The 60,948-nt window shown below is 40.3% G+C and overlaps 1 protein-coding gene across 2 annotated transcripts; it reads right to left on the minus strand.

The window, feature by feature from the left end:
* Positions 1-17,655: 17,655 nt before the first annotated feature.
* On the minus strand, positions 17,656-55,947 carry ELOVL4 (ELOVL fatty acid elongase 4). 2 transcript variants are annotated; one of them, XM_063389526.1, is made up of 6 exons: positions 55,495-55,947; positions 35,539-35,726; positions 32,184-32,264; positions 25,313-25,484; positions 22,968-23,095; positions 17,656-22,463 (listed from the first exon to the last, which is right to left on the minus strand). In XM_063389526.1, exons 1-6 carry the CDS (start codon positions 55,592-55,594, stop codon positions 22,188-22,190), a joined length of 945 nt encoding a protein of 314 aa, XP_063245596.1. In that variant the 5' UTR covers positions 55,595-55,947; the 3' UTR covers positions 17,656-22,187. The 2 variants fall into 2 exon arrangements, with proteins under 2 accessions (XP_063245596.1, XP_063245597.1); XM_063389527.1 differs by lacking the exon at positions 55,495-55,947 and adding an exon at positions 55,226-55,398.
* Positions 55,948-60,948: the final 5,001 nt, after the last annotated feature.

Here is a 60,948-nt window from a genome sequence, read left to right on the forward strand (position 1 = left end):
GAGAGCATTACCCACAAGGAATGAGTAAATCAAGACAGATGCGTTTCTGGGTGTCCATACATCAACATGATGACATAATCTAGTAGAGCAAGAAACCCATCTCTGCTGTAATATCACTCATTTTGCTTCAAAAATTCAGCTCAATGGGTGTGTATTATCAGATGAGTGCCAGTTTAACAGCCCCAGGTTTTAAAATCGGGACAAAATATGTCCAAGGGAAAGCTGTCCTGCTGCAGGGTTCCAAAACCAAGAGGAGTCCCCATGAGATTCAGCCTGCCCAACTCCCTTCCCCATTGTGCTGCTTCTCCTTTTTGTTTCCAGATCCAGGAGCCCTGGCCCTGAATTGACAAATTGGTGGCTAAGTTGTAGCAATCCCAGATGTGGGTGACATCTGACAGAGGTGTGAAAAGGGGTAAGCATAAATTATGGGGTTTGCTCCAGCTCAACACACTTGTTCTCTCCCAAAAAACAAGGACATTGCCTGGAAATATCTTGGCTAATATTTGCTGCTCCCAATGGCATTGCTCCTGTGGCCAGCTTGGATGCAGTGGTTCTCTTTTTGTATATATACAACGTGTATGTGTAAATATATATGTGTATATTTATGCCAAAGACTGGTGCCAGACATTTTTTAAGCATAGATCTGGACTTTCTTAAATATTTATGTGATTGTCATCTCATACATAACATTTCCTGAGAAACATATTAAATACTGAAAATCAAGAAATGCTATTAAATTTTGCTAAATAAAGAGTAAAATGGGAAGTGGTTCACGTGATGTAAGTTACAGAGACTGTCAAGAGTTTGTATATCCACCTATACATAACATACCAGTTATGATTTTGGCTAAGGATCAGGGGCTAATAGAAGAGATTACTTCAGGTTCTTACAGGGGGAAAGCAAACAAAAAAAGGTGACACACATATTAGTAAAAGCAGAAATGGAAATAAGAGACAAGAAAAATGCAAACCTGTAGACCATTTTAAAACACACTTAGAGACCTCAAAAGTACAGAGCACAGAGTTAAAAATTTGAAGGGGGCAGCAATATTTTTAGGTAAATCTGTCTTTCCTGAACTAGAGAAACTCCAGGAAAAAACTAGCAGAAGAAAGGCACCTATGAAACATGATGAAAGAGAAAATCAGCTGTTGTCAGTATGAGATAATAAGCCTTCAGAGAAATATATTGAGCTGTCCTGTCCCCTTTTTAATCTCTTTGTGAATCTGCCTTTTTTGGACAAAATGTGGGCAATCTTTTGGACTATAATCCAACAGCAGGCTCTGATCTAGGCATCTTCAGCAAAACATGGAAAGGACTGGGACAGAGAAATGAGAAAATGCCACTTCATGAGTCAGTAGTACTCCTGTATTCAAATGCTTTGGACAGTTTTGGTCACCTAATCTTTAAGCACAAGGTTGAAACTGATGGTCTTCAGAGAAGGTTCAGCAAACGAACACAGGGAAAATCTCTTCTTACTTCTACCTTGAGGTGGAAGGAGCTGAAGGCTTTCCATTCATTTTGAAAGAACAGTCCAGCTTTCAACACTTGTTCTATGTCATGGAGACCCTGCAGAGCACAAACTGACCTTTCTTCCACCTTTGCAGAAGTTTGTCCTCCCCTGAGCAGCCTCCCAAGAGAGACACCAACACCAATCAGCCAGCTGCCACAGCCAGGGGCAAAAAGGGGTTTAAATCCTTGTGCAGCCTTTGGTAAGATTGTGCACTGGTAGAAACCATCTTAGAGAAGAAACTGCAATGCACTGGATGAAAGGAAATATCCAAAAGCTACCAAGAATACCCACATATTCACAGAATCATGGAATGTGCTGGGTCGGAAGGGACCCACAAGGATCACTGAGTCCAACTCCTGGCCCTGCACAATGTGCCCAAGAGTATTGTCCCAATACTTCTTGGACTCTGTCAGGCTTGGTGCTGTGACCACTTTTCTGAGGATCCTTTCCCAGTGCCCAGCCACATTCTGTGGGAAGAACCTTATGCAACCTCAACCTCCCCTGACACAACTTCAGGACATTCCCTCGGTTCCTGTCACTGGTCACCACAGAGAAGAGATCAGTGTCCGCCCTTATGTTATACCCATTGTTTGAGAGGTATGGATTTTATGGTGGGAAAATATCACCTATCTGTTTCTCTCCTTAAACCTGAAGCTAAAAAAATCATGGTTTTGTTTGTATTTTGTTTGTTTGTTGTCTTCATTTATTCCCCTCTTGGAAGTACCCAGACAGTAAGTTGCCAGTGTTGGCTGGTGGGACAATTGACTCTTCCTGTGGCCATTGCTTCTCCAGTTCTCTCACACCACATTACTGAGGAATCCAGCGCTGTCAGCCCATACAGCATAAATGTCCACAATGAAATGCCAGAGGGGCTGTGGGCAGGCATAAGCATCCCTCTGCCTGATCTACAGGTCTCAAAGAGTCAGGAGATAGAGACCTGTCCCGAGGAAGTTGTTGGCACATATCTGTAGGAGGGGAGTTCCATGTGCATTTTTGGGGGGCACTGGGGACAAGTAAAAAGAGAATCTTGTAGTCCACCTTTTCATTAAACATTGTTGGAAAACATTTCCCAATTGGAAAACACTTGTTTGTATATTTTTTTCCCCTCAGCATTTAATAGCTCTTTAAAATTGCGCCATTAAGGCTTTTTAGCAACTGTCAATAAGATATGTGCACCCCATGAGCCGTGATTTATGCCTGAGATCAGAAAAGGGTGGGTGTCTGTTAATCCACACCTGTGTATTCACTGGGGAAGAAGCAAAGATTAAGTACTTTGTCTTCCGGGAAGTCTTCTTGATTGTGCAGATTTCCTCCTGCCAGAATCTTAGCAGAAACCAAAATATTGTATTGTCACTCAGACTTGTGCAACAAAGCCCAAACAGGCCCCTTTCATTTTCTGAGGCATCAAAAAGCTGGAAGGGGGGAGATGCACATGAAAGGCAACTAATGCTAAAGCAAAGGGACCAAATTAGAGTGAAGGCAGGGAATCTTCATGAAACAAAAAGACACCGTGTAATTACTAAAATAACTAATATGTTGTTTTATAAACCATGACAAAACTCTCACTTAGGGCTATTCTGTATTCTGAACTTTGATTGACTCACATAGTTGTGTCTTTATTGCTGTTTTTATAGCAAGGCAAAGCAATCTGTGTCTCCAAATCTACGTACAATCACTGATGCCAAGGAGAGAATCCTCTTCTCTATCGATCAAAGACTGAAGGTGAACTTGAATTTCCAAGAACTTGAGACAAAGTCTGAATGAGAATTTCCAATGAAAACGGCATGAGCCTTTGGATCAAGTATCCAAGGTGACATACAGAAAATAAGGATGCATCCTTATTAGAAAGCTTCTTTTGTTATCTGTCCATATTGCTGTGGGCATCAGACCTGATGGTGTTCCACCTTAGAGCACCATCCCACTGACCACCTTTTGGATGGTCACTGGTTTTGCCTTGCCTGTTCAGGAGGTGAAAATCATCCAGAGGTGTAACTGGTAAAGAAATGGCAAGTACACACAGCCACTGTGCTAGAGAAATGGGGAAATTTCATTATCCTGAACTAAAAGCAGATAAAATCTGTTCACCCGCAGTTATCCTGGACCATACCTTTGCTTTATCCCAGAGTTTTGAATCTGATCTGAAGGTGTATTTCAATAGAGTATTTGCAATGGGACATAATGGGGAGCAAGACTAATACTGGGCGGGGAAGGATTTCCTGTTTGCTTACTCTAGAAGGGATTTCAGGGTGCAGGCAAGCCTCCTGCATCCCACCAGGACCTTTGGGCTTGGTCCCCTTGAGCCATGGCAGTGAATCAACACTTCTTCAGTGTTCTGCAGGCTGATGGTAAAGCAGCCAAGGCTTCGCCTGTGCCCAGGAGACTTGGACTTTTGGGAAAATAAGGAAAAAAAGGAAGCCAGGATGATTTAAGCAATGCCTGGAGGACTGACCCATTGCTAGGGCAGAGGATCCCTGTCCAGGAGCATGCACTATGTCGGTAAGACCTGAGGTTTCCCCGTGGGAAAGTTCAGGGCCTGAACAGGTTAACTCAGAAAAAACGTATTAGATCTTTCGAAACAGCATTGGTGAGCAGCTCTGCTCTGTGAAACAGAAAGAATACGCAGCACATGGCTCGATAATCTTGTGATATTTTGAAGAAATTGTGCCCCCTGCTGATTTAATTAGGTTTTTTTTTGCCTCAGCTCTAAACCTGGTGAGAGCATTCGAACATACTGATTAGCGTTCAAGGTCAATAACTCAGATGTCCTGCTGGATAGTAAAAATCTTCTCTTTCAACACTGAAATAAGATGCTTATTATTGATTTGTTGGAAGCAGAAGGCAAAAGATGAATGGCATATCCTTGCTGGGCCATCATTCTGAGGCCATGCCTGGCATTTTACATGTCCTTTGAAGCATTTATTGGGGAAATAAAAGCCTGGGATAAAACAAGCATAAATTTGTGACCAGGGGATTTGGTGGGATTAGAAAGGTTCTGTTTGTGTCTTACTTGCATGGTAAAATTATCTCATTTTCTAGGAAAAAAAGAGCAGTCATTGGCTACCCATTTAAACTGATCATGACTGATTAACAAAAAAACCCCAGAAAAAACCCCAACAACAACAACAAAAATCACTGTAGAATAATAATTACTGCTGTTTTATGAGATGGGTGGTTATACCACAGTATCCCACATCAACTCTCTCAATGGACAGCAGTATGAAAAAACACACTTTTTTTCCCCCAGGAAACCTCATCTATGCCAAACCAACAGTGATCACCCCAAATGCGGGTCAGACAGCAAAAGAAGGAAAGAAAGGAAAAAATCCCAGCAATGTACTGTCACAGGTATGTGAATTGGGCTGCAGCCAGCCCCATATCCAGCACAGTGGGGCTGGATATAGGCTCACACTTCACAGGAAAGGGCAACAAACCCCCATTTCCCATTGCCCCATTTCCACCTGGCAGTTTGGGGCCACTGGGGCTGTGGTACAGATATAGTCCTGACGGATTTAAGCTCGTCCAATATTTCTTTCCTCTAAAATCCTACTTAGTGTGCTTTCCGGTGCTGCAGTGTGCTCTGCTATTGTTATTGCAATGATCAGGGACATTTTCTTTTGGCTTCCCTCTCCCAGTCGCCAGACCGCAAACCTGTCTCCACTAGGAGGTCATTGAGTACCCTCTAGTGGATATTTTGGAAAACATAGCTCAGCTCTTTATTGGCCCCTGGAGCCCTGGCAGCAGCTCTGGAAAGCCTTGTGTTTATAGTTAAGGTGCACAGGGGATGGATTACAGTAAGCACAGCGCATGCAAACAGCTGCAAACCCTTACAAGAGCTCCTTCTCTTTAGTTAAATCAAACATGAAGGACAAACAAGATTAAAAATCAATACTTTGAGACAAACTGCTTGGGTTTTTGTTTTTTTTTAATCTGGTAGATTTGTACAAGGCCAAAAATACCTGTAAGGAAAATCAACCTTTCAATAGCACTCAATTTCAGTTTTTGGAATAGCCTGAGATGGCAATGGGCCCCCAACCTATGGCATCCAAGGACAGGCTCCTGGGAGAAGCAGGAACACATCCCTATGATTGGCCTCCTTACCCTTTATTTATTAGCTTTAATAATCATCTGGGGGTTTTTTTTTGGTTCTTTTTTTTTTTTTTTTTCTAAATTAGTTAATGCATTTGCCTTTTGCTTTCCATGATCTGCATGTGGTGGGTTCACTCATTCACACCCCCATCCTCAGAAATGTGTGAGAAAGGTCCTGTGGCACGGGAAGGACAGGGAGCTCGGTGACTTGCCAGTCAGCATCGCAGGCAGACTAGGCTCGATGGAGGTGGGAAGAAATATTTTAAGTTGTTGCCAGGTAAAATAGATTAAGGTAGAGAGAAACAAAGATAAACATTAAAATAATACCTTTCTTCTCACCCTTCTCGTAGGCTCAGCTTCATCCCCAGCTCTTCCACTTCCTTTTACCCCCAGGTTGCACAGGGAGATGTGGGAATGGAAGCTGAGGTTAGTCCATAACTGCTGCTCTTTCCTTCTGGTGCTTTTCCCCTGCTGCAGCATGGGGGCCTCCCTGGGCTGCAGTTCTTCAGGATAAACCCTCTCTGGTGTGGATCTTCCCAGTGCAGTAGATGTGTGCTTCAGCTCCTGAAGTACTTCCTCCCCTACCCCTTCCTTCTCTTCCTCTGTCCCTGGTGTCCCCTCTGCTGTTTCCCACTTTTTCCCCTGCCCACCCAGAGTTACCTGCTTTTTGATACAACTTACCAGCAACATCTTCACTGAAGTGTTGAGCAGCATTAGTTTCAGTTCCCATCATGGGTCAGTCTAATCTCGTCAGTCAGCAATCTTGTCGGTTTGTCTTGAGTTGATGTCAGACTAAATGCTCTGCCATTAACATGCTCATCTTTATGCCTTTTATCAGTGGCTCAATGCTAATGCTCTGTAAGACTTCAGGAATTTCCCTGGTACACCAGGGTGTTCTCAAAATGAAGATGAGTAGGTCAATTATATTGCTGGCAGATTTTCAAGGCCTTCTGAGTATGTAGCAAGACTTAAACCTATTTATGTCTAATACAGATTCTTAATGCCCTCACTTATAACTTAGCTGTAAAAAAAATCACTTCTTTCATTTTGCTTGAAAATACCATTCTGCTTCTTTCTAAATGTGCAAGAGAAGTCTATTTATATGTCTTCCTTTTCTTACCCTTCTCCTTAGTAGGATGTCATTGCTGCCTGCTCATTTCAGGTTTCTATCAGGCTTTATATTTTGTATGTCCTCTCCCTTCTGTAGCACAATTTCTGTACTGGTCTGTTGGGTATTTCAGAAAAAATACAGACCTCTGTATACACAGCTTAAAAGGCTTTGGGGCCTCTCTTGGTGGTATGTTTTAAATTCACCTCCTTTTTTTACCATTTTTTTCTTGTGGAGCTTTTGGCCATGGCTGCTGGAGCTGGGCCTCGTATGCCCTGTTCTAATGCCAAATTCTGAATTTTCAATTTCTGAACCATCCTGGTGGGTGAGGTTTTGCTTTTTTGTTTTGCTGGGAATCGCCATTATTTCCAGAAAGTAGCTAGTTCCCAGTTTATCATGTTTTCAAAGAAAACCAGACTGTCTCTATGTGCAAGTAGGTAACAAGTGGGCCAGTTGAGCCTCAAACCCTTTCCCTAAACTCTTACTTCAGATCCTCCATGGTTCACACTCTCTACTAACAGCTGAGACACCTCCGGCCCCCTTCTGCCCAGTCCCTGGGTTAGTCAAGGTGTCCAAAAAGTGAATGTTTGGAAAGGCACATTTTCAGTAATGGGAAGGGGTTATCTGAGGAGCTTCTTGGTCGTTAGATATTGGTCCTGACCTGACCAGGAGAATGGGTCAGATGGTCACCAGAGAGACCTCATAGGCTAAATTGTTCTATAATTCTATGCAAAAATATAGTATATCACTTATCAAGCTGGCTGAAAGTATTAATGAGGCAAAGATAGGGTACAGGATGAGATACATGACATAATTACATTGTTGAAAAAAACTTTATTATTTTAAATTTTATTTCCTGACGTAAAAAGTCTATGGGAAGTGTATAACCATTCTTTAAAAAATTTATGCTCCTAAATCCAATGATATTTCCAATTGCTTTGAAGGTTTTCAGCTGATGATAGTCTGCAGTGCCAGTGCCCAGGGGTGCACCCAACACATGATGATGTATATTTCTTGGTGGGATCCTCTGTTACACAGAACCTGTCCTCTCTGGTAAGAAAGACAGTGATAACACTGCTGTTTTGAAAGCAGTGAGTCCCTTGCATTTGCTAATAACACATTCAAAATCTGCACCATTTCTGGCTGTGTTTTAGCTGGGCTCTGGGACATCTACCAGACAGTGGGGGGCGACAGGAGGAGGTCATCCAGCACCAGCAAATGATAAAAATGTTTTTCTTAGGAACTGGCCCCAAGGTGCACATGGCCTTGGCTCGTCAGAGAGCTTTGCAAGTGCACATCTACCACACAGCAGGCTTGTGCTGCCTCTCCAGAGTTAGCGAGTCCATGGGGTTGGGTTTGAGAGTGTACTGGGAAATAAGGGAGGGGTTTTTCCCCTTTCACTCACTCTGCTTCCCCGTGGCATTGCAAAACAGGGTGCACTGTGTTTGCACAGCCAGGTTAGCAGGGGTCTACAGTGGTGACTTCTGTGAGAAGTTGCTAGAAACTTTGCCCATGCCCAACAGAGGCAGTGGCAGCCAGCTCCGAGATGGACCTGCTGCTGGCCAAACGGAGACCACTGGTGATGGTGGCAGCTCTGCTGAGACAACACATTTAAGGAGGCGGGAAGTTTACTGCCCAAGAGCAAATTTTGGCCTGAGAGGAATGAGAATACGGGAGAGGAACAATTCTGCAGACCCCAAGGTCAGTGAAGAAGAGGGGGAGGAGTTGCTCCAAGTACCAGAGCAGAGATTCCCCTGCAGCCTATAGTGCAGACTGGTGAGGTGGCTGTGCCCCTGCTGCTCATGGAGGTCTGTGGCTGGAGCAAAGATCCACCTGCAGCCCCTGGAAGAGCCCACACTGGAGCAGGGGAAGAGTGTAAAGAACCCCCTTTTAAGGAGGAAGGAGAAGCAAAAACCACGTGATAAATTGACTGCAGCCCTCATTCCCTGTGCCTCTGTGCCACTGGGAGGGAGGAGGCAGAGAAATCAGGACTGGTGTTTAGCCTGGGAGGAAGGGAAGGGTGGGAAAAGGTGTTTTCAAATTTGTTTTTATTCTGCATTACCCTACTCTGGTGTTAACTGTCAATAAACTAAACTAATTTCCCCAAGCTGAGTCTGTTTTGCCCACGACAGCAATTAATGAGTGATCTCTCCCTTCCCTTTTCTTGACCCATGAGCTGTTTGTTGTATTTTCTCTCTCCTGCCCAAGCAAAGGGGGGAGTGATAGAGTGGCTGTGGTGGGTACTGTGCATCCAGCCAGGGTGAACCCACCACCCAGAGATGTGCCAGCTCAAGCACTAAGCAGACAGGCTATTTGACAAAGCAAGCAGAAGTGGGGTTTTTCTGTGTGATCTCAAGCATGAGCAATAAACATGTATAGCAAAAAATAAATTGGCTTAGCCAGCGTTTCAAAGGGTGTGAGCTGCCACCCATGGTAATTTCAGTGTGATACCTGCCGACTTCCCCTTTGCAAAAGGTCTCTTGAATGATTCATACTCTCATCTACTAATGTTCCTGGCTTCTTAAACCACACCACTAACCTTTTGCCTTGGACCCAAGATTTCCAAATTGTTTTTAAAGGGTGCTTGTATGCGTGTATGTGTGTGTGAGCCTTCTTTTGAAAGACAGGCAATCCCAGCCTGTTCCCCAAGAGAGAGATCTGGCAGTGGAAAGTCACCATCCTCCCTGGCCTTACTCATCTTCCTCATGCTTGCTTTTCCCCTTGGAGGGATGGAGTGTGTCCTCCCTACCCACAGGCACCCGCTGAGACGCAGAGCTGCCAGGAACTCTCATCTCTTCCTGGGAAGAGGTGCCTTGCCCTTTCCTGATCAGACTGCATACTTATGGTGCTGACCCAAACAGAAAGCCAGGATGAATGGGCACTTCCTCCTCCTGCTTTTCTACTGGGCAGAGGAGGGAAGCACCATGTTTCCAAACTCTCCTTCTTCTGGATCCCTCCACACTACCTCAAGTGCCCTGCATTGAAAGCAAAATATTTTCTAAAGTGCATCACCATTTTTTGTTTTAATTAGCACCGATGGCAATGACTTTTGAAAAGGCACAAGGAGCTCCCCATCTCTCCAGGCCTGCAAGTGAAGCTGCGAGGCACTGGCATGGTGGGTGGCAGTGCTTCCCACGGCAGCAGCCCTGTGAGGCCATGCTTTCCCAATGCCTCCAGTGACTGATCCACTTAGGAAAGCAGCTCTTCTCATTACGTTTAGCTCTTTAATCCTTTTCTCTCCCTTTCCAGAAGTGACAACTTTTCTGTTTGCACCTCCATTGCATCATTGCTCCCCTCTACAGCTGCCCTGCATTTTTTTTTTGCCTAACAGCATGTAATTAATCAGCTCAGGTTTGTAATAAAATATGACGCCCATTTAATAGACTGAGTCACAGGTAGAGCCAAGCAGAATGAGCTGATGGGAAGGATGGCAGGGGAGATAATGCAGGGCTGTCAGCAGGCGAGGGGCAGGCCTGCCCTGCACAGCCAGTGCTCTTCAGAGGCAGCCTGGGCGACACCAAGACTAAACCTGCTCATGTTTCCCTGTTGCTTGGTGAGGTTTTGGCAAGTTCTCCTGCCTGAGCCAGTGCTGCTGCAGCAGGAGCCAGACTGGTTGATTCTTCCTGTAAGCAATGGGCATAAGCTGAGGGTTAGGTTGGGAATAAGGAAAGAGAGAATGAGTGGAGAGGTGACAGCCAGCCCTGTGGGGACACTCATCCCCTGGACAAGGGGAAGGGGCTGGACCCCATGGGCTGATGAGCCTTTTTGGGGAAGCCACCAGTCTCATTGCTGAGCTGTTGCTGGCTTTTCAAACACTTCCATATGTAGTACTTTTTGTTGCTGGCTGTGGTGCTGTCACATCATTAATCTTCATTAGAGGGTGATAAAAACACCTCATAAAACCAGCTGATCATTGGCACTGTACTACTCCAAGTGCTCTGGAGTTTCAGGACAGAGGAGTTCTGTGATGTTATAAAAATCTCCTCCCATGGCTCAGAGACAAGCCAAAGCTAAGTCAAAGAACTGTTGTACAGCTGACAAAGGCTTTAGGGCTTGCACACAGGCAGGTAAACTGGTGTATCTGGGAATGCTTATAACACCAGAAAGGTGCTGGGTGTTTTACCATTTACTTTGCAAGGACTGTAGAAAACGTAAAAAGTGCAGCATCGTGATTGGGAAGATGGGTGTCTGTGTGTGTGTATATCTAGACATACATAGCAAAAATAAACACTTTTTGATTTTCTGGCTAACACAACTGCTGTTATGCTAGAAGCTTTTTAAGCAAAATGTTTTTACTTCTATTTCCAGCAATTATGAATATTTCCATGTAACTGCTTTTCAGCTGTTTGTTAGAAAATGCTTATCTAGAGTTTTTTTATGATGTAAGCTAATTAAGTCCCAAATTAAAAAAGATCGTTAATGAATAAGATACTGGGATTTGGCATTTGATTTCAGCATTCAGCACAATTCCTATTTAATGCTGTGCAAACTAATTCAGTCTCTTATCCCAGAGCAGAAACTGCAAAAGCCATGACAGTACAAATCACGCGTTGCGGCACATTCATTGCATGAGAAGATTCGGGGTGCTCTGGGATGGGCAGGAGAGCAAAAGCTCTGCCAGTTCTCGCTGTTTCTTCACACCACCATGTCCCAGGAGGCAGCAGTGGCAGCAGGAACTCATTTACAGCCCCACAGAGTGACAGGTCCTGCACTGAGCTTGCAGAGGCAGCACCAGCCCTGTATTAGCCTGCCATGCTGCAGAAGGAACAGGATCAAAGGAGAGAGTCATCCTTATCCAAGTCCTTGCAAGTCTTATTTCTGGTTGTTTACCAGGTATTCCAACCACTTTGTAAATGTAAATTTTTTTTTCTTGGAAAAAAAAAGTATTAACAAAGACCTAGGACTAATACAAATTACCTACTCTGCTTTCTACTGTTAAATTAAAATTCCTTACTTTATAGTCCTGCCAGGAGGGATAACACTATTGTGAAGGCATGGCACCACACTGCAGAAAGGGTGTCTGCTCAAAGCTTGTTTAGTCTTCTCGTCCTTGCCTGTAAAGCACTGGGAAACACACAAACCTCTCACAGTTTGCACAGTAGCCATTCAAGGTAAACTGTACGTCTTCTTTTGGTCTCCTTCCCCTGTTAAGGTAAGGAATATCCCAAAGCTAAACAACTGAGAGTGGTCTTTTACCAATGTTGAGAAGATCTGGAAAGAGCAGCTTTTGCTTTTGTGGTAGGTGCATGCCAGAAAAGCCATTTTAAGATTGCCCATCAGTTAAAGCTCTGAAGCTGTGGAGGTGGAGCTGCAGAAACGCCCTTCCTATTGATGCCAGAACATTATTTAGCTGTTCCTTAAAAACATCAGCAGTTAGGAAGGGATCCAAGTTTTCCCAAGGAAGCACTGTAATGAAATGCATCATCCAGCTGTCTGTGCCTTCACCACCACTCACCTGTATCCATCCCTTCATCCTGCAATCTGGTGACAGCTCACAGGTTGTGCAAACCTGCTAAATTCAAGTGCCACCCAAAAAAGGTTTTGCAAGTGGATGCAGTTTCTGGCTGTGAGAAATTCCACTTTCCCCACTAAATCACTTGGAACAGATATTCTACATCTGTTATTTTTATTTATTTACATATTTAAATTGCTGCTCAGTCAATCTCATAAGTCCTCAAAGATAAACCAGTCCCAAGAAATGGGATTGACCAGTGATGAGAATGTTGTAATTTTAAAAGTGGGTCAGAGCCAAATATTACCATGGTTTCTTATTCTTTCAACTTTAATAGGACAGTAGGGCCATCCCACTGGGTGTGGATGAATTCCTCCTTGCTAACATAAAATGCTTCTTTTGCTCTGGAAATTCCAGTTTCAAGACCTGAAATTCTGGCATTAGCATTCAGATTGCATTATAACAGCTGAAAAAAGAAATTAAGAAATATAATTAATTGGCCCACCCCCACCTCTGATAGAGTGTATCATCAATCTCTAAAGCATTCTTCTCAACTGTAATGGCTATTTTATCTAAGCATCAAAGAGAAACAAGCTCCAGCTGGGGATTTAAAACCTGATTCTGATTTTCTTGAAATAAATAACATTAATAAGCAAAACCGAGAGCATTTCCTGATTTGGTTGCTTTAGCTACTGAAATAGAAGAGGGCACAAAAAGAACAGTAAGTAATAACCTCAATGAGCACAGCTCCGGGATGTTTTTTTACCTTATTCATCAATGCTGAAGAAAGACATGACAAAGTTGTGTTGACTGTAATGACTTTTAAAACTTATTTAAATAAAGGAAATAGAATACAAACAATCTGTAGAGTTTTTTCATTTCTTTTTCTGAATTCCTAGTTCCTAAACATAGCTTTTGCAGCTAATAATTTCTATATCCTGGCCTAGTCACAGTGCTGAAAAAAAAAAGCTGTTGACTATATTGATTTTGTGGCAGATTATGGAATTCTTTTAAATTTGTAATTCAGATCCAGAATGCTCTGCTCACCAGGTCACAATGATGTCAAGATCTAATCTTGGTGTCTGGTGTTATGCTTATAATGGGAAATTTGCTCAGTGAAGGAGGCACTGCACAGCATCCTGCTGCTGTTTTAACAAAGAATTACATTGCCTCAGGATGTCATGCTGCCAAAATTCCTGCACCAAAAATTAAATTGAGAACAGTCTCAAATCCTTTGTCTGGCTAAAACACCACATTATTTTCAGCATCCTTGCAATACAAAAGCAAGCAAACCACTAACGCTTTGTGCATCTCTTTGTTCCTACAGCACACGTTCCTACTCCCCATGAAAACATGCATCAACGGATAATGTGAAGAAAATATCTAGAATATTTTGGTCAGATTAAAATACCCACTTACTCCCCAGTCCTTTAAAATTCCTAACAAAACACATTACAAAGTAAATGGATTCCTTCTACTCAGTGCATCTCCTGCTGAGCTGAGCAGCCACCTTCTAACACTTGCCATGAACAGCAGAGAGCCCAGTGCTGCTCCCTGGTAGCCAGTGGCTGGATCAGAGGCTGGCAGAGTCAGACTCAAGGTGTGGAAAGAATGCAAAACTGTCTCACTGCCAAAAATATGCTGAAATATATTTTAAAAGGCACCCTGTGAGTCTGAGTATGAAAAAACTTACAGGTTTGTTTAATTTGGAATTGAAATTGTTGTTCTAATGGTTCAGCTCAAGGATTTTAGTAAATCAATCCCTCTGTAGCTTTCAACAGGCTTCAGACAACACTTTCTATATCCAAAGATTTTACAGACCTGTGAGACAGGTAACTTATGCCAACTGCTAATCAAGATGGTGCTACAGGTGTATTCCATAGTGCTGGTGCAACTAGAGGCATTAAGGAGAGCTTGAGTTACAAGCATTGCACATAAAAGTCTCATATCTCATCCTTTATCAAAAGCAGATTTAATAAAGTGCCATAAAACAAGAAAAAAAACCCCATTACTTGTCTGCAGCACAAAGCAGAGTTTTCCTCAGTAAGGATTCTGCCACAGCTAACACTGTGTAAGTTCAAAATACATTGCCATTTCTAGTATTTTGCTAAAGTAATTATACCTTCATTGTAAAGTCTTCAAAACAAACAAACAAAACAAAACAAACCCACCCACACAAAATACCCCCAAACCCAATGAACACAAACACCAAAAAACCAAAGTGGAAAAAAATTTAAAGGTTTTGGTCCTTATTTTTCTATTATACTCCAAATTTCCTAGTGTGCAATGTGAGGTCTATATGGTAAGCAAACTTTTATAAATTCTGTTAGCATCATGGACTGTCCTTAGTGAAAATTCTCATTGAAATAAGTGAAACTTCACCTAGAGAATACCAAAAAGCATCAAAAGACACAATGAAGGATTTTACCTGAGCAAGAAAACTTACCTGACCTTAAAATAAAAATACCCAAAAGTCAGAATTATATAAATATCTGGTATTTATTAAATTGTCATCACAGAAGAGCTCAGTATAAAACCTCTAACAAGGTGATTTTATAGCACAGTCAACTCTGTTTCTCACAGCCAAAAGCTCTGGCTATGAATGTACAGTGTGCCTTCATATCATAGAATACAAAACTAGTTTGTCCTTGCAGCCCCATATTTGTTAAGCAGGAAGACAAAATTTAATAAAAGCTGTTCCTTCTATTAGTTTATTGTATCCAGAACACCCGGGTTTGGGATCATTAAATGAAAAATATTGTTATTACTCAGACTGTGCGGACGCTATTTGGGATTTCAGACTGCAAGAAAAGTCACTTCACACGCCCCAGTGACAAATCACAGCAGTAAACTATTCCCTCAATAGTTTCACTCATCACAATCTTCATCCAAGGAGCCACTCTAGCAGAGCAGAAAAGCATGCACAGTGATTGAAGAGGACAAAGAGGAAATAAGGGGACTTTTCAGTAAAGAACTAGCTATTACCTAAAATCTCATTTTCTGAGTAAATCCTAAAAATGTGGTGGGGTTTTTCACTTAACTGGAACATTTCCAGCATTTTTGGTTTATGTCAAGCAACTAAGAACTGAAAAGCATGCTAGGCTCTCTACAAGTACTGAATCCAGGGACACATTTTCTTCAAACTCCATACCTCATGCTGTCAGCAGAAAATGTTCCAACACCCCCTGCCAAGTGTGATGTTTTGAGAATAGGTAGAACTACAAAAAATCCCCATTCCGTCTTGGCCCAGGGACTTCTGTGCCATCTGCCAAATGTGTTGAAACCAGGTCAGACACCAATTTCCAAGTGAGAATCTGTTCTTCAGTATGAAGAATTCCTATCAGGCTGGGTAGACCCAGACTGCTGTGCCCTGTGCCCAAGAGCAGCATTTGGAGTGAAGCCAGTGTACCAAATGATGCCATGGATTGGAAACCCTTGACTGTAAAACACCCCAAAGGTTATTTAAACATTTTACTCACTTGCAGCTATGACAAGATCTTTCTATGACATACTAAATTATTCCAGAGTGGAATGTAAGCAAGCACCTGACCTGAAGATACATGTACAAAAAAGAAACGAAGTAGTAAGTGATGCTCTGCAAAAATAGGTTTTTAGCAAGTTACAAGCAATTTACAGCTTTGGAGGGCTTTGTGCTACTGCAAGAAGCTACTCAGAAGCTCTGAAGATTATTAGTGAGAAAATACAGAGTGAGTCCTGCCAATGCAGGAGTATGATGTTTGTCATTACTTTCACTCCAAGCATTTGTATTTAGATAAATCACTCTCTTGACTGTCATTTAAGACAAAGCAAACTTTTATGTACTACTTTTTAACCATTATTAATTACAGCATCTGTAATGAATACACAGCAGTAACAGTTATAGAGTAGCCATTTGACTACTGCAAAAACTTGAGGAGCAATTACCTCACGTTGCCTAGCTTTTGGCCTAAGTGGTTTCTTGTATTTTTCTAGTTTTCTCTCATAAACACACTCCAAAAAATACTAGGATAACAGTGGTTTCCTCGGCAAACAAATTAAGGTTATACCACTGCAAGAACAATAGCACTCTAGCTAAAGATACGGACAGAAAACACTTTCAATCATTTCAAAAATCCAAGTTTTCTTTTTGTTTAGCAGACTAAACTTACCTGATATTGATTTGACAGATAGCAGGGATGTCACATGAGCTTGTATCCACTCCATCCTACTGAATCAAAATGCAAATAGCTTTTTCCCCCAAAGTAGCACTGACTGTGTGCTGCTCTGGCAGGAACTGCCACCACTGTTTTATAGTGTGCCTTAGTCAGGGCCTGGATGATCAAGAGACATGAACTTACCCATCAATAAGTATCTTTGTAATTAAGTCAAATGCGATGTCACTGACATGTCAGGCAGTCAACAGAAAAGTGTGCCTGCATTTATGAGGTGACCTAGAAGTCCCTAAGCACAGACACTGAAAGCCACTAGTCCATAGAAGGCACTGCCTTCAAAGCTGCCTTTGAGTTCGTGCTTCATGTGTGTGTCTGAGAGTAGCCCACATTCACCCAGTGCTTTGAGCTGAGCAAGAAAACAGGTAATAAAACCCTTCCCCCACCAAACCCCAATTCCCCAGATGTTAAGAAGCAAGTGATACAAAAAAGAAAATGGAACATCAGAGGATCCAGCCTGTTCTATCCAAGGATCTGATGAATCTGATTTGATCACGTTGTTATTTTTAATTACTGGTGGGGAATAGAGTTATAAGAAAGATGCCTGCAGAGAAAGCCTACCCCAGCACATGTTAATGATCTAAGGGATGAATCTCTGAACACTTGCTGTATTTTCTGATTTCAGGCAGGATGTAAGCAGTGGGTTGAAGCAATAGCTGAGAATGGTGCAAGACATAATTGACCACACCGTATTTCGCTATGATGGCAGACTTGATTCTCTAACACTGGATATCCGGAGTAGCTATGTGCACTGAGGTTCTAGGAATGCAGCATGGGTGGAACTTGATGTTATAAGGTTGATTACAGAGATCATACTTGGCAGGCAATGGAGAAACTTACTGTACCCAGCACATGTAACCATGAATTGCACCTAATGCCAAAAGTGCTCCAGATTCTCCGGGATGAGAGACTTCATTAACACCACACAGTGTCCAGCAAAAGCTAAACTTCATGGCTAATTGTATTCCTAATAGTTAACACTTGCAACACCAAATAAGGAAACTTAGGAGATTTTTTTTTGTTTGTTTTAAGTGGGCATCCTATTTTCAATCAATTCCCTAAGGGTGACCTCAAAGCCACTCTGCTATTATCTGGGGACAATATTCAAAATTAGGAAGTTCCTGTTACCTTAAAATGGGAGGATTTCACAAAAATGGTTTTCTCAAACTTTGGGCAACAAAACAGACCACATCACATGATCTGCACAACACTAAAATTAGCAGGCATCTTGAAGCAAGATGGGACACAGAAGAACATACTAGGGAATGTATAAAATCAAACTCAAACAGCATGAAAAAAGTAATGTTTATTTTTAATGTTTACAAAAGCATGAACACCTTATGCAAAAGCAGCACCCTGAACCATACATTTCCCTCAGTCCTCCTGGGATATTGGCAGAAAGCAAGTATTTTCTCTGCTCTTTAGTGCTCAGCATACCCTGCTGAGGTAAATGGGAACCAACTCACTCATTTCCTTGGAGCTCCCTCTGCTCACATTAGCAAAGGGGCCGGCGCATCAGACTGCAGTGCAATGAGATCTCACATGGGTGTCTTGCTTTAGGTATCAAATTAGACTGGTCTGTGTTTCTAACCAAGATAAATGCACTATCCAGATAGTTAATTAGCTCCCCATTCTCTTCAATTTCAACTGAAATAGATCTCATTTTAAATGACTCTCAGCCCATACTAGCTTCATGCAAAGTTTAACTTTATGCACCATGAACAGTTTTATTCAAGTTTTTAAGAGATAGCTAGTGCTTGTAAGCTATTTTAGGACTGAGCTCTTGCATCACAAAAGCTACTTGTCCTTTCTTACCTCCCTTCCCAGCACATGCAGTTCAAGTGTTTACTCTGAAGAAATGTGCCCTTAGGTTAACCTGAAAAAAATGTGCAGCATTTTCATTTTACCTTCACCTTTTTCTCCTGATCTGGAGCTGGAAGTAATTGATGGTCCTGTAATCAAATAGGCAACGCTTTTGGTCTTACAGAGAAACATTTGTTTAATGGTAGGACTCAGTCATCTTAACGGTCTTCTCCAACCTAAATAGTTTCATGACTCTATGATTTATTTTAGAAGTTTTCTGTTAAACAGAGAATATGATTGCAATGATTTCAAAGACTCACCTGGAGCAAGTTACTCATACTAAAATGATCCCTTACTATAATACAGCATAATTCCCCAGCTACCCTGAGTTGAGATCCCTCCCCTCAGAATCTACAACTGATGCCTCAAAATATTTATTACACTGGTAGAAATGGCTCTGTCTTGTCTGCCATCCTATGTCTAAAATGACTAACAAATACTAGTTATGTTTGCAAGACTGATATTGATCTGTGAAACGAAAACCGCTTCATTTTACTGCTGGAGCTGTAGGAATCATTCTATTAGCTCCTGCCAATTTCACATTCAAGAAATATAATTTACTTCACATATATTGAAAGAATCTGCTAAGAACTCATACATATATACACACACATACACTATGTATGTGTACACATATATACACACATGTATAATAATTTGTATTTAATTTTACACTGAAAAAGTGCTAAAATAATCCAACAACTGTCACTGCTAGAGATGAGGCTAAATGAAATAGTAGTACTTATATGGCATCAAATATTTAGAGATTCTGGTCCAAGAGCTTCAGAACTCTTAGCAAAAAAATACCATTTGTTGGCAAAAAAAAAAAGAAGTTTCAAATAGTTTGAATTTAATTTTTCGATAAATTAAAAGGATTTAGAAGAACAAAACCCCAATAACCCTGTAAAGAATAATTGTACTGCAAAAGATTGTATAGTTTGAATTTCAGTACTGTGTATAGAAAATACACATATTTATACATACTTTCATGGCAAATTCTTAAGGTTCCTTAGACTCAAAGATGACTAATGAATCTCTCAGTATTTCACATGTGCATTATTGCCTCATATTTTGAAAAACAAAAAGCTGTACAAGTTCAGCCCTGTATTCTATGAGTCTGGCTGCATAGTCAGAAACAGAAATATTGCACTCAAGACCATGCCTACAAAAATGCACATTTAATAAGGCCATTATATTCAAGATTGTAATGGGACTTCAATTACACGAACAATCAAGTATATCATAAATAGACCTAGGAAGTCATACTGCAAAAGATGTATCCAAAACAGCAGTGTTTCAGTAATTTAATAACTGAGGGTTTTTCTTTCCCATGAAATGGCAATCTCTCAAACTGGTTTTATGCACAGGGCCAGACAACATGATGTGTCTGTACACATGTATTCTTACAATGAGTTTTTTCATGTTTTTTCAGAATTTAACAATTACTCCAGAATTTGACAGTAGGCTTCTACTCAAGTTCCGTCAACAAGGTTCAAGTTGCAATCAACTTTAATCCACTTCTATGCATGATGAGGGGAAAAAAATTTTGACTTCCAGTTATTTAAATATTTACCATCATGCAAGACATTATTCTTAACTCGGAAAGTGGAGCAAAGACACAATTGAACCTGTACTGGAATACTCATGGGTCTGCTGTTTCAGAGCTAGATCACATTAAGAGAATCAGTTTAGCTGATCTGGCTTATTGAATGAATGACAGAGCAAACAACCGATTTAAGAGAATTCAAGGAAAGATACAGATTTAGAAGTTAGCTGCCCAAACCCCATGGCAAATAGAAAGAAGCTACCCTTTAATCAAAGTGGGGTAAATGACATTGAAATTACAGCAGTGTAACTGTATTCACACCAGTCACTACCTTGGAGTAGCAGGTGTGCTGTAAATCTGCTTTGTAGTTATTTACTCCTTAGCCATTCCAAATTTACTGAGTCAGCCTGCATTTTGACTTGGTTAGGGCAGTGGCATTTGTCCAGGAAGGAAGGGTAGATCACCATCCCTCTTCCCCATGCCACACTGCATAAATACACAGTTATACAAATCCAAAAAGCATCATTACAAAGGTTGGAAGAATCAGAAGACACAGTAGATAAACTTAATGGTCACATGCATTTGGGGTTCAGCAGAGACAGTTTTTCTCAATTCTATATTCTGCCCCAAAATCCACAGTGGTGGTGATTAGGGATGAACCACCTTCCAGCTGAACCAACTCCAGCATTAGGAATTACTTTTTAATACGACAGACTATATCCAGAACTCTTTTTCCTAGGACTCGTTTTCTGGGTTTAATTTTTTTTTTAGAGAAAAGACAAACCTGAGACACAGAATATGTGACCTGCTTGAATATTATAAACAGTCAATGGATGATTGAGATGCAAAAATCTATTAAACATGTCACTCACTTCACACTCACCATTCCATGTACTCTTTCTGCACCAATGGTGCCACTTGCCAGATATATGCTTGTTGCTACCTCTGGATATGTTTTTGACCAGAGCTGGGGGGGAATATATTTGGACAGTAACAATGAAGCTCTTGCAGTAAAGGCCAAGGACCACAGTAATTCAGGATATAGTTTCTAATTCCACCCATCTTCTAATCATTGCATGCTAAGCTGCTCAAAATGTATTTCTTAGTAATCACATTACTCAGAAGGAGTATAAATTTTTCCATATTTTCTTCACAAAAAGAATAGTAAAAAGTCTTTTATGTAATATGTAAATGAAAATCCATCTAAAAGTTTCTACTTATTTTAGCAGTTTTGAGTTATAATGGTGGCCTGTCTATCAGCAATAGTTTATCTGCAAGTGTCTAACAAATTGAGTTTTGACAGGTATCAAGCAATAGCAACATTTCCAACGTTTTATGTTTGCTGTATTCAGTACTTTTAAACTGAATTCTCTCTCCCAATAAAGTGATGGTTGGTCTTGTAGTTAGCATGACTACCCATGCACACCAGATTTCTAAATGGAATGACATGCTGTTTTCTCTCCACCATAGCATTATCTTACCATTTTGAATATCAGTCAGCGCCATAGATTTAATGCAGGTCACGGACAACAAGCCTATTTTTACTTGCTTGCTTCAACCAATATATTCATTCATATTTACACATTCTTAAAATGTATTCTTGACTTTGCTCTACTAAAAGTACCACTCCAAAATTTCAGTTTACATTAAAATGATTACTTGATCAAAGGATACCGCCAAAAATCCCTTTTACTCCCACAGGGAAACACATGTTCTCCTGAATTAGTTTTAACGGATATTTATATTAGAGGACTCCATATTTCAGAAACCAGTTATTTAATGCTCAATATTCTTTTCAGCAGATGAAGAGGTAGGTATATTTCCACACAAGAAAAAATAATAAAACAAAAACCAAACTGTAACAGATACTCAAATCAAGTAATGTCTGAAAAGTCAAACACTGTTCTGACAGCACATATTTTGTCTGAAGGTACTCTCCAAGGAGGACAAGAAAAGTTGCGCATTCTGATTAGATAATACGTCATAATTTGAAATTTAATAATTTTCTGGAAAGAAAGCACAAGTATTCAAATGCTACTTCCTTCCCCTCCCTCCCACCCCCACCCCAAAAAATGTGGGTGCCTGTATCAATGGTAGTATTAACTGCCTGTATCAATGGTAGTATTAACTTTTGGACTGCTAAACATGGGACCAGCTGCAATTCTTCCTTACATTCACCAACACCAGCAGTCTACAAGTTTACACAGAGACCATATGCATGATAATTACATAATTACAATAGAAATTCAACTTTAGTGTTGTTCTTAAAACAATCTTCATAAATAATGAAAATATCTGTGTTCTAGCTCTTCAGTAACCTAAGGTTAATTGGTACAGATAGTGTTTTTTTTCTTCCTTTTATAAACCAAACTGGAGGTTCCTCACTGCCAACAATGGTTAAGGCCTGGATCAAGTTACTCTCCTTTTGCTTTTCCCTTTTTCTGCTTTTTTCCATTTTCCACCACCGCATTATTTTCTGGTTTGCTTACTCCATTTGCAACAGCACCATTTGCTATTTTGCCATTCTTTACAGGTTCCTTGGGCAGCTTATATGTCCGATAGTAGAAGTTACCAAACAGGAAAATGAAGGTGATAGCATAGAAAATGACACCCCAGTGCATCCATTTAGGGAAAGGACAATCAATATAAATAGACAAGGCTGTGTGGCCAATAGTCACATGGAACTGCACCTGAAAGACAGAAAATGTAGAATCAAAACCATCTGGATATATTCTGTAGGACTGAGTGCATCAATTTATACCAATTGATTAAGTAATGAAAACTGCTGAATTGGGACGTGCTAGGGAAGCTGTATTTGGCTGTCACATTCATGCAGGCACATCTATGCTATCAGGAACATCAAATTTATTGTAGTATCTGGCATCAGTTTTCATAAACAGGAAAATGAGAAGATAATAAGCTATCAGGATTTTCTCTATATTTTGAACACGTTTTTGTTATTCAGTTGAAACAATCACCAAGGAAGCATTACACTTTAACTCATACAACTCTTATCTATGCTGTGGGGTTTTTTCAAAGTTGAATAAATGCTTCCATCTCCAGGAACTATTCTAATTGAGGAGTGTCAGGTAGAGAAGATCTTTTGGAAGGAGCAGCATCTGACCCAAACCTCCGCAAATGCAAATCCATGCAGAGGCAATGCCTTTTATCCCAAAATGAGGAATTTTACTTACCAATTGCAATATGGTCAAATATCGTTTCCACCACAGGTACTTCTGAAATTTAGGGCCACAAGCTGCTAATCCATAATACATGTACATAATGACATGAATAAATGCATTCATTTGAGCTCCGAAAAAAGCTGTCCAGGAACAGAAAGGAAGAGCATAATGTAATTTTGGAAAAAGAGGATTCTTTTCTAGTACTATTTGTATCATTGCTTCTAATAGTAAAAATTGCAGAGCACAGGACATGTCAGGATTCCATCTCCAAAATACTGAATAGTATAATACAGACCTGGCTGTCAACATGTGGTGACACTAACAGATGTTAATGCAAGTAGTATGTCACATCTTCCATGTAACTACTTATGCCAAAGCTTTTTATGTCTGTGACCTTATAAAGGTCACAGACATAAGTGACATCTATTCCACATTAGTTGTAATGTAAGTGCAACTGCTTTTCTAAAGGATTGTTAAAAGTTTTATTTGACAATAAAGTACAAAGTACCAGGCTCTGAACTTAAATCTATTAAACTGTGTTTAAAAGCAAAAGGTTCACTTCTCAGCAAGAAATCAAGAAACTCACATGGAAGTCTGATTAAATAGGCCAAAAAAAAGCCTGTACAAAACAAAATTTGACTCGTGTTTGTAAGAATTTTAAGGCATTGTCAGGTGAGTTTGTCTAAATGAATAATCTTTAGTTTCTTTATTTGTTTTAAAATATCCAGCATTCTTAAATATGTCAGTGCATAATATAACACTTTCCAGAATGATCCACCTTAGATCCATGTTGACAGTTTCATTTGCATTAAGATCTCTCTGCTTTGTCAAGATTAGCAGCCATTTAACAGAAACAGGTTATATCTTGTCAAGGTATTCTTACACTGACAGAGAGGCTCAAAAATGCTCTAATGGATAAGATTAGGGCAATACAGACAATAGCTGCTGACATCAAACAGCTCAGATGCCCGTGTGGTCTGGACCCAGTTGTTCAAACAGGGTGTAGTTTATAATAGACCTGTCTATGTAAGCAATGTGCTATCAGCTAGAAAACAGAAGAACACAGATCTGTCCACATTTATGCAGTGGTGCTACACAAATGCAGAAAAGCAACTGCTTTTCCTTTTGCAGGCTCTAGGGGAACTAAGAGGCAGTGCTAGAACACCAAAACTTGAAAGAAATTTGGAAATAGTTGCAACTGTTGCATTAAAAATTGCTGACATTTAGCATGAAAATTCTAAAAAGGCAACAAGGGAGTGGGCCTTTTGAGATACCCAGGGAATTTCTAAGCAAGACTCCAAGTAACTACAATCTCCAATAATCTTATTTTATAGGTGCAGTTGCAAAGAAAGATAATGAAACATCTGGTTAAGTACCTGCTTCCTGCACATTACGTGAGAGAAATTAAAAGGTAGTCACAGACACTAAATTTAAATATTTCTTCTTTGCAAAGTAAGTGGCCACTCAGTACAAAATATCTATAGTAAATGGGAGCATAAACCCCTCAGGCACTAAATATTAGTGTGGTTCAAAAAAACCAAAAGCAAAACACCAAAACCAAAGTATTGCTTTGGTGTTCACAATAAGGTATTTCGTGTTTACTATATGATATTTTCAGTGTTGCAAACCTACAAAGCAAACATCAAACGAAACAGAGCATTTTCCCTGTACTCTCAGCTCAGCTCTGCAGAGCTTTCAGTTTGAGAGAGACAAGGCCAAACAACAAGAATAAGAATACAATGTAGGCAATGAAGGGTGTGGCAAGTGCAACAAACAATAACAAAATTATATGATGGAGGCATTAGAAAGGAAGCAAAGGGGAAAAAAAGGCTGATAATTTAGACTTGTGTCAGTATGAATAGGTTTTAAACGTAAATTGACAGATTTATTGGCTCACCTCCAAGGGAAGGTTTCAGAATTTTATACATGCCTCTTTATAAAAATAAAAGCTAACACCAAATTAATACACAATGCCAAAATAACATCTCCATTGACTTCATTAAATTTGCACACAGAATGTGGCCCACAATTGGATTTTGCAGCTCTCTGTATCTGCAAAAATTAAAGTTAAGCAAGACACACTCATCTTTCTGTTTCACACAGATACAGATACTTTCCAAGGCAGAACTTCAGGCTTGCAATTGATGCCCATGAGGAAAAGAAAAGAAGTTTTGCAATTCATTAGATTATTGCCCTGCTATCTTTTCCTCCCCCATGTTTCTCACAGAGGGAGACTGTATGCATTAATAAACAGTTTTGTATAAAGTCAAGTCTCTAAAATTTTCTTCTATTGCTCCCAAACAATAATAATTCTCCCTTCTGCCCAGTCAAAAGCATATGAGAGGAAGGGAACTCACCTTGTCCACCTGCAACCCACTTAATACCAATCCACCACAAGGTGAACATGGTGAAATGGTGATAGACATGAAGGAAACTAATTTGGTTAAATTTCTTCCTCAGGATGAAGAATACTGTATCCAAATATTCAATTCCTTTAGAGACATAATACCACCATAAAGCAGCAGCTATCTGCAATGAAAAACAGAGAATACATAAGTTTTAGTGATTCCAAGCCAAATGGAATAAAGTTCTCACCATCTATCTGTAAGATAGCAGGATACTTCTTCCTTCCCTAAATCCTGGTTAAATGTTGAGGTGAAGTCAAACATTTGACAGTATAAGAACAACAAAAAAATACTCCTTTCATGTATTCTGGACATGGAAGAAGATTATGGAAGAAGATTATTCAGAGCCTATTGCTCACAAATCACATCTGTAAAAAAGAACTGATATAGTTAGAAGCTTTGCCATGTCTGAACTGTTTACCAGTTAAACACAAGGGGTTTGTGTCCTCATTCTCTCCTAAGCTTTGCAGAAGAAGTCTCCTACAGGGCTTCCCCTTCTAATGAGGCAGCACTTTGATGTGGTCAGAACAACGAGGCAGAAACACTATGATAAAATGAAGTTGCAAAGGTGAAGCCTTCAGTACCACAGGCAGATGGGTGGAAAGATATCAAAAAAGTTAGATGCAGTACAGATTTCACATTCCTTATAGCAATATTCCCTCAGCTTCTTCTGGCCTGCTCAGTAATTCCCTCTGTAAAGCAACATTCCCCCAGTGGCTCTCTGCTATTCAGGGAGTAGGAAAAAAGAGACCACAAGAGCCATAAAAACTGAACAAATATAATCCATCTACTCAATAGGGAAGTGCTACACACCCCAAATTTTTTTTCTGATCCACCCATCACAGCGCATTTTGCCCAGGATGCAACATAAACAGGGCTTCCTGCTGAAATTAGGATATTGTCAAAGCAAGTAAAGCACAGAAGCTCTGTGTAGCAATATGCTAATGCTATGATATGGGAGTATGGTGGTGGTAGGGACTCCCTCCCAGATCCCAAAACATAGCAACAAGTTTAGTTTTGGCACTGCAAGTCATCTAGCTTGTTATGCAAGGGTGGGACCAGATGGTGACTCACACAGAGAGTGGAAAAAAAAAAAAAGAGTTGGAATTGGTACCACCAGCAAGGAGAGCAGGCAATGTCACAACACACCTATTTGTAAGAAGTTGGCTTTCTCTTTCAGGACTCAGCTGATGGTAAACCAGACTTTCTTAACTTAACATGGTGTGAAACAACCCCACCACCCCCTCAGTCCCCAGGGAAGACAGGAGAAAAAGGAGTTAACACAGAGTAGCTTCCCTTCTCAACTACACACATACTTTTAGGTGAGATAAAGGGGAATCACAAAGAGCTGTAGATAGCAATGCTATAACACTGCATGGTGTTTTCTTCCACCTCTCCAAACCAGTGGGAAAGGACAACATCTCTTTACAGATTAAGTTCGTCATAGCCGTAACTGGTCTGGTGAAGAATTTAGGAGAAATAACAGCAGAAGCAAAAATGCAGCATAGGAGAAGAGTGCTGCATATCTGCATTGCAGGCTCTGCAGTTGCCCAGAGGGACTGCACATCTTACTGATGCCAAACTGCAGCCGTCTATGTATCCATTAATGAACATCCTTCTCAATCTCTGGATGTGATTTAGCCCACTTCAGGTCTTGGGAAGAGGAGGCAGATTTTTTCACTTTTATACAAAGACATATTAATATCTAAAGCTGAAGAGAGGCTTAATGACAGAAAAGTGACTCCCACAGATCTTGGAGTTCCCAGGCACACAGGCAAGCTGCAAGAATCATACATACATACATATATGTATATATATATATATATATATATATATATATATATATATATATGCGCATGTATTGCTCAATACCCAGTACTGCTTCTGGGACAAGTAGCCAGGTATTTAATAACACCCACATCAAGATTTGTCTCACACCCAATGGGTTAGCATAACAGTCCAGCATCTTTTACAGGGCTTTGCTAAAGTTGCATCTCTTAAATAAATTAAGATAAGCATCTTTTCATAAGTTAAGAATAAACACTTTGTACTGTATATCCATAAAATGACAATACAGCACTGCAATAATTTAGCTTTTTGGAGGTCCCCCCTTCAAAGTAATTTTTAGAGAACCAGTAGGTCAGCTACAAGCAAACTGCCATAAAATCTTTTATAAAGTAAATTGACATTTTTGTTAATGAAATAGGGGAACAATAAGCCAAATAGCCAATAAACAAATAGCCAATTTACTGTGACACAGAGCAAAATATAAAAATTCTATATAAAAATAATTCTTATACCCAAAGTGCCACAAGTACAGTATACATTCTTGGACAAGTCACATAACACATCTCATTGCTTTTCTTTTGAATTCCACCTAGCAGAGAAATAATTACAGTCCATGGGTAAAAACAATCTGAACTTTTGATCAAAATGTTTCCCATTACTTAAGAAAAACAACAGGATTCTTTGAAGGATTATACCTGCTGATTTTGTGTTCCTGTAGATTTTTTTGCCTGTCAGCTTCTTTGCTCTCTTAGAATCATCAAATTTTCTACCATTTACTCTCAAACCTGATAGGTTTTGTCTATTTATGATTTATTTCAGTACTTCCAGTGACTTCTGCAGCAGTTTTCATCATTAGCTTATAGAAAAAAATGAAACACATGTCATTTGCCTGAGGCCATGCATAAAATCAGTGAAAAAGGGCAGAAATAGAGGAGAGCAATACACCAATATGTAAGCTATGTCAGGAGCAGGTGGCTACTATTAAACTTCTTTTGCAAAGCATCAGAAATCATGACCTAACCTGTAGCCTTTGGACACTGCATGCAAGAAAGATTTAGTTGAAAAGAAAAGGAACAATACTGTAATTGTAATGAACAATACTAGTCACAACTATATATTTTCTGGTAATTTTCATATGTACCAATCTAATCTGAAAACACCAGATGGCACTGAAAGATTACATTATAGCCTAGGATTAAGGGGGTCAACAAGAGGTCCAATCCCATGTTCTCTGCCTGCTGCAGGGTTTTTGACTGGAGGCCTGTTTTATTACAGGACTCTGTTTCTGCTCCACTCTTCCCCATTTTGGGTTGGAGACATTTATCTATGAAGGGGTATGAAGGGACAAGTACTTTTTGGAAGGTCACAGCAACGTGAAAAATTAAAGTAGCTTTTATAGTGAACACTTTTCCCTCTTTCAGTTATAGAATTTTGTTTACAGAACTTATGAAGTCAAGTTTACTGAAGTTTATATTACATCTTTTTCATAAGAGGAAACCACTCAAGCTCTAGACATAAATGCTAACACGGCAGATTACAATTACAGTACAGAAAACAATCACTGCTTGGCTTCATGATTTCAATCAGCACACTTAAAATAAGAACTAATTCACACAGCTCCATACTCCCAATTCTTCAGAAATGCTAATAAAAGAGATGGACTTTGACCTGGGAAACAAGGACACACAAATGTAAGCAGAGGGGGAAATGACTCCTCACAGACACCGGCATACATTACACTCGACAGCGTTATGAAATCGTTCACCTCAAATACTGAACCTCCCAAAGGAGTACTACAAAGCATGGATTTAACATCTCAGCCCTTTGCACTTATTATTTTGACTCTTAAGCTATAACCAAAAAAGGTTTTGCAAGATATATCTGTAGATGCCTCTAAATACTTTCTTAGAGGTTTGTTCCCCCTTTATCTTTCTTGTCTACTATGAACATTTTATTTTTTTCATAACAAAACCACTCAACTTCCTGTCAGCAGTCAGCACAGTGGCTACCTACTACATTCATGAGATAAGTCCTTCACAAAGGAGTTTATTACAGCAAATATTTCTGCAACTGGGGAATTTAATTTTCATTCCTGCTTGCTTCAGTTGTCCATTGATTCTTGTAGAACAGCCAGGGGAGACCAAATGAGAATAACATGTCTACGTAGGTTCAAAACAGTAAGCAGGAGGACCAGCTTCTTCAAATTTTGTGTAAACTTCCTACACAATTAACCACCAATGAAAACTACAAGATCGATAAAGTTGAAGAAAATATACACACAAATACATGGAAAAATATTCCCCTAAAACCTGGCAAAACCAAAGAGACTGTGTCTGAGGAGGTACAAAAAATTGTACTAAAATTGTACAGGGGAAGTGCCACCACATGCCCTCACACTGTTCCCTTAGAATCACTGGCTTACTGTCTTGACACATGATGTGGGTTGGAGAGGCAGAGAAAAACACCCTCTGGTGTCCAGGATAGCCAAATTTTTTGGGAGTGGGGGCAACTGTTTTCTGGGAGCTCTCTGTACTCTCTTGAAGGACAAAGGATGATTTCTTGACCCCTTATTTTGATCAAGAGCTTTACACAAGGTGGCCACTCAATGTGATGGCAATATCACGGCAGCACATTCCCAAAAAGCCAGAAATAGAGGCCCTACCAAGGCTCCTGTGTTGCCATTTAGACTGCTATATACAATTAGTTTCACATTTCTCAATATTTGTTCCAAATATCAAAGCCCCAAAATAAAGTCATATGTGAAGCTCTGCTTTTCAGTGCATGTTCCATAATGCCTTCTGGGCTCAGTGCTGCTTCCATGTGAGTTAGTCCCAGTCCTCTTTATCTGAGCAACACAGGATTTATTTACTCATCCCCTTGCAAATATGGTCATTGCATTTGTAATTGATTCTACTCTTGCAGTGCAGCATTTCTCTGCAGAGCAAACCTGGTGCCAACAAATGCTAGACATTTAGTATCTAGGGTGTGAGAGATGTACTAAAATGCAATCAGTTCTATACTCAAAACTGCAAAAACGTTTTAAAATTGCTTTGCAGGTTTATATAATGAAAAATGATGGTGAAAGAAATATGGAAGTGGTTTGGATTGGTTTTTTTGGGTTTTTTTGTTTGTTTTTTGTTTGTTTGGTTTTTTTTTTTTATTATTATTATTATTATTATTTTTGGGGGGGCTTTGGGTGTTTTTTTTTTTTCTTTTTTCTTTTGGTCTGACAGTATTAAAAATCAGCATACCTTCTAAATCCAGAGCATGATACACTGTAAAGCAGGACAGAACTGTATCCCAGAATCCTCAGTTAGACAAGGCACACTTGTGGAAAGTGTAATATTCTACTTGCAACTTATTTACCTAAACTGAGAATTCATTCAAAAGAACTACCAGGAAATGATCAAGATAAGAATCTTGACTGATAGCATACTATAGAGTTGCTGCAGCAACTTGAGAGGACTCCATTTTCTTTCCTTCCTCAACTCCCTCAGCTGCAAACTGAACATGCTACAACTTTAAACTTCAGCGATAAGTTTTATGCAAACCCACAAATATGGGAAATAATTTTGAAAAATTAAAAAAAAGAATAAAAAGTCAGGAAGTCAAAAGAGTATATATTGCTAGAGCAAGCCTTCCTTTCTGGACAAATTATATAGTACAAATACATTATTCAGGTCATTTTGCTTTTTTTTCATTGTATAATAATGTCATGCTCATGATAAGAAACAAAATGGATGATAATTCTTTTGAGCAGGTCTGACTCCTCCACTGCCTCCCACAAACAAGTGCACCTGACAGTGAGGCTATGAAAGAGAGTACTGCTTGTATATAGTACATATGTACTGATATAAAAATTCATATGTACAAATACATATGTACAAATACATATGTAATATAAAAATTCTTTCAATACATACCACACCAGTTCTCAATGTCATTCAGCTAAGTACAGGGGCATTCTATTTTGCTTATTTATTAAAAACCCAAAACCTGTCCAGCACCTGCTATACTTTGCTAGAGTTTGTTTTTCAACAAAATTTTTAACAGAATCATTCCAGTGGCTGACATAGTGGGAGCACTGTATTGGGAAAGGTGAAAGATTGGCAGCTACAATAAGGCAAATAAAAATCCACACACAGAGCTGCTCTGCAATATCAGATATTATAAATAAGGTGTAAGACTCAAACCTTTCATTCTCACTTCCACCCCTGCCACATGCACAAGCTTTTGACTAACACTATCCATGAACAGCCACCTCACAGATAAACATTTTTCAAACTACTATAAATATAATGCATATTTTCACAGCATTTTCAGGAACATGTCCTAATCTGTACATGAAACTTGCAACTACAGCTGAGAGATTCTCAAGTGTCAGCTCTGCTGTGGAAGATAAGGTTTAGTATATATGAGCTAATCAACAGCATTACAAAAATGAACAAGGATCTGCACTTGGCTTTTAATTTGGGTGTTTTCCAAAACTCAGATATTTGAAATCTAAGATTATACAATGAATTGTACTGATAATACCTTTGCCAAAGGCCAGCAAGACCTCATAAAGCCAAACATGGGTAAAAGAGACAAAGAGTTGCCTCACCAGTGTGGGTGAAGTGGAACCACCAGATAAGATGACAGACCTCACTTGCTTTGATCTAGCAAGAACACACCACCTTTCCTGTGGTTACCCTGGTATCCCAAACTTCAGCAAATCTAGGAACCAAAGTGTGTACACAAGGTTTACCCTGGACTGCACAACTGTGGATGAAGCCAAGGATGGTGTCTTCAAGCCTTCCCTTACTTGTAGCAGTCAGATAGATGGAAGTTAGCACAAATCTGCTGATGCACTTTGATTAAACCTGCTACGTACGATGCAGTCAAACCTGAAGTGGCCTGTGAGGATGTAACAGGATGCAGTCATGGCTGACAGCAGCTGTGGAAACACTGTTTGCAGAAAAGGCTTAAACCACCATGTGTAAAGGTGCTTTATATTACACACATTCATATACAAGTACAAAAAAGAAATACTCACCCTAACTTCATAAACATTATCTGAGTAATCCACAGTCTGGCAGACATAGCTGTACCCTCGAGCTCTTGATGACAAGAACAACTGAAAATATTAAAGTCATACATGAGAGGAAATATAATACACAAAGCACATTTATAACAATTATCAGCAAATTTCTTGCTACACCAGACTTACCTGAACAGAAATACTTAAAATATGCTTATTAGTCCTGAGAATACTATCAAAGAAAGCAAATATTTAGTACTAATAACCCATTGTTACAGACTTAATTATTTTTTATCGTTAATTAAAAAGAAAGTACTCATTTTCCCCTGCATGTATCTGCCCAGATAATTAGATCCTTGTACAACAAATTCCAGTATGACCTTAAGCTATTTGGACACAAATATTCTTTCTGATGGCTCTAGCTTCAGAAACAGAAAATACCTAATTGCTTTCACTATAATTGACAGCAATGCTATTCCCAGTATGGATTCAAGAGAACACTATTCAAGAGACAGGGATTAGATAATTTGGATCTACAATTCTTAAAACAGTATAACAATGAAAATCCAGAACGTCCCCATCCCCCCCGTCACCCCCCACCTTTGAACAGTCAAAGCTGAATATCCACTAAATACAGTGGGGGGGGGAAGATGGAGAAAAGTTCCCCATTTTGTGCCAACAAAAACGGCCTAAAGCAATTGCAGTGATTCTGTAGGGCCTCTCCAAACTAAGGACATTGCAAAAACCTGGACAGGAGAAGATAAAATTGATATTTGAGCAAGTTCCCATTGGAAAGAAGTACACTTGTCCATAGCTGTAATAATACAAGTAATACTTCTAATCTTGACATTCATAAATGTTATGAGCCAAGAATGTTTAAAGCCAAGTAATCCCAGTCTATTAAGGATCAAAGAGAGACAGCAGTGAAGCAGACACAAACTGGGGTGATAGAAAAAGTTCTCAAAAAATCCTGACATGGAAAGGCACTGACTGCTCTTACCACTAACTTGACTTCCATCTTATTTAGACTGAACTTGAGTACACTTTGGGGTCTCACCTTGCACACAGCACCAGGAGTGCAGTCAAATGCAAAAACAAGTGTTATACATGAAAAAGAACAACACACCAAATCTTATGAACCTCTGGACTTATTTGCTGCACGTATGTAAAAGGAGGTAAATGAAAGAACTGTCCACAGAAATTATCCTAGAAAAGAAACTGAACTACTGCATATCTAAGACCATTTACAAACTACTGTAACTAACTGGAACTCCAGTGTGGTCCCACACAGGCACAAGCACATCCAGTAATAATAGAGAAGAACAGGGAAAGTTTACTTTGCACTGTTACAGAAACCAAGCAATCTCTACTGTGACCTACTGGCAGTAAAGGCAGTAAAGGCAGTAAATTGACTTCACCAGACTGCCCTGAAGTAGAATAAGAAATTCATGATTTTGTGGCAAAGTAGGGTCTATTCCATTGTGACTTCTGTATGTTTTAAGCAAAATCTGCTCCAAATTGGGACCTGAATTTGAATTCAGTGTATGAGTCCTGCACTAGGCTCACAGTGCTTTATGACTTACTATTCAACATATGCTACCACAGATGAACAAAAGAGCTTGCCCTCAGGATGGTTATTTAAATAACTTTTAAAGGCATTTCAGATTCAAATCCTGTTCTTAGCAGTGTCTGGAAACTTTACAATTGCTCACAAAATATAAACACTATCATTTTACTTGTAACAATTGCATTAACACTTGTGAACACTTGTGAACACTTGTAATTGTGAATTACAATTGTGGCACAGTGTATTGTAAACTTCAGGAACAGAAATTGCCTTGTTACAGGGAACAACTGAAACTTGAACACCTTCCTCTTATCAGGCTCTACAATCAAGAAAAGACACTTGCTGCAAGTGCTGTATCCACTGCCTTAACATCACTGAATAACAACCTACCATTAGGAGAGAGCAGGAAACTAGAACCTCTGTGTATGAAGTTATGAGCTTTCAACATATCAACAGTGTATTTGCAGTCCCACTCATTTTTATGTTAATTCAGTGACTTGGAAATGCTACAAACACATATCCTATAAGGAACATAGATCTGAAAATCATTTGACAGCAAGATTGGTATAATTCAGCTTACGGATAAAACAAACAAGTTTCAACGAATATGTGAAAAAGACAGGAATGGCAGTAACATTGCAGAATTAATTTCAGGAGTTTCAGTTTTAGTCTGCCAATATGATTGGATTTAATCTCTTCCTTCAACTATGCTTTCATGTCAGCATTCAATTCTTTTGTACCTGTTGCACTTTATTACTTAGCTGGACAGTCCAAGAAAATGATTTAGATAAAATTATGATTGAGGCGTGATGGCTAGAATTTTAGTAAACCATGTCTTAAAGAGAGGCTGAAATAATTTCATGATTAATGATTTTACACTAGGAGTTCTGAGAAAGGGTCAAAATGCAGATCATCATCAGATATGCCATTTTTTTTCTTGGCAAAAGTATGGAATAGACCAGATAGTTCTGCAATGCTGTAATTTTAACTGCTCTGTTTATTTGCTTACTTCTGGAAGCAGATTTTGCAAATCTATGATCAGAAGTCTTCCAGGAAGACAACTCCTGATCCACACAAGCACTCACAGCAGCATAAACTGAGCATCAGCCATATTTATACAGCTACCCTTGAACAATAATTACCAAACTGTTAAGTAATCCCAGTTAGCTACTGCTCCACAGCTGACCCACTGTTCCTATTGTAACTATTCATTTCCTCTGTCCAGAAAATCCAACAAAGGAAAAATTCAGCAACACTGAAATTTTTTACAAGCAACACACTGAGAACATTGCAAACCAAATATTAGATGCCTGTATCCTTTTATTTATATTTAAAGATATAGTTCACTTTAATTTTATTCTTAAAGACAACTTACTGACAAGATACTCACTACAGACAATGGACATTTGAATTTCTTAACATTATAAACACATTGAAAGGGTAAACAAGCAGCTCAATTTCTAACAAGATACATTCTGATACCCTTTAGGATTATTAAGATGGAAAAAAAAGTGTCAGTTACAGGTGTTAAATCTACAGATTTTATTCTCTCCAGTATTTAGACTAGTATAAATCTAAGAAGAACTTGGAATACCTCAAATTCTCTCTATAGAGTCATTTAGTGCAATTATTCTCAAACAGAAACTACCTATTTATAGAAATACTCACCTCAAAGGCAAATTCATCTTTAAACATCTGTGCAAAACATTCACTCTCAACAGACATCAAGAATATGCAACATCATTTTCATTTCAACATCCTCGAACTTAGGAAGAATTCCCTCTTACAAAAGGGCATACACACCTCTTTGAAAATGAAGAAGTTGAGCAGAACCATTCCAAAGTTGTAAACGACCAACAGGAAGCGTAACTGGAAGGGCTCTCTCGTCTTCATCCATTTGGGGCCCAGCCAGACGGTGAGGAGATAAATAGTGCTTATAGTCAGTGTTGGAAATGGAGACTGCATCAAGGGCCAATCATCAACACGTTTGTCTGGGGAAGTGAAGCAAACACAAGAAGTCAACAAGGTCTGAATAAAACATATTCCATCACCCCTTTAAGCATTGAATTTGTTAAGTGTTATTTTCTCCTGGAATAGCTGCATCAGATAGTAGAAACACAATGCACTCATTCTTTCTAGGAAGGTTAAAGAAAATAGTTTTTAAAAAAACCCACTATATCACATTACCTCACAGAGAGATTCATTATGTCATTCAAGCTCTATTGTCCAGTTCTACAATCCAAAACAATAAAGCAAACAATCACATGAGCCCAAACAAATCAACCCACTAATCACCCCAAACAAATTTTGCTTATGAGGAATAGTGAGTGCAGTGGCAGTATAACCACATATTCAACACCATTGCAAATGAAAGATACAAAAATTTGGCAAAATACTGATAAAACTCGTAGCTTTTATTAGTTTAAAATTAGGCACTAGAAAGTCTCCTATTAATTTTATATAGGTTGTATGATGATAACCTTTGCTTTTTGATGTAGGTCAGTCTCATGTTTCAGAGAGAATACTAACAATGTTACCAGAAAACAACCAAATTAAAAAGTTCTAAAGGGATGGTTCTAGTCAATCTGTGCTGTCATATGAGAAACAAAGGTTTCATTTACACTCTCCATCACTCACAGGATCCAGTTACATTACACATATTTCAGAGCTGAGAATATGCTATGTTAAATTCTGGATCAGTATGAAAAAAACAGTCTTAGCCTGATGAACCAGTGACATCTAGGATTAGAAGATAGCTCTGCTAGAGCAGGGAAGTGAGACTGCAGTGACACCTCCTTACTTAGTGCCGGAGTTGTCCCCTGTGTCATGTGTCCCCCCTGCTCTGAAGGTTAATATCAAGTTGTAGCAAGAGATAAAAGGTAACTACTTCGTAACTATCAGAACTTCAGACACTGCACAGCTCTGTGATACTACCTGGATTATTTTCCAAATGCTTAGGCCAGTTACAGTTCATATGGAAATCACATCACAGGGCTCCTTGGGCAGCTCAAACATCTGAAACACCTGCCTTCAGTCAAGTGTGGGTAAACTCACAAATGCAGCTGCCCAGAGATTTACCTGGAGGACAAGTTTCTTTTAGAGAACTCTAAGTCACACACCATGAAAAATCCCTATAATTAATTAATTCAATATTTATATCTATATTATATATAAAAATCCCTATAATTAATTCCTGATCCCAGGCATATAACCAGCAAATTAGAAAACCCTTCTTATCAAGAAAATGAGGAAAGTACAGAACAGTGCTGTCATTACTTCTCCTACACTCCTTTCTTGTTTCCTTTGTTGTACTTCAGGCCATAAATTAGAACCTAATTTGAGGAACACATTTCATGAGACCCTCTATTTCTAATAAACAACAAGTACTGTGATCTAAAGAAAGAGAGCATGCAGAACACAGATTCTTCTTACTTCCAGATGATTTAACAATAACTGAGCTGCACATTCCAAGATGCTAGAAGGCCTACAAAGAAATGGAAAATAAGAAAGAGAAGCCTAACTGCTTCCATTATAGTTGTTAATACCAGAAGAGAATATTCATCCTAATGCATAGAAACTTCAAGAAAGGACACTGATGCTGCCAGAATGATGGGATTCAGCCCGGTGGCCACAACCACCAAAAGAAGCCAAGAGCAAGATAGGGCAAGAAATACAGGAAGGAATGTAAAAATATCAGACAGATCAGCTGTAGAAACACAGGCAATAAAAGAGGACCTGAACTGAGTGAGAGAAGACAGTTACCACTTAACTTCTTGGCAAGCTCCTGAAACCACACAGAATACCACCTACTGAAGTTGGAATCACTACTGCATTACACTCTTAAATCCTTTACACTTCAGTTCCTTCTTGCCTTTAGCAATTGCTCTACCAATCTGAATTCAAAAATGAAAGATAACACAAAAAGAGAACCTCATCATCTACCTGGTACCAAATAATAGGCAAGGACTCACCATGAAACAAGGAAGTGAGTGACATGCTTTAATCAAATCCAGATCTCCCTTCACTGCAGTGTACAGAGAGTTAAGAGCAGATGAGGCAAGAGACACAGTTGCTTGCCCAGGTTTCTTGCAATAAACAATATAAAGAGGATAAAAAAGGAAAAGACACATTACAGAATCTGTCTTCTATTTTTTATCACAGTGTGTCATGGTATCTTACACACCAAAGTGGCAATACAAAGAAATGTGAGAGAGGAAGGTTTGAATTTTAGCCAGGAGGTGAACGTTACCACCCACTGCTGAGAATAGGAAACCATGACCTATTCCAGATTTTTTTGTGCCAGGATCAAAGATTTCTAGACTTCTAGATGGAAAAATGAGGATTCTCTAGAGGATGAAAGGAAAGACAAACGGACAACTTATACTAAAACCCAGCTCCAAGTAGGCTTTGCCTTGCACCTCATTAGCACTGTAAATGATTCTTCCACTTACTTTCCACAAATACTACAAATTGAAGAACTTCACTGAAGAAAACCAAGAGAAACATTTTATTAACTCTGACTACTACATAAGAGCACCTGAGAAACTGCCATTACTCTTCCACACCACGGTTTCAGCCTGTTGCTTTCCCTCTGCAAAGGGCTTTTGGACAGTGAGCCACCACATCTCAGAGAAGTCTTGAAGTATTCACAGGAAACACATATATTACTGATACAAATCTTGTGACACACTGCCCAGGGAATCTAACATTGCCATTTTGGGGGCCTGACCTCTCCTAGGACACGTAATTACACTTCTAACACAAAATGTTTCTATGAGAGGGAACACAGGAGGCAATTCAGTTCTGGAGTACATCTTGGCCAAAACAGTAGAGGAGTCTATTCTATGGTGCTAAATACGAACATCACCTTATGTTTATTTTGAGGGCATCTAGGAGCCTCTGCATATGATTATTTTTAACTAGTACTGTGGCACCAGAAAATGTGATACTATTAATCCCAGAACGTTTTCATCACAGGATCTCTCCTGGATAATGCAAAGTAATTTGTTGCATCATAAGTCAATGCCATGTATCATTCTTATTTTACAGAAGTTATTACAAAACCAATTTCATTTCAGTTTACCTGGCAAGCCTGCTTGTCCAGGTTCTACACAGAAAACCCAGTAAAATGCAGACCCTTGCTCCAAACTTCTTTTCAGATGTTCTCTTTCAAACCAAGATAAATTCACTATCTTAAGTCATCTGCTCAAATGACAAACATTCCAAGCTACTCCAATACCTTCCTCCCTCCCATCCCTCAACCTGTTTTAGCAAAACCAGCATAATTTTGTGTCCTACTTACTAGCTGGTGCTGATGACCGCAAAAGATTTCTGCAAATTACAGAGAACTGTGATAGCTTAAGGGGACATATGAGTGCATTAAATCCTGCAGTATTTCACACAGAATAGGGACATTTTTACGTCAAAGATTGAAATAAAAAGACTAGCTCCATGAATTAAAAAAAATCCCTCCAACTGCTGTGAAGCAAAAAGACCAATGCCTTTACCTGATTAGAATTGACAGAGATTGACTGAATCTTTCAGGGGATTAATGCGTTTGTCTTTCAAATCCCAAGACCCAGATTCTAATTCGATCACAAATAAAATGTCTGCTGTGATGGCACAGCCTGTAGTACAGTGCTCTTCTGGTAAGGTGGGAAAAGTTTTAGAACAAACACTTAGGGTTGCACTTTATAGCAAAAATGAAACCAGCCTAGACTTAGGCATCTGTTAACACGTTCCTGACAGAAAATTATGGTTATGTAAGGAAATAGGAGGAAATATGCATACACACAAGGCTTTCCTGGCATTTTGTGTATATACATTCTAATGTTTCACCTTGCAAAGACAAAAGCAGAAGAGCTTACATCTATATATGTTTATAAATATCTATTATATGTCAATATATATGTATTATTATCTATATATCTATAAATAATTGAAATTGCCCTGAGGTACCTACCTTTGCAGGAAATGCTTTTTGTGGGAAAATTAATAAGAAATATACACATATACCCCTTTGATTTCTTTCTTCAATGCAAGAAGAGCAGGACCAGTGAAAAAGAATGAATATTCTGCCTGGCAATGTCCAAAGAGGACATAATTAACCTATACTGAAATATGGATGGAAAGTGAAGATGAATTTCAATAAGTAAGGCTGCAGTGATGGTGTTCTAGCATTAAAAATCACAAGAAACTTTCGAGAAACGCACTGTAATTATTTTAATACGCAAGAATTTCTGTTAAACATGATTCAGCATTTCTTTCTGATAGAGAAAATTTTAGATGGTTAAATTTCCTGCATTTTACTTGCCTATGACCAATTTTTTTTTTTCCCCAGGAAGTACAAACTTTAAAAAGAAGCAAAAAAATGCATAGCACAGTCACTTTTACATTCACCTACAGAAAATCCTGAAACAGTACAATGGTGATTATCTCTGCTTTTAAAATCAGTTTTAGAAAATATTACATTACTAAAATATATGATTATTGCAATTTCCCATGTTCATGTTAGATTCAAAATAAATACTTTAAAAACCTTTTTTTTTTTTTAGTTTAACAACATATGTATTCCTTAGGTATAAGGTCACTACTAACTAATTTATCTGGAGAGACTTTCAAAGTTATTAATAGCTATTGATACTATTCTCAGAGCAAAGACACTTACAGTGCCAATCCAGCACATCCATCTGTCTGATTACATTTCTAAAGACACTGCAGAAATGACAGCAAGTGTTTAAAGAGTTCTGTGAGAGCTCTCTGCAGGTCATCTTTATTTTAACAAAAGTACTCTCAAAGCCAACCTCAAGTTTAAGAAAGGTTTCCTTAAATAAGTCAAATTTTAACTCCACAATATAAGGAAGGTAAACCAGTATTACCTAATTGGAGTATTGTTCCATGAACCACAGTGTTTTAATTATCTAAGAATTTCCCGCATCTTGTTAGTTCCACCACCACTATAACTGAAATAATTACAAAATGAAAGCACATATCATATAAAAAAACAGATGAGAAACATAACTTCAGACACCTTAAAATGTTTACAAGTCTTCACACTAGATCCCTTGTGTGATTTTAGTGTTTTAGTGCTCCCGTCCCTCCCCCTTTTCTTTCTGGCTACAGATAAATATTCTTTCCAATATTTTTATTAGAAATACAGTCATGTAAATATCTACAAGTGAATATAAGATTCACTCTGGCTACACAATCACTGCAGACTGGATCCTGTTGAAAGTAAACTTGAATAAGCATCTACCTGATTAGACCCTATGGTTTTAAACTGAACTGAGTAATGCATCAGAATTATTTAAAAGTAGATTTACTGTTAGCAGTTTGTAGAAATTCCAAGAAAAAAACTCAGTCTTTGACTAACTAACACCTCAGAACAAGAACAGCTGAAGCTATAAACTTAGCCTTTAAAACAGTACATGACTACATGGGTTGCACAGTTTGAGACTGAAGACTGATAATGAAGCAGCACTGCAAAGCGCAAATTGAGAGGCCATTTGGTTTTGGACTGAAAAATCTATAGAATCAAAAAAAAAATTATTCACGTACTATTATTTTAATAGAGCTCTTCATATGGCCCCAAATGATTTTTTCTTTTAGGTCATTGCTTGAATTAACTTACTTGCTTTGCTATTGATTATTCATTGCACAAATTGCACTCTAATCCTCAATTTTTAGAATTACAGAATCATTAAAGTTGGAAAAGACCTTCAGAATCATTGAGTCCATCCTATGACTGAACACCACCATGTCAATTAAACCATAGCACCTAAGTGTCAGGTCCAGTCATTTCTTGGCACGTCCAGGGATGGTGACTCCACCACTTCCTGGGGCAGCCCATTTCATTGTCTAACCACCCTTCCAGTGAAGAATTTTTTCCTGATGTCCAACCTGAACCCCCCCTGCACAGCTTATTTCCTCTTGTCCTGTTGCTAATAATCTCAGTTTATAAAGTTCTTTTTTTAATAAGAAATCCTGTAATAGCAGATTGAAGCTACTGCATGAACTAAAATGATATCTCTATAGCCTCATCCATGTTTCAGGCAAAAGAAAAGCCCATGTCTTAGGAGGATCGTGCAGACAGATTGCTGCATGAAAGCAAAATGATTGGGACAAAAAGAATCGCCAGTTTATGCTTCTCCCTTATCTATCATACTTGGCAATGTCTGCAGTCTTCTGGCACTATGGGTATTTCTAAGGAGTTTGACAGGGTCAAAGATACCTGTACCTAACTCAGAAAGAGCCTAGTATCATCTACAAAGTAAAGGCCATGAGCTTTCATTAACACATGTATAAGCTAAGAGATCTTTCTTAGAAGAATTTCCCATTTTAGTACAGGATATGTCTTTTCAGAGGCAGCAAACCTAGGAGAACATATAGCAGCTTGCTGTAAAACATTAACTAGACCCACTGCATAAAGTTGTTCTCTACAGCCAAAGAAATTAGGATTAAACTTTAACTAGTTCATTATAATTTTCTTTCCTAGACTCATCATTTTTTTTTTCCTTCTTCATTTGGATAGTTTTGAACAGTTATCAGGTCATTCACTAGTTGTCTTTCCTTTTATTGGCTTAGCACTGGTTTCTCAGGAACCAGTCGAGCCCCTGCTGCTTTACCACACAAAAAATTCTGTATTATCATAATGTCACAGTACCAGTGGTGGTAATGACAAGAAAAGAAAGAAAGAAAGAAAACAAAGATGTGAGTATCAGAGAATCATAGAATGGCTTGGGTTGGAAGGGACCTTAACAATAATCCACTTCAAACCACCCACTAGAGGTTGTTCAGAGCCCCATCCAGCCTGGTCTTAAACACTTCCAGGGATGGGGCATCCACAGCTTCTCTGGGCAACCTGTTCCACTGCCTCACCACCTTCACAATAAAGAATTTCTTCCTGTGTACCATGGTACTGGTAAACCTAAGGATGACATGCACAGGTTCCCAAAACCCAGCAAAAAAAAAAAAAAAAAAGCATAACAACTGATCTGGTTTAAGTAATTTTTTTAAAATTAATTTAGTTGAACAGTAGAGAGAAAACAATTCTTGTTTTGTTTATTTTTTCATATTTCATAATAAATCTAACCATCTGAGTTAAGTATTTTGTCTATCCTTAAGATTTAACTATTAAGGAACAAATTAATTTGTTTGGGTCAGGAACAAGAGACATCAAAATTTTAAGACAAAGCATGGTCATTTTAACAAGCCATAAAACATAAAACTAAGGTGCAAGAATGTGGGATTGCATTTTATTGAAATGGTATGCTCTGGCTCACTCCTAGAAAATGTATGGTTTATCCCCAGTCTGTACCCTCCCTGCAGTATCGTGTATCTGTAACTCTATCGGCTGGAGAATGTTACCGCGCCCACCTTGAACCTCGGTGTTAAGGGTGCAAACGCAGAGGGTTCACCCCCTTTGCTCTTGGCCCAGGAGGTCTCCGGAGGCCCCCTTCTCCCTCTCCCCTTCTCCCTCTCCCCTTCTCCCTCTCCCCTTCCTCAGTGAATAAACCCTCATCTCATCAGCGCCCCACCAACCGTCTGGAGTCTCTTTGCCTGCCAGCACGCAAACACCCGCGACCCTAGGACCTGGGGGGCTTCCCCAGGATTCCCCCCCAAAATTTAAACTACAACACAAGAATAAGAGTATTCAGCCTCAAGCACAATGAATACTGAGAGCACATACCCTGACAATAAAAACAATGAAACCCACATATTCTAAGTTTGCTGTACAAAATCCTGTTGTGGTCAGAAATGAGAGATGCCTGCCCCCAAAACCAAGAGGACTACAAGGCAAGACAAACAGGGACAACCCATAACCAGTTGTGGCATTGTTTTGAATTTCCAAGCTTTGTAATTGACTGCTTGAGTCTTCTTGAAAGCTGCATACACCAACATAAAATCAAAATGCCACACAGCTAAGAGCAACATCTCCTGCAGCTAATGAACACCTGTGTAATGTGCATGTGTTTCATAAACTCCCATTACAGTAACAGGAAGGCCTAATGCCAATTTGCTGTCAAAAGCCCAGGTGTATTTTAACTTGCCTTCCCCCTGTTCTGACCAGCACTCTAGTCTTCTCAGGACTCCTATCACTCAGTTATTAATACCATGTTGTCTTTGTGCCTATGTACAGCAATTACAGGATACACGTGTTTCAAGACAAGGACAATAAGGGAATTACTATAAAGTTCAGGACACATGGCAATTTACCATCAAGTCTCAGGATCTTCAAGTCCAAAGAGATTAACTTGCTCAAATTTATTTGATATATCTTGTCTATTGATTATGATTACTTGTGGGGACAGTACAAATGCTCTGCTTCAAGGAATAATAAAAATATAATCCTCACTGAAGCTTACACAAGATTTGCAAGATATAAGCCCTCAAGGCATGAAGCATTCTTCTGGTTGCCAAATCTTCTTTTCCAAACATCACAAACGCAAGATGCATTCCCAGTGCATTGATATCTGCATGGTTTTTCTTAAATATTATAAGTTATGGAGTAAACAGATGAAAGGAAAGAAAAGCCCCAACCCTACCACACAATGTAATTTTATAAACTAGCTGCAAACTTTATGATCCAGTCTATGTATCTGTATTTCTAAAGAAATAAAAAAACTGCACAAAACACACTTCACAAAGCTTTTCTTCTACTGAAACTTTTATTCAAACTTCTGTGGTTTTTAACAAAACTGTTTCTCAGAGCTCAGACTGGACATGTCATTACTCCACACAAAAGTGCTGGGGTTTGGCACTTTGAAAATAGTTGTAGGGGTATCAGTAAGCAGTAATACAAACACAGGATTTATGCACATTCAATGTTGCAATAACAGATTTGTCTATTGGGCCACCCAGGGTTTTATAATGCTGAAGGGGATGATCGTAGGGTATGATGATCTTCTCCACAGACAGATATTGTTACTGGATTCCCTCAGTTTAAACACAAGTTCATTGAAAAATGTGAAAGATTATTAACATCAGTTCACTAAAAACTCTGCAAGGTCTTATCCACTGCAGAGCCAAGTGTTACACACTCAGCACACACGGGACAGTGAATTCAGCACTGATACATGTTCATGTGCTAACACACCAGAAGGATTGTGATGCTTAACTACACAGCAAATGTAAGAACTTACACTGCTGCTCTTGTAACATAGTTAATGCAGATGACCATTTAGAGAGTTTTAAATGCAGTGCTTAAGCATGTGTGAAAACCAGCAATGGTAAGTGAAATCTAAAAAATCTAAGAATAATACCAGAACGCTACAGGAGAAAATTTGCAAGAAACTGCACAGAAAGCTCTCTGATAAACTACCAGCTTTTTCTGTTTGCATTATCACAAGGATGCTCCTCGTCACTTTGGTTTTACAGAAGGATGAATGAGACGAGAATTTTGTTTTGATTAAGAACTACAAAAGGACTTATTGAAATGCATTAGCTCTTCAAAGTTCAGAGGCAGAAGTAAATTTACAGTTGTGAGATACATTAGGTTTTCTGTTAGCTTAACACAAATACATCAGTCAAAGCCTCCAAGGAAAAACAAAACACTAAAACATTTAGAACTTAATTCCACAACAGAAGAAGAAAAAAAAAAAAACCAAACCAAACAAAAACAAAAACAAACAAACAAACAAAAACCCACAGGGGTGAGGAACCAAACACAAAAAAAAAGGACTAGTTTTGAAATATGGATTTTCAAAATATGAACTGAATGACAAAATGTTCTTAACCCAAAAATGATGAAAAGAATGATCAGTGTCAGAATCTGTCATTCACTAAGTACACAGTAGCAAAACCATCAGTGTGGAAGCTACATAATATCCATGTCCAAACGACTGCTACAACTAAGTCTTTTCACTTCTACAGTTGTGTTACCTTCCATGGTAACACATGGTGCCCAAGCTTCTCCAATGCTTTCTGCAATGAAGTTTCTCAGTCTTCCTAAAAAATTCAGGGATCACTGAAATGGAGACGGGACAGAGCAGAAAAATCTCTGCCTGACCTAATTATCAAAGCATTTTGGGGTACTCTGTGAGTATTTCTACTAGGCACATCTGTCTGGTAAACCACTAAATATTAAACTGTAGAAAATATGAAGTCACCAATAAAAGCCCAGCTAGTCAATTTAACTACTAACTACTTTCTTTTTTCTTTATGCTATCTCAAAACATTTAAAAACAAGGTGTTACAATGATATTCTAAGAATAGAAGGACATCAAATCGTGTCAGAGGGATCTGCTGGCTCAACAGAAAAAGTGAAAGACATGGGTTATAAATTCACTTCTTCCAGCAATATTTTAGGAACATTTAGAAAGCAATAAACCAATATTTGTTATTGGTCATAACAGGGAGAAGGAATCGAGGAGATAATATCTATAAGCAGATAAAAAAAGAAAATAGAGGAACACTACATTCAAGCATGTAAATTAAGCACAACATGTGGAAGAGCTGAAAGAAGACACTTTTTAGATACAGCAGAAATAGATAAGAGGAATAGGAAACTGTGATGGAAACTAACCAAACAGTCAAGAGTTCATGATTATACTGAAACAGAAACTAGGGATGTGGTGGTTTGACCCTATCTGAAGGCCTGGTACCCACCAGAGCTGCTCCATCACTCCCCTCTCAGCTGGACAGGGTAGAGAAAATAAAAGAAAATCAGAGTTAATCAGAATCACAGAATCACTAGGTTGGAAGAGACTTTCAGGATCATCGAGTCCAACCCATGCCCTAACACCTCAACTAAACCATGGCACCAAGTGCCACATGCAATCTTTTTTTAAACACATCCAGGGATGGTGACTCCACCACCTCCTTGGGCAGACCATTCCAATACTTTATCACTCTTTTCTGTAAAAAACTTTTTCCTAACATCCAACCTCTATTTCCCCAGCTTAAGACTGTGTCCTCTCATTCTGTCTGTTGCTCTGTCTGGAGAAAGAGACCAACTCCCACCTGACTACAGCCACCTTTCAGGGAGTTGTAGAGAGTGATAAGGACAGGGAAAGGTCACAAAGCGATTACTGTCATGTACAAACCAGATGTGACTTGGGGAAATTACTTGACTTTATTACCAATCAAAATCTGAGCTGTCTAATGAGAAGTAGAACAAATCTGAAAAGCACCTTTCTCAAAACCCCTCCATTCTTCCCAGGCTTAATTTCACTCCTGATTCTCTACCTTCTCCCTGCCAGTGGCAATGGGAGATGGGGAATAGGGGTTACAGTCAATTCATCACATGTTGTTTCTGATGCTGCTTCTTCCTTAGGAGGAGGAGCCTTTCCCCTGCTCCAGCATCGGGCTGCTCCCAAAGGAGACAGTCCTCCATGAAATTCTCCAGTCTGGAAGTCTCCAGACTTCTCCAGTCACACAGACTGCAGTTCTTCACAAACTGATCCAGTGTGGGATCCTTCCTGCTGGGAGCCTGCTCCAGCACAGGCTCCCCATAGGGTCACAGCTTTCTTACAGCATCAGCCTGCCCCGGTGTGAGGTTTCTCCACAGGCTGCAGATGGATCTCTGCAGCCCTATGGACCTCCACAGGCACAGGTACCTCACCACAGTCTTTCCCATGGGCTGCAGGGGAATATCTGATCCAGCGCCTGGAGCACCTCCTCACCTTCCTTCCCTGACCTCCATGTCTGTAGAGCGGTTTGTATCACATATTCTCACTCCTCTCTTCTCTGGCTGCAATTAATTCTGTGCCATTTTTCCCCCTCTTCTTAAATATATTATTGTAGAATCATAGAATGGCCTGGTTTGGAAAGGGACATTAAAGATCATTCACTTTAAATGACTTTGTCATATACAGGGACATCTTCTACTAGACTGGGTCATTTAGAGCCCTATCCAATGTGGCTTTAAATATTCCCAGGGATGGGGTATCCACAGCTTCTCTGGGCAACCTGCTAAAGCACCTCACCATCCTCAGAGTAAAGAATTTTTTCCTAACATTCCTAATCTAAAACTCCACCCTTTCAGTCTGAAGACATTCCACCCTATCCTCTCACTACATGCCCTTGTAAAGTTTCTTTCCATTCTTCTTGTAAGCTCCTTTTAGCTACTGGAAGGACGCAATTATGTCACCCCAAAGCCTTCTCTTTTCCAGGCTAAACAATTCCAATTCTCCTAGTCTTTCCTCATAGAGGAGGTGCTCCATCCCTCTAATTAAGCTGGTGGCCCTGCTCTAGATTTGCTCCTAAAGGTCATTGTCCTTTTTGTGCTGGGGACCCCAGAGGTGGATGCTGTACTGAAGGTAAGGTCTCACAAGAATGGAGTAGGATAGACTCACCTGCCTCAATCTGCTGGCCATGCTGCTTTGATGGTGTGATTGCTGTCACAGAGATTTTACTCCCATCACCAATGGGCTCAGCCTTGGCCAGCAGTGGGCCCATCTTGGAATGTGCTGCCATTGGCTCTGCTGGACATGGGGAAAGCTTCTAGCACAGCCCCCCCAGTACCAAAACCTTGCCATGCAAACACAATATAAGGGAAGAATACCATAGTACAAGCAGACACAATGTCACAGAGGAAGTGAACACTCCAGGACAGGAGTTAAAGATCAAACCACTGAAATTATTCAAGTACCTAAAGAAAGAAGTTAAGTTGCAGGCACATAAGCAAAACAAAACCCAAAGCAATTGAAGCCCACAGGCACGTCACTATCTTGCATCAAAAGCAAGCCAAACTGAGGTGGCTTATTCTCCTTCACCTTCCATGAGAGAAAGGTAATCTAGCTCATGCTTATCTTGAGATCCAAGCACACACAAAGGGAGTTAATACAAACTGTCTCACTCTGTTCATCTCTAGGCTTGCCTTGCAGCTACTTATTGCTTTGCCTACAAGCTAGGGTGCAGTACTCAAAACCCCAACAGGGCTAACACTGAAGTATTGCCAAGCCTGAATTTCAGAGCTGCCTTCATTTACATCTTTAAAATTCCACAAGACTTTGAAGTTCATACACTCAGAAGTACTTGAGTTTGACAACACTGAGCATAGTTGTACCCACTTGTCACCATACAAGATCCAGTAACTGTATTCAGCATCTACATCCTCCTAAAAAATATGTCAGTCAGACAATCCCACTCAAAGATTTCCTTACCAAGTGCAGTGGTAGCTCCAACTTGGTTTCCAAATACAGCTTGAGAGAGTGAAGCCTTGACATATACTTACTAGTCAGAGAAGTCCTACCTTATGGATCAGATCTGTCCTTAAAATCACTCTGTCACAACTTCTGTGCTCTGGGAACACTCCACTCATATCAACACTCTTTAAAAGCCAAAGCTGTCATTTTTTTTAATGGTCAATTCTTTTTAGATAAATGAGCTCTCACTTAGCTCCAGTTTTTCAGGCCATTCATACATCCATTCAACCACACTTGCCTTACCTCAAAAAACTCTTCAGTACACACAACAGCCTCTTCTCCTTCCTTAGTCTTGCATCCTAGCAAATTATTCCTCTCAAAGTCCTCTCCATATCTGTTTGAAGTCTTTTCATTCATTCACCTTTTATCTACATGCTCTCCCAATCCATCTGAACCAAGTAACTCCAAAAACCTGTCTGGACTGGCAGAGGAAAAAGTGGAGTCTTGCCTCACCCACTCTTCATGACTCCTGATGTACAAGACCTTAAAAGGAACTACATCCTATGTTCCCTAAGCTTCCTCTACTACCTGTCCTTATGCAGCCTTTGACACTCTTCCCTGGTTGCACAGGACAGCATAGCACAGCTGCCTTGAATACAACCTCTTCTGGTTGTTCACATGTACAGCCACAGCCCTGTGGCTACATGCCTCTTCACCCTGAGCACAGCATAAATGCAGGGTGACAACTATGAACACTCTTAGACAAGATAACTCCAACTAGAGACAGCTAGCTATGAACAGGAGGTCAGCCACCATCCTTGATCAATCTATGTAACCAGTGAAGTCTCCAGGATGACTGCATCTGCTTCATAGCAAGGATATTTCAATTTCTCAAGAATTCTTAACCTCTAGTTGCAGTATAGGGCTCCAGGACCACATACTGATTTACACCTCATGATGCCTCAGCTGAGGAACATGATTTGCTGACAACTCCGCAACAGCAATTTACCATGTGACAGATTTTAAATATCTAGTCAGCTGGTCTTCTACAGTAGGTACTAAGGTCATGCAATCAGCTTGGTTAAATTCTGTATATAGCTGTTTCCTGATCTTTTCCCCATGGATTCACTTTTAAGAGTATTCATAATTTATTTCTTTCAAAGATTTCAAGACATGCTACCTACATAGTTTTAGAATGAATTTTCAAACATTCAGTTATGCTGTTGTAATTTTGTCTACATATTTGCTTTTCCTTCTAGAATATGCTGATGAGTGCTCAAACAGAAGTTTCTATCACATTCTTGCTGGTGCTCTTTGAAGGTTTTTTCTGTTGCATTTCTTTGCTGGAGCTGAGATTTGCATGTCATCCCTACAACTCCTCCTCCCTCATTTTAGGAAAGAGAAGTCTTCCACTCACAACTCAGCTTCTTATCAATAGAGTTCATTTGGCTTGGTGCTAGTCCCTCATGAACAAGGTCTTGAAGGTTGGTGACCCAAGATCTCTATTTCCCCCTCACTAATGCACTTTTCTGAATGATGTTTCCATTTCCAAAAATGCTTGGTATCTGTTTAGTTCTGATTATGTCTTTTGAGTTGTACAATCTGATAAAATCTCCTGATGATGAAATGGGGGTAGAATTTCCCTCAAACACCCAGCTAATTGCCTTCAATATCAAGCACTATGTTTTTTCTTCACTAATAAATTCCCTCCCTTCACTAACTGGCAATTAAATGTCAAATGAATCAAGTAAACTGGGATGCTCCTATTGCACAGTTTAGTTGACAGCAGTCTAATATGATTTAGGCATTAACATTCTTTACTTTTCGAATCAATTTCTCCAAGTGCTGCTTCTGCCACAGGTTTTTTCTTTGTGTTTCTGCCACAAGACAGCCAGCCCAGTTACACAGCTTCACCATTTCTGGTGTGTTCCTCCCTGTCTGATCCTTGTGTTTTATCCAGTCACAGCCACTGAAAAAACTGTTCCCTTGAGAAGAAAATTGTATCTGCAAGATAAGTATTGTGCCAAATCACCAAATCTCATGCTTAGCCAGCCCTCCAAAAGTTTACAAACACGTTCTGCTTTGTTTCTGTGAAACAGACTTCATGAACCTTAATCTCACCCTTCATTCTCTTTCCCCATCATCACCCTCTGAAGTACTTTCACTGGGATTCTACTTGCCTCCAGCTTTGGCACAAATCCTCAGCTACAAGGGACTACTTGCACTCAGTGTCTTCTGCTAAGCACCCCAGTGAACTTTTCTCAAGCATAAACACTCAAGATCCTTTGGTCATACTTGGGTTCTCCATAGGGGAAGGTACAAGGGAAGAAGAAACATGCTTTGTTCTGGTTCTGTTCCCTGGACTGAAAAAGAAAATTAACCTGAACTTCCTGGGCATTTTAAAGCAGTCCCAAGATTTGACAAAAGATTTATGGCAATCGGTTTTCTCAGGGAAGCTGCACCACTGGTTCACTTTTTAGGCAAGCAGCTGTAAGTTTCCCATCTTCTCCATCCTCACTGCCTTACACTTCTGACCCAACTAACAAAAGCTACAGTTGATATTGCCCCTGAACAAGATGCTACGTAGAACACTACCCTACCACTAAAGTGAAAGTTTGCATCTCTCTCCTTTCCTACTGATGGAAAAAGTCTGTAATCTTATTAACTGCAACAGCTGTAAATAGTTGCTATTCCACGTGGCCTGGGATGGCCCTGCCTCCTTTAAACTCTTGAGCTCCAAGAGCAATCATTCTCACCCAAAGTCAGTAAAGCCTTCGATAAAGCCTTCTGTTCCTTAGCTCAGCACATCCAAATTAACTGGCTCCTCTAAATAAATCTTTTTGTACAGTGTTTCATAGATCTTCTTTTCCAGCCACAGTCTCCTATTCTGCCTCCACAACTGACAATGGTCTCTTCAACCACATTTTGAGATTTCCACACTCTTCTTTCCTGGATTGTGTCCTGAGTTATTCATCTTAATAGTTCCCCCAGACTCAGGCTGGAACCTCCCTTTAAGTCACTTGCTCAGTCATCTAATCATACCCTTAATCCTTCCTGGCAAATCCAACCCCAACCAGCTACTCGAGCTGAGAGAAGGAAGAAAGCCCTGCCCTAACAATTACATGGAACTGGTCCCATGCCCTTACAGAAACAAGGGCATGGAATTCCTAGATCATATTTCCTGATAGTAACTGTTCCTCCGACCACCTTTTTTTTTTTTTTTTTCCTCTTGATGAGCTCTAAGAAGATGTTTTTGACCTTTCTATCTCTTCTTGAAGTTTATGGCTTCCTAAATTATGTCCTTCAGCCTTCTAGGTGAATATATGGTTACAATGGATTTTGGGCTTTCATGAAAGAGTCTGAAAAGTAGTCAAGGGAGGAGAGAAAAAAGGAAGTTTTTCAACAAAGGAACATGCAAAAGCATTAAGCTAATGCTGAAAATTTATTTGATGATATATATGGGGAATATATATGGGGAAAAAGTCAGAGAACACTGCTATTATTCCCAAATGCAAGACTTAGAAAACCAAAACAACAAACAAATCAGCTTTAGACAGCATGCTTAATGCTAAAAGAAATCGTAATAGCAACTCAAAATCCATTTAGGTTCATCATATACTTGGTCTTTTGGGGTTTTTTGGTCTCAGAAAAGGTCAGTTGCCTTTTAAATAGCACAAAGCAGGGGAGAAAAATGATCAAATCTTTAACGTTCAAAAATAAACCAGCACAAGACTCAGTGGGATGTTCTGGCACAGTTCTACATAACTCTCATCACAGGAGTTCGAGGCAGCAGGAGATAACAGCTGCTGGAAGACAATCTTGCTGAATACAGAGAACAGGGCTAAAGACACACAGGTGTTCAATAAAAAATGGAAGTGGGAAATGGAGAGAATAAGTGTAGGAGTAGTAGTGGGAATAAAATTTCTTCACATTTTGTTGTGTAATTTTGCTGTGTAGTAGTGTTTCAGTATGATTTATTGTGTAACGCTATTGCATAGCATCATTTGTTGAGCAACTTTGCTGCGTGGTATAGTTTTTTATTTAATGATATTGAACATTAGGCAATGGTCTTGCATGCCATAATTTGTGTTTTCTGTTGAGCAACATCATCGTCATAGCTCTTAACACAAAGGTGAATTGCATGAATTCATAACAGTGCTGAATTCACAATTTTAACATATCATAGAATGGTTTGGGTTCGAAGGGACCTTAAAGATCATCTACTTCCAACTGCCATGGGCAGAGACCACTTCCACCTTCCACTAGAATTTCAGAGCCCCATCCAACCTGGCCTTGAACAATTCCAGGGATGGGACATACACAAGTTCTCTGGGCAACCTGTTCCTGTGCTTCATCACCCTTGCAGGAGAGAATTTTTTCCTAATATCTAATCTAAACCTACTCTCTTTCAGTCTGAAGCCATTACCTTGTCCTATCACTACACGCCCTTGTAAAAGTTCCCTCTCCTGCTGTCTTGTCCCACCCCCTTTAGGTACTGGAAAGATGCTGTATGTTCACTCAGAGATGGCAAATGGAGACAATTATTTTTGTCTGAAACAAAGAAACATCCAGAGAAGCAGCAAACTGAGGAGGTATTTTTGCAGAACTTAGGGCATTAAAAATTATTTCACTGAACAGCCACACAGCACTGCCTCATGAATAACACTTCCTTATCCTGAGCTACCTTGTAACTACAATGTGACATATTACATGTTTCACCTATCCCTACCTGACTGTAAAAACTACAGAAGAATCTTATTTCACATACTACTGGGTATAAATAAGAACTCTAATGTGTTTTTCATGTGACTTAGGCTTTATCCAAAACTAATCTTGCAGGGACCTGCTGAAAACCAGAATCTGAACAAGAAACTCTCCACAAAATAGGACTGATTACTTCATTACAATGGAATCCTGCTTTAACAGCAGTGCTACCGAACTTAAAGCAAAAATTAAAATTTTTTCGTTAGTAAATCAGTAAGACTTATACATAGTTTAGGGGCAATAACAATGTCATCCTACTACTGCTTAACATCCTCCAAAGAAGCAGAACAAAAAAGTTTGCTCTATGTGTAGTATCACTGTCAGTTACTTATTGTAACATTCTTTACATTTACTTGCTTTTCCATCTTCTTTTTTTTCTCCCCCCTCTGACCATTTTTGCTTACAATAGACACAATGTATTGACAGACTTAAATAAATATTTTTGAAGTCCAGGAAATCAGAAATTGAAGCTTTTTTTTCTATATAAATCAAGTAATCTATAAGGTTATCAACTTTGTACCCACATCTATTTTTATATCCATCTGAAAATGCTATTGATTGACTAGAATAGTATCTCTTTCATGTGTTACCTGGCAGTCTATGAACAATTGTATATTGCAAGAGTCAGAGAAAGAGAGCAAACACTGGTAGGTTACAATGCAGTGCTGTTGCAAGCATTTTTATTTGCTCTCATATTCTAGCAGTTTTTAAAAACAGAAGAGAAAAATAAGCATGCAAGCCCAATTTTTGAAATATTGCAAAACACAGAAGCTATGGAAAGGCAAATTGTGAAATAAAAAGTGAGCTCCTTCCATCTATAACATAAGATTAATTTATTATCTGACAGATGGCAGAAGGGAGGGGGGCGGAAAAGCAAAGACTGCTGATGCAGTGAGCTTCCCGTCTGTAATGAAGGCCCCGCATTCCCAGCTATCACACTGCCGTGAAATACATCCACAGTTGCATGCACTCCAGTTTTGCTCTATGTATTTCAAAACAGCTAAACCTCATCACTGCGTGGATAACGAAAAAATGAAGAAAATATCCAGAGGAGTAAATGATCCTTCTGTCAGCTGTCCGTGGCTACTCACAATAGCAACTGTGAAAGCTGCGACTCCTTTCATTTGACACACGAGACAGAAGCACTCACGCTGACCAATAACGCTTCCAGAGCTACCGGTCACTGCAGCAAGATACCACCTCATTTGCTGTCCCAGCACCGAAAGCTGCTTTTGCACATTTCTCCATATTCCAAGACATTTACTCTTCCTTCAGCATCTGCCACATTGCAGTGGTGCAGTGCCAATACAGGAGTGGAGCGTATGGAAAACGGAAAAGAGCAGAACTGACCCGAACACATTTAATACCAAATGAAAAGCTGCTGCACTGGCGGTAACAAGCATCTCCTCATTTCTTTTGCTGAACTCCACGCGATGCCGACGCGGGGCTCCCACATGCCGCAGACGCCAAAGACCGCCTGAGCTCCGGCACGACTTACCGGAGGGCCTCGCTTACCTCCGACATCACATCGCCGTACGACCACCCCAAGCGCGCCGCGGCGGCAGAGAACCGCAGGCACCGCGGGCCCGGGAAGCGGATTTCGCTACGTCCACCCGCGGGCGCCCGGGGGACGCGCTCACCTTGCCGCGGATCGATGCCCCGCACGCCCCGGGCCGCTACACGGGATTACGGCGGATAAACAAACACGGCACCGAGCGCACCCGGAGGGGCGAGGAGGGCAGGCGGCAGCGGGGGGGTCTAGCCCCGCCGCGGCCCCATCCCGGGGAGCCGGAGCGCGCTCCGCGTCTCCCGGGAGACGGAGCCATTTTGAGCCGCTGTGCATCAGTGGCAGCGGGCGGGGGGCGCCGGGCACAGCGATGGCGGGGCCGCGGCCGCCCTGGCGCGTTACCTCGGATGCTCCAGGTCCAGCGGTAGAACTCGAGGGTGTCGTTCACCACGCTGGACACCAGGCCCATGGCGCTGGGGGGCTCGGCGGCGGCGGCACCCATGGTGAGCAGCAGCAGCAGCGGCGGAGCCGGCAGACCTGTCTCGGCGCGTGCGTCCGTGCCTCTGCGCCGGGGCTGCTGCTGCTGCTGCCCCTTCTACAGCCGGGGATGTGATTTAAATCTCTATCTCTCCGTATCTCCAGACTCCGCCTCGCTCCCGTCACCGGCTCCCGTGCCCCGCGGGCAGGGCGGAGGGCGCGGAGGCGGGGGGCGGCGCGGCGGCGGCCGCGCTCCGCAGCTCGGTGCTCCCGGCTCGGTGCGCAGCGCCCGGCGCGGAGCGGGCGGGCGGTCACGTGGCCGCCGTCCCGCTGCCCGCCGGCGGCGCCCGCGGCCCCGCGGCCCGGCCCGGCCGCGCAGGCGCCCAGGCCCGAGCGGGGCAGGTGCGGGGACCCCGCTCCTCCCCCGCGGAGGGCGTGCGGTGGCGAGGAGGCGCTTGCTACCTCAGTCTGGCTTTCTACGGGCAAATGGGATTTATTTATTTTTATTTTTATTACCAGAAAGCGGGGGGGAAATTAATATTTCAGCCAACTCCTATTTAATTACTTTCTTTTCTCTTTGTAGCAGTTCGGGTTTTTCTTCTCTTTTCCTCTCCTGCTACCCCTTGACACACACTCCTAGGGTCCGGCGTGAGCGGTGCTGGCGTCTCCTCAGTCTGTGCGTATCGAGGCTCTTCTGCTGCTTGCTGGAGCCTCCGCTAAGAGCCCTTCTCCTCCGAGTAACACCAGCAACCTCAACGGGACCTCGCTGCCTGCTTGCCCCACCACCTGGTGGCACTTCCCTGACCAGCCTTCTCCAGGCGCCACCCAGCTGCCCTGGCACACCTCCCCTTATCCCCTGGACAAGGCCTGTATGGTTGCTTCATGGAGCAGAGAGATTCAGCTGCCCGGAGTGTTGCTGGGTACTGCAGGAGAAGCATCCATTCTGCATCCTGTATTTCAGTCCCAGCAAACTCTCCGGCTGGTCAGAGCTCCTGACCAGCTCTTCACACCCTTTGCTTCTTATCTCCTCCTTGCCAGCTTGTCTGTCCCATGATCTTGCATAGAGCAGATGGCTGCATGACACCCTCGGAAGCGAGGGGCAGGAAGGGACCTGCTCCTGCCAAGTTGCAAGCTTTCCTCCTAGCAGGCAGCAGATCAGATGGTGTCTGCCTCTCCCTCCTCCAGTGGAGCAGCACCTCTGTGACTTGTTGTCACTTGGTGTTGGTGAGCACAGCTCGCACTCCTCCTCCTGGGTGAGTCACCCCCAGCTTAGCTCCTGAACTGCTCTGGCTGCTGCGATCCCAGCCCTATGGACAGGAGAGGCACACTGGCCATCACTGGTTACTCCACTGGAAGCAGAGTCACTGCACCAAAACCAGCTGGGTTGCAGTAGGGATCACCTACGCCGGGAAAAGGAGCTATGTCAACATGTGGAGGCCTCCATGGACAGGGAAGTCCAACTTATCCCAGTGGTGGGTGAAAGCTGGAGTGAAGCAAGGTTATCTCATGCGGAGGTAATGGACAGCTGCTACTTCTCTCGCATGAGAGGAGTCAATCAAAATTCTTCATGAATTACAGTGACTTGAATTATGCCTTACTTTGATGGCGCTGTTCATGGCAGAAGGTCTGGTGAGAGTTCTGAAATGGATCTGTCACTGGGTAGGGCAAGGTGAACACCAATGCACTTCTTGAGTTGCAGGCAGACAGTGTAGAGTTAGCTGTGTTTCCTGTGCCTCCAACAGGAGAAGCCACTGAAGTGTATTGTTGGACATTTAGTATCTTGATATGTGGTTACCACTGCCTAAAGCACAGCTTCAGAACTTTTTGTAACATTACCATTTAAATCAAAAGGAAACCAGGAGACTGAGTCATAATCCTCAAATTGGTATGTGGCCATTTGGTTTGGCCACATGGGTTACTGTATGAATCAACATGACAAAGGTTTGCACTTCCCTGCCCTGTTGGGCAAAATGTGCACTTAGGAGAGTGCCACCAACACAAGGAGTGAAGATCCACAGTCTACCAAAGAACAAAAAAGGAACAAGACATATTAGCAATATGCACACATATTTCTGTTAATAATTATTTATATTATAGCCTACATATGCTTACTCCTTTATTATAATGCCTATTTATTCTGTGGAAGTCTTTTTTGCACAACTGACACAAATAATTTTTGTTTATAAAATGTTTATATCCAATTTACTGTTTCATCTATTTCCGATTGGATAATTTTCTTGATGGCAATTAAATCCTTTACAGTAGCAATCTGATTGTACACAGATAATTTTACAGAGCCTTTAAGGCTTGAGAGGAGTCACAACTGAGTTGCAGAGTTTGGACAACAGAGAGATGAATGATCTAACCACAGTAACATCCTCTGTGCTTTGAGATTGCCTTTAAAAACATGCTGAAATTTATGACTAACTATTTTCATTAGTTTCAGCCTGAAAATATGTGAATGTGCTTTTAAGATTCGGTCTGTGTCTGGGGTTTCCAAACATGTCCCGGTTAGTTTTCTACATTTGTGCACCCAGCAGGATATGCTGCCTTAAGAGTGCTGAGACCATGTCTTCTACTTAAAGAGAGCAGAAGTAGGAAGGCACCCAAAGACAGTATAAAAATATCCTCCAAGGAGATCTCAGCATGATAGTCAGAAAATGATGGTTTTTCAATATCATTAGTTAGCCAGTGTTGTCATCTTCTACTCGGTAATGTACATGTTCCTAAAACCTGACATCTCAGATGGGCAAATTTTGCCAGGAAAAGGCAGAGCTGTTGCAGCTGATCCCAGAGGAACACACATGAATTCCCTGCTGTGCTCCAGCCATTTGCCCAGTGCTCCAGGGTGCCTGTGCTGGCAGCAGGCAATTGTGTGCTTTGGGAAGGGTGCAGAAGATAACAGGAAGTCGTGGGACAGGTGGCTCTAGGAAGGTCTCCTCCCAGTTTCCATTCCAGGTACAAACCATTTATATTTCTTCCAGAAATTTTTATAAAAAAACCCCAATGGTGTCTCATTTCAGAACTGTTTCAAGTCATTTTCTGCTTCTTCATGAAAAAAAGTAGTGATAGAAAAGTTACAAGTTCCCAATGATCAGTGCCTTTAGTTGTGCTTGTAAAAATGCATTTATTCATTAATTTCAGTTAAGCATATGCTATCATAATGACTGATGAATCAGCAGATGTTTCTGCACTTGTTGAAAGTATTCCCACTCAGGTTAGCAATGAAATTGCTGTAAGGAGAAGATGTGATGCAGGTATATTTGGTAATATTTATGATGTGCAGTAGGAAGAAAGCAGTCAGAGCTCTGCGTGTTGCCGAGAGGGATCCCTCCAGGCAGTTCAATAAAAGACAAAAACAGAGGTAAAAGAACTCTGCCTTGCTACAAAGACAATCACCACAACCAGGCACTTACCTGGTGGGAAAGCATAAAATTGCTTGAATCAACATATTTGACAGATCTAAATGTTACATGATGTGGTAAGGGACAACCTATTTACTTATCAGTAAAGAAGGTGCATAAAGTATTATATGTGTTGAGCATGGCCAAATTTAAATGTTAAAAACACATTTGACTTTGGATATGTTATCGAATTCTTATGGTTTTTTCATTTGATTCCATCAATGTCCTAGGAGGGAAAATGATTAAATAAATTAGCACATTAATTTGCAGTGCACAGGATTTTCTTGCACAGCCTGTCCAACTGATATGCTCCTTGCGTTAAATCTTTCAAGTTGATATGCCTTATAAAGACTGCTAGCTGAGCCAAAAAAAGCTCATTTGGTCTTTGAATCAACAAGTACAGGCTCAAGTGTATTCATATGCAATAGTACAACTGCTATCTGCTTTAATAATAAGAGAGGCTGATTTAAGGCACCTTTATACTATAAAAGCTTAAAAGAAGCTGCTTTCATACAACCATAATTTTTAAAATAATAACATTAAAACCAACAATGTGTCTTTCAGCACTAATTAATTTTTTTTGTTTATTACGTAACATACTGTTAATTCCATAATTTGAGGTGGGGTAACTCTGCACACATGTATTCCACAGCACAGAGTCTTCCATGGGATCTGAAACAGATCCTGCTTTTTGTTTTCTAAGCCATCTGCTAGATGCCATCTGTCCTTTGATACATTTAACTGCATCAAAAGATTTTTTTCCAAACCAAATATATTGGAGTGATGCATCAGAAAATGTCCAGAGATGCTAATGCTCAGTGCAGGCTTTGGCCAAAACTTACCTTTGATGTAAGTTCCCACAAGGTTCCACCTCACTGTTGTCACCAGCACTGAACTGGATTCTTCATATATGTCAACTTCATGTTTTTAACATCAGCCATTTTACTATGGCTCTAACATAAATATGAGAATTAAAGTATGTTAAATATCCTGGTTTAAATGGTCAAAGGCCAGATTGAACACTCCCAGTGAAGTAAATGCCAGTCTTCTTTCCAAAGGGCTCTCTATACATACTGACATTTGTTCTTCATCTTTCTGCATAAAAATTTGGTGTGAAGAAGATGATGAGGGAAGTGGTGGACAGCTTTCTCCCAAGTCATATCAGGCTTTATTCTCCAGTAAATATAATTGTGGTTTGACTAAGGATCATTATATTTAGAGGTTTTTTTCTAAACTCTAGAATTAACCCCATTTACCGCAGTCTGGGCAGAGACTGGAAATGTTCACCTGCAGTGCTGGGCTGCATTCAGCTTAAACTGCTGCTCTTTAGTTCTGGTACAGAAGAGGAGCCATTAGTCCAGTGCTTCCCAGCACCATTCTGAGATTAATTTATAATTGATTCCCATGTGGGAGATGTCACTAACCATGAAGCTAATGTGTATATCCAGTATATATGTTGTGTACCCAGCAGGTACACATATGTTCACAGCTTTACCCGAGTTTCAGCTTCCTTTTAAAAAAGAGTGTTCACAGACACGAGGATGGTAAAAACCTGCATATATACTCTCCTCTGCCTTAATGATACTTTTCTTTATGGTTTCTCATACTTTTACACAGCTAAGATTTTTATCTGCGGTGATATCTGTCACAGCATCTATCATTTGTGAGGTGTGGCAAGCACGCTTTTGCAATGAGGGCTTCATATGTGTACATGCTGGAGAAGGACGATGCTAAACTATGGGCTGATGTTTTGAGGGCACTGTGTTGAAATGACAGCAACATGTATAGTCAGATCTGCAGCAAGTCGCTAACTACCAAATCCAGCCTTTTCCATAGGTGTGTGTCACTGCTGCTGCACCCACTTCACTGGGTGTGTCAGCCTCCTGAAGGCGTGTAGCTGTTTGTAGGGATGATCTTGCACCTTTGCTTCTGCGCTAGTAATGGCCTGAAATGTAGGGCATAGTCCCCTGCAGAA

The sequence above is a fragment of the Prinia subflava genome, chromosome 2, assembly GCF_021018805.1.
Source record: "Prinia subflava isolate CZ2003 ecotype Zambia chromosome 2, Cam_Psub_1.2, whole genome shotgun sequence".
Classification (NCBI taxonomy): Eukaryota; Metazoa; Chordata; class Aves; order Passeriformes; family Cisticolidae; genus Prinia; species Prinia subflava.

Coding starts and splice junctions, on each gene's coding strand:
- ELOVL4 (XM_063389526.1), bottom strand. CDS start 55,594: ATGGGTGCCGCCGCCGCCGAGCCCCCCAGCGCCATGGGCCTGGTGTCC. Junction 35,727..55,494: donor CTGGACCTGGAGCATCCGAG/GTAACGCGCCAG, acceptor TCACTTCCCCAG/ACAAACGTGTTGATGATTGG. Junction 32,265..35,538: donor ACTTCTTCATTTTCAAAGAG/GTGTGTATGCCC, acceptor TAATATTTTCAG/TTGTTCTTGTCATCAAGAGC.